General features: G+C 46.0%; 1 protein-coding gene and 1 pseudogene across 1 annotated transcript; both read left to right on the top strand.

Moving 5' to 3' along the window:
- Positions 1-44,198: 44,198 nt before the first annotated feature.
- On the top strand, positions 44,199-46,998 carry LOC103655951 (triacylglycerol lipase SDP1-like; annotated as a pseudogene).
- A 1,843-nt stretch (positions 46,999-48,841) lies between these two features.
- Positions 48,842-54,315, top strand: LOC100383993 (uncharacterized). Its single transcript, NM_001176605.1, has 3 exons — positions 48,842-49,007; positions 50,810-50,935; positions 52,679-54,315. The coding sequence occupies exons 2-3, from the start codon at positions 50,855-50,857 to the stop codon at positions 54,149-54,151; spliced, it is 1,554 nt and encodes a 517-aa protein (NP_001170076.1). The 5' UTR covers positions 48,842-49,007; positions 50,810-50,854; the 3' UTR covers positions 54,152-54,315.
- Positions 54,316-72,089: the final 17,774 nt, after the last annotated feature.

Here is a 72,089-nt window from a genome sequence, read left to right as displayed (position 1 = left end):
CTATATCTAGTGACAGTGACCGAGGTGACGACAAGAAGGGGAGGCGAAAGGAGAAGAAGAGGTACTACAAGAAGAAGGGCGGTGATGCCCATGTTTGTCGGGAGTGGGACTCCGACGAAAGCTCAAGCGACTCCTCCGACGACGAGGACGCCGCCAACATCGCCGTTACCAAGGGACTCCTCTTCCCCAACGTCGGCCACAAGTGCCTCATGGCAAAGGACGGCAAAAAGAAGAAGGTTAAATCCAACTCCTCCACTAAATATGAGTCTTCCAATGATGATAATGCTAGTTGTGAGGAAGATAATCTGCGTACTCTTTTTGCCAACCTTAACATGGAACAAAAGGAGAAATTAAATGAACTAATTAGTGCCATCCATGAGAAGGATGATCTCTTGGACTCCCAAGAGGACTTCCTAATCAAGGAAAATAAAAAACATGTTAAGGTTAAAAATGCTTACGCTCTACAAGTTGAAAAATGTGAAAAATTGTCTAGTGAGCTAAGCACTTGCCGTGAGATGATTGACAACCTTAGAAATGAAAATGCTAGTTTAAATGCTAAGGTTGATTCTCATGTTTGTAATGTTTCAATTCCCAATCCTAGAGATAATAATGATGATTTGCTTGCTAAGATTGAAGAATTAAACATTTCTCTTGCTAGCCTTAGATTAGAGAATGAAAATTTGATTGCTAAGGCTAAAGATTTTGATGTTTGCAAAGTTACAATTGCCGATCTTAGAGATAAAAATGATATACTTCGTGCTAAGATTGTTGAACTTAATTCTTGCAAACCATCTACATCTACCATTGAGCATGTCACTATTTGTACTAGATGTAGAAATGTTGATATTGATGCTATTCATGATCATATGGCTTTAATTAAACAACAAAATGATCATATAGCAAAACTAGATGCTAAAATTGCCGAGCACAACTTAGAAAATGAGAAATTTAAATTTGCTCGTAGCATGCTTTATAATGGGAGACGCCCTGGCATTAAGGATGGCATTGGCTACCAAAGGGGAGACAATGTCAAACTTAGTGCCCCTCCTAAAAGATTGTCAAATTTTGTTAAGGGCAAGGCTCCCATGCCTCAGGATAACGAGGGTTACATTTTGTACCCTGCCGGTTATCCCGAGAGCAAAATTAGGAGAATTCACTCTAGGAAGTCTCACTCTGGCCCTAATCATGCTTTTATGTATAAGGGTGAGACATCTAGCTCTAGGCAACCAACCCGTGCTAAGTTGCCTAAGAAGAAAACTCCTAATGCATCAAATGATCATGCTATTTCATTTAGAACTTTTGATGCTTCATATGTGCTTACTAACAAATCCGGCAAGGTAGTTGCCAAGTTTGTTGGGGGCAAACACAAGGGCTCTAAGACTTGTGTTTGGGTACCCAAAGTTCTTGTGTCTAATGCCAAAGGACCCAAAACCGTTTGGGTACCTAAAGTCAAGAACTAAAATTGTTTTGTAGGTTTATGCATCTGGGGGCTCAAGTTGGATACTCGACAGCGGGTGCAAAAACCACATGACAGGGGAGAAGAAGATGTTCTCCTCATATGAGAAAAACCAAGATCCCCAAAGAGCGATCACATTCGGGGATGGAAATCAAGGTTTGGTCAAAGGACTGGGTAAAATTGCTATATCACCTGACCATTCCATTTCCAATGTTTTTCTTGTTGATTCATTAGATTACAATTTGCTTTCCGTTTCTCAATTATGCCAAATGGGCTACAACTGTCTATTTACTGATGTAGGTGTTACTGTCTTTAGAAGAAGTGATGATTCAATAGCATTTAAGGGAGTGTTAGAGGGTCAGCTATACTTGGTAGATTTTGATAGAGCTGAACTCGACACTTGCTTGGTTGCTAAGACTAACTTGGGTTGGCTCTGGCACCGCCGACTAGCCCATGTTGGAATGAAGAATCTTCATAAGCTTCTAAAGGGGGAACACATTTTAGGACTAACCAATGTTCATTTTGAGAAAGACAGGATTTGTAGCGCCTGCCAAGCCGGGAAGCAAGTTGGCACTCATCATCCGCACAAGAACATCATGACTAGTGACAGGCCACTAGAGCTCCTACATATGGATCTATTCGGCTCGATTGCTTACATAAGCATCGGCGGGAGTAAGTATTGTCTTGTAATAGTGGATGATCATTCTCGCTTCACTTGGGTATTCTTTTTACAGGAAAAATCTCAAACCCAAGAGACCTTAAAAGGATTCTTGAGACGGGCTCAAAATGAGTTTGGCTTAAGGATCAAGAAAATAAGAAGCGACAACGGGACGGAGTTCAAGAACTCTCAAATCGAAGGCTTCCTTGAGGAGGAGGGCATCAAGCATGAGTTCTCCTCTCCCTACACGCCACAACAAAATGGTGTAGTGGAGAGGAAGAATCGAACTCTATTGGACATGGCAAGAACCATGCTTGATGAGTACAAAACACCGGACCGGTTTTGGGCCGAAGCGGTCAACACCGCCTGCTACGCCATCAACCGGTTATATCTTCACCGAATTCTCAAGAAGACATCATATGAACTCCTAACCGGTAAAAAGCCCAACATTTCATACTTTAGAGTTTTTGGTAGCAAATGCTTTATTCTTGTTAAAAGAGGTAGAAAATCGAAATTTGCTCCTAAAACTGTAGAAGGCTGTTTACTTGGTTATGACTCAAACACAAGGGCATATAGGGTCTTTAACAAGTCCACTGGACTAATTGAAGTCTCATGTGACGTTGTGTTTGACGAAACTAACGGCTCTCAAGTAGAGCAAGTTGATCTTAATGAGATAGGTGAAGAACAGGCTCCATGCATAGCGCTAAGGAACATGTCCATTGGGAATGTGTGTCCTAAGGAATCCAAAGAGCCTCCACATGCACAAGATCAACCATCCTCCTCCACGCTAGCATCTCCACCAACTCAAAATGAGGATGAAGCTCAAGTTGATGAAGTAGAAGATCAAGCAAATGAGCCACCTCAAGATGACGGCAATGATCAAGGGGGAGATGCAAATGATCAAGACAAGGAGGATGAAGAGCAAAGGCCGCCACACCCAAGAGTCCACCAAGCAATCCAACGAGATCACCCCGTTGACATCATCCTCGGCGACATTCATAAGGGGGTAACTACTAGATCTCGTATTGCACATTTTTGTGAACATTACTCGTTTGTTTCCTCTATTGAGCCACACAGGGTAGAGGAAGCACTACAAGATTCGGATTGGGTGGTGGCAATGCAAGAGGAGCTCAACAACTTCACTAGAAATGAGGTATGGCATTTAGTTCCACGTCCTAACCAAAATGTTGTAGGAACCAAATGGGTCTTCCGCAACAAGCAAGATGAGCATGGCGTGGTGACAAGGAACAAAGCTCGACTTGTGGCCAAGGGATACTCCCAAGTCGAAGGTTTGGATTTCGGTGAAACCTATGCACCCGTAGCTAGGCTTGAGTCAATTCGCATATTATTAGCCTATGCTACTTACCATGGCTTTAAGCTTTATCAAATGGACGTGAAAAGTGCCTTCCTCAATGGGCCAATCAAGGAAGAGGTCTATGTTGAGCAACCTCCCGGCTTTGAAGACAGTGAGTATCCTAACCATGTCTATAGGCTCTCTAAGGCGCTTTATGGGCTCAAGCAAGCCCCAAGAGCATGGTATGAATGCCTTAGAGATTTCCTTATTGCAAATGGCTTCAAAGTCGGAAAAGCCGATCCTACACTCTTTACTAAAACTCTTGAAAATGACTTGTTTGTATGCCAAATTTATGTTGATGATATTATATTTGGGTCTACTAACGAGTCTACATGTGAAGAGTTTAGTAGGATTATGACACAGAAATTTGAGATGTCTATGATGGGGGAGTTGAAGTATTTCTTAGGATTCCAAGTAAAGCAACTTCAAGAGGGCACCTTCATTAGCCAAACAAAATACACTCAAGACATTCTAAACAAGTTTGGGATGAAGGATGCCAAGCCCATCAAAACACCCATGGGAACCAATGGGCATCTCGACCTCGACACGGGAGGTAAGTCCGTGGATCAAAAGGTATACTGGTCGATGATTGGTTCATTGCTTTATTTATGTGCATCTCGACCGGACATTATGCTTTCCGTTTGCATGTGTGCAAGATTCCAAGCCGACCCTAAGGAATCACACCTTACGGCCGTAAAACGAATCTTGAGATATTTGGCTTATACTCCTAAGTTTGGGCTTTGGTACCCTCGGGGATCCACATTTGATTTAATTGGTTATTCGGATGCCGATTGGGCGGGGTGTAAGATTAACAGGAAGAGCACATCGGGGACTTGCCAGTTCTTGGGAAGATCCTTGGTGTCATGGGCTTCAAAGAAACAAAATTCGGTCGCTCTTTCTACCGCCGAAGCCGAGTACATTGCCGCAGGCCATTGTTGCGCACAAATACTTTGGATGAGGCAAACCCTGCGGGACTACGGTTACAAATTAACCAAAGTCCCTTTGCTATGTGACAATGAGAGTGCAATTAAAATGGCCGACAATCCCGTCGAGCATAGCCGCACTAAGCACATAGCCTTTCGGTATCATTTTCTTAGAGATCACCAACAAAAGGGAGATATCGAGATTGCATACATTAATACTAAAGATCAATTAGCCGATATCTTTACCAAGCCTCTTGACGAACAAACTTTTACCAAACTTAGGCATGAGCTCAATATTCTTGATTCTAGAAATTTCTTTTGCTAGTTTGCACACATAGCACACAAGTATACCTTTGATCATATCTCTTTTGTATATGCTATGACTAATGTGTTTTCAAGAGTATTTCAAACCAAGTCATAGGTATATTGAAAGGGAATTGGAGTCTTCGGCGAAGACAAGGCTTCCACTCCACTCTACTACTCATCCTTCGCCATCGCTCCAAGAAAAGGACCTTGTCTTTGGGGGAGAGAGTAAAAGCCCAAAGCAAAAGGACCGGACTTCGTCTTTGGTATAATCTTAACTCATTTACTTATGACCAAAGGGGAAGATAGTACTTAATGGGCTCTAATGATTCCGTTTTTGGCGATTCATGCCAAAGGGGGAGAAAGTATGAGCCCAAAGCAAAAGGACCGCACCACCACCAATTTCAAAAACTTAGTGTTTTCCAAGAGTATTTATCAAATTGGTATCCTATTGTGTTCAAAAGAGGGAGAAATTAGTATTTCAAAAATGATATATCAAAACCCTCTTGAACACTAAGAGGAGGATCTCCTTTAGGGGGAGTTTTGTTTAGTCAAAGGAAAAGCATTTGAAACAGGGGGAGAAAATTTCAAATCTTGAAAATGCTTTGCAAAACCTATTCATTTACCTTTGACCATTTGCAAAAGAACTTTGAAAAGGATTTACAAAAAAGTTTGCAAAAACAAAACATGTGGTGCAAGCGTGGTCCAAAATGTTATATAAGAAAGAAACAATCCATGCATATCTAGTAAGTATTTATATTGGCTCAATTCCAAGCGACCATTGCACTTACATTGTACAAACTAGTTCAATTATGCATCTCTATACTTGCTTTGGTTTGTGTTGGCATCAATCACCAAAAAGGGGGAGATTGAAAGGGAATTAGGCTTACACCTAGTTCCTAAATAATTTTGGTGGTTGAATTGCCCAACACAAATTATTGGACTGACTAGTTTGCCCAAGTGTATAGATTATACAGGTGTAAAAGGTTCACACTCAGCCAATAAAAAGACCAAGTTTTGGATTCAACAAAGGAGCAAAGGGGCAACCGAAGGCACCCCTGGTCTGGCGCACCGGACTGTCCGGTGCACCACCGGACATGTCCGGTGCACCAGGGGGACTCAGACTCAAACTCGCCACCTTCGGGAATTTCCAGAGGCACTCGCACTATAATTCACCGGACTGTCCGGTGTACACCGGACAGTGTCCGGTGCGCCAAGGAGGAACGGCCTCAGGAACTCGCCAGCTTCGGGAAACTCCAACGGCCAGTCCGCTATAATTCACCGGACTGTCCGGTGCGACTCCGGAGCAACGGCTATCTCCGTGCCAACGGCTCTCTGCCGCACATTTAATGCGCGCTCTGCGCGCGCAGAAGTCAGGCGCGCCCATACTGGCACACCGGACAGCAAACAGTACCTGTCCGGTGTGCACCGGACACCCAGGCGGGCCCACAAGTCAGAAGCTCCAACGGTCAGAATCCAACGGCAGTGATGACGTGGCAGGGGGCACCGGACTGTCCGGTGCGCCATCGAGCAGACAGCCTCCCAACGGCCACTTTTGGTGGTTGGGGCTATAAATACCCCAACCACCCCACCATTCATTGCATCCAAGTTTTCCACTTCCCAACTACTACAAGAGCTCTAGCATTCAATTCTAGACACATCAAAGAGATCAAATCCTCTCCAAATTCCACACAACGCCTTAGTGACTAGAGAGAGAGATTTGCTTGTGTTCTTTCGAGCTCTTGCGCTTGGATTGCTTCCTTCTTTCTTGATTCTTTCTTGTGATCAAACACTCACTTGTAATTGAGGCAAGAGGCACCAATTGTGTGGTGGCCCTTGCGGGAAGTTTGATTCCCAAGTGATTTGAGAAGAGAAGCTCACTCGGTCCGAGGGACCGATTGAGAGAGGGAAGGGTTGAAAGAGACCCGGCCTTTGTGGCCTCCTCAACGGGGAGTAGGTTTGCAAGAACCGAACCTCGGTAAAACAAATCCGCGTGTCACACTCATTTGCTTGCGATTTGTTTTGCTCCCTCTCTCGCGGATTTGATTATATTTCTAACGCTAACCCGGCTTGTAGTTGTGATTGTTTTTGAGAATTTCAGTTTCGCCCTATTCACCCCCCCCTCTAGGTGACTTTCAAGGGCCTCGGGCGAGCCGGAAATATGTTCACCGTCAGAGGGGGGCCTCGGGCGAGACGGAAATCCTCTGGGGTCGGTTGCCCTTGTCCGAGGCTAGGTTCGGGCGAGGCGTGATCGAGTCGCTCGAACGGACTAATCCCTGACTTAATCGCACCCATCAGGCCTTAGCAGCTTTATGCTGATGGGGGTTACCAGCTGAGAATTAGGAGTCTTGAGGGTACCCCTAATTATGGTCCCCGACAGTAGCCCCCGAGCCTCGAAGGGAGTGTTAGCACTCGCTTGGAGGCTTTTGTCGCACTTTTTGCAAGGGGACCAGCCTTTCTCGGTTGCGTTTTTGTTCCGGTGGGTGCGCGCGAGCGCACCCGCCGGGTGTAGCCCTCGAGGCCTCGGAGGAGTGGTTTCACTCCTTCGAGGTCTTAATGCCTCGCGTAATGCTTCGGCTGGTCTGGTTGTTCCCTCATGCGAGCTGGTCGTAGCCTGGGTGTACGGTCGGGTCCCAAGTTCTCGGGCTGGTATGTTGACGCTGTCAACGGTTCGGCCGGAGCCGGGTTTGCGAGAGCAGCCCCCGAGCCTCTGCACAGGGCGAGAGGGCGATCAGGGACAGACTCGGCTTTTTTACATACGCCCCTGTGTCGCCTTTTCGCAATGAGGAGGGGGGAAAGCGCCATGTTGCCCTCGATGGGCGCCGAACATGGTGTCTCCGATGAGCTGCAAGCGGGTAATCCGAGTGGACGTCCGTGCCCCGTTCGTTAGGGGTCGGCTAGGGGCCCAGAGGCACGCCCAAAAGTACCTGCGGGTGATCTGCCGGACCCGGTCCCCTGGCGACGGGGTCCGAGGGCTCGATGCCTCCCTCCGATGGGATTCCGTTACAAGATTGCTCCCGCTGTTCTCGGAAATGTCCTAGGGTACCTCAGGAGCGCAGCCCGAGCCTTGGTTATGTATCGAACGTACCCCTGGTCATCCCTCGCTCGGTGTCTGAGGCAGCTGTGAACCCTTCGGGGGCCAGCCTTCGAACCCCTGATCAGTAATGGGCGCGGAGCCCGAGTAGCCTGAGGCGGCCGTGGAACCCTTCGGGGGGCCGGCCTTCGAACCTCTGACCAGTAGTGGGTGTAGGGCCCACGCGATCTGAGGCGGCTGTCGAACCCTTCGGGGGGCCAGCCTTCGAACCTCTGATCAGTAGGGAGGCTCGGAGCCTGGTTCCTTCACGGGAAAGGATCCTTTTCGGGGTATCCCCCTTTCCCGGTCCCTGTTGCAAGAGAGAGAGAGAAAGAGGAAAAAAGGGAAAAGGATACAAAATCGAACGACGCGGCGTACCTTTTTTGGCGCGGTTATTACGGCGAAGGCGAAGCGTCGCCCGCTTCTCCTGTCAGAGGCGCCGCCTGTCCCGCCGCGGAGTTAATGCGACAGGGCGAGTGGTTGGCGGGGCGGCCGTTGCGCGTGCGCGAGCCGTTCGAGGAACGGATCACGGGCGCGTTGTCTTCACGCCGTGAGAGGGGGTTCTCTTGCTGCCCCCGGATGGGACGTGAGCTTGGCTAACGACGTGACTGCTGCTCCCGCCCGCCTGCCACCGTCATTACTGCCGGCCCATTTTTGACTGCATTGACCGCCGTGCCAGGCTGGCGCTGCTGGGTCGTGCGCCGGGTCGCCTCGAGTCGCGGTATTGGTTCCGCAATCGAGGAGGCGTGGTGGTGGCGCAAGTGGCAGTGTAGTTTCTTGCATGAAGCATCCGGCGCGCCGGTTGCGTGACGCGTGGGCCTGGGCCTCCATGCTGGGCGTGTCGGGAATCGGAGAAGCGTGCCCACTTAGCGCGGTTGCATGCCGCCTGCATGGCCGCCCGCCCCCTTCGCCCGTTGGTCTGGGCAAAAGTGGAGGGTCACTTGTAACCGCTGGGCGGTCGTGTGCACCGCGCGCGGCGGTTTGGCTTTTTCTGCTCTGAGTCGGCTTGCATGACATGTGGGACCCAGCCCCCGCGCCGCAGGGGAGGGCCTTGGAGCGTGTTGGAGAAGACTCAGCTCGTGACGGCTGAGGGCGCGAGTAGGGATAGTCGCCTTAAAAGGAGGGTGACCCCCTTGGAAGGCGACCATGTCTTCGCGCTCCCTTATGCATCGTGTCTTTCCACCTTCCAAGCCCCCGGATGGGGGATACCCGCCGTCTTTTCGCCTCATCGTTGGAGGAATGCAACTCCGTGGGAGTTGGTACCTTTCAGCCATCGTTCGGCTTCAAGGATTTTCACCACACAGCCCGGTTGCACCCCTCCGCTGGTGGTCACCCAAGACGGTGACCTCCAGCTCCTGGATGGGGAGAGGCAAGCCGGGCTGTGATCTCGATCCCGCCCTCAGCGTCGAGGGTGTTCATCATCCTCGCTGGGGCGGGGAGCGAGGCGAGCCGGGGCTCTACCTCCTGCGCGGGTCGGCGGGCCACCTCTTCTTCCAGCTTCTGGTGGTGGCAATCGCCCTCCGGCTCTGCGGCGGAGACGTCCCCCAACCATGCCGGGGAAGGCGAACTGTTGCTGCCCAGCTAGGATGCAACATTCCGCCCTCCTCCTTGCATTCGCGGCGAGGACGGCAGCGGGGATCTACCGGTGCGCTTGGGAGCGACCCGCTCTTTGGCTTTAATAGCTGGTTCGTCTCCCTTGAGCGGGAACGCGAATGAGAGCCCTCCGGCGGCCGCGTCCACCCGGGACCATGGCTGCTGCTGCAGAGGTCGCTGGCGGGTCTCCTGATGTTCGTCGCCCCGCAGGCTCGAGGTTGCCCATACCCGCGGGGACGGAACCAAAGTTCCGTTTGTAATAGCACTTTGAATGCCAGTGCTTTTTGTTCATTGTGGCTGTCGAGGCCTGAACATGTATGTAATTTTGGCATGGAGCCGTGTTTTTTCCTCATTTTTGAGCACTAAGACTTGCCTGTTGGTTGTCTGAACCGCTTCACCAAGCGTGAGTCGCCCCGTGTCAAGGTGACGAGTGAGGTATCCGTATCCCGGAGGCGCAGGAGTCCCTCGGCTCGGTCGTCCTTGTTGTCTGAGGCTTCTCTAGCTTAGTTAAAGGGACCCCTTGGCCGCTCTTCGACGAGCCGAGGCCAGGGGTAGCGATATCAGCATGAACAGGGGCAGAGTTGGCTCAAAAATGAAACCTGGTTGGCCGGAGCCTAGCCGGGTTGTCCGCTGGCGGGACCGACGCTGGAGTTGACTAGCCGAAGCCTCGGGTCGGGCGGGCGCCCTCTGAGGACGGCTGGCCGAGGTCCCGGGGCGACCGGTCGAGCCCCCTGCTCGGGCCGGATTCCCGGAGAAGACCCTGGCAGCGATTGCCCGCGCGTGGCGATGACGTCGTCCTTTAGAGCGGAGATCCTTGGACCGCGTCGTCGTCCGAGGCTAGGTCGGACCTCGCCGCAGGTGTCGTTGATGCCGAGGGTGCTGCTGCCCCTTCCAGTGTCAAGACCCGAGCCTGCAAGATCAGATTGTCTTGTAGCGTGTGCCTTCTGCGGCCGCCGAGGCCAGAACATACACCCTCGCTGCGTTGTAAAGCTGCGTCTCTTTTCCTCTTGTTTCAAGTATCTGGACTTTTTTGTCGGCAACAGGGATGTTTGTGCGAGCGAGAGTTGCTTCTCACGGAAGGTGATGAGTGAGGTATCCGTATCCCGGAGGCGTGGGAGTCCCTCGGCTCGATCGGCCTTGCCGCTTACGCGCACTTTCACCCGTCCATGAGGCTCTGTCACCGACTCAGTCGAGAAGGCTCGAAGGATCGCTTCGGCAGAAGAGCTTCCAAACGTGAAGACTTGTTCGGCCCGCGGAATCACTTATCCGAACGCGAGTTACTTATCGCAGAAGGTGATGAGTGAGGTATCCGTATCCCGGAGGCGTAGGAGTCCCTCGGCTCGGTCAGCCTTGGCTGCTTACGTGTACTCCATCGTTTTCAAAATCCACTTTTCGAAGTAGTCAAAAAGCACGAAAGATATTCTGGCAGAAGAGATCTTTTTTCGAGGAAAATTTCGACGCAGAGGGGGTTGCCCCCTTTTAGCCCCCGAGGGAGGGTCGGGCTTTGCCGAAGCGAGGCCGATCCTTCCTTGATGACTAAACTTTGCGTGGGTGCGAGGTATATGAACGACTTGAAAATATTTTAAGGGTAGAAGCGACGTAGCTGTTGGATGTTCCAAGCGTTGTCGTAGACCTCGCCTTGGCTGTTGGCCAGCTTGTACGTTCCGGGCTTCAGAACCTTGGTGATGACGAACGGTCCCTCCCAGGGGGGCGTGAGCTTGTGCCTCCCTCGGGGGTCTTGTCGCAGCCGAAGCACCAGGTCGCCTACCTGGAGGTCTCGGGACCGGACCCCTCGGGCGTGGTAGCGTCGCAGGGACTACTGGTACCGCGCCGAGTGTAGTAAGGCCTTGTCTCGAGCCTCTTCCAGCTGGTCCAGCGAGTCTTCTCGGCTGGCTTGGTTGCTTTGATCGTTGTAGGCTCTCGTCCTCGGGGAGCCGTATTCCAAGTCTGTGGGCAAGATGGCCTCGGCCCCGTAGACTAGGAAGAACGGCGTGAAACCCGTGGCTCGGCTCGGCGTGGTCCTCAGGCTCCAGACCACCGAGGGGAGTTCCTTCATCCATCGCTTGCCGAACTTGTTGAGGTCGTTGTAAATCCGAGGCTTGAGCCCTTATAGAATCATGTCGTTGGCACGCTCTACCTGCCCATTTGTCATGGGATGAGCCACGGCGGCCCAGTCCACCCGGATGTGGTGATCCTCGCAGAAGTTCAAGAACTTTCTGCCGGTGAACTGGGTGCCGTTGTCGGTGATGATGGAGTTCGGGACCCCGAAGCGATGGATGATGTTGGTGAAGAACGCCACCGCCTGCTCGGACCTGATGCTGTTTAGAGGTCGGACCTCGATCCACTTGGAGAATTTGTCGATGGCGACCAGCAGGTGCGTGTAGCCCCCGGGCGCCTTCTGCAAGGGGCCGACGAGGTCCAGACCCCACACAGCAAAGGGCCAGGTGATGGGTATCGTCTGCAGAGCCTGAGCGGGCAGGTGGGTCTGCTTCGCATAGAATTGACACCCTTCGCAGGTGCGAACAATTCTAGTGGCGTCGGCCACCGCCGTCGGCCAATAGAATCCTTGTCGGAAAGCATTCCCGACAAGGGCTCGAGGTGCTGCGTGATGGCCGCAAGCCCCCGAGTGTATCTCCCGCAGGAGTTCCTGACCTTCGGCGACGGAGATGCATCGCTGGAGGATGCCCGAGGGGCTGCGGTGGTAGAGCTCCTTCTCATCGCCCAGCAAGACGAACAACTTGGCGCGCCGTGCCACCCGTCGGGCCTCGGCTCGGTCGAGGGGTAGCTCTCCTTGTTGGAGATATTGCAGGTACGGGGTCTGCCAGTTTCGATCAGGCGTGGCCCCGCTTCGCTCCTCCTCGATGCGCAGTGCCTCACCCTCGGAGGCCGAGGGTACCTCGGGCTGAACCGAGGGCGCCTTGGGCCGAGCTGAGGGTGCCTCGGGCTGTTCCGAGGGTACCTCGGGCTGTTCCGAGGGTACCTCGGGCTGGACCGAGGGTACCTCGGACTGGGCCGAGGGCGCCTCAGGCTCGGGCATGTCGTCGATCTTGACAGAGGGTTGATGCAGATCCCGGGACAAGACGTCCGGGGGAACCGTTGTTCGTCCCGAGGCTATTTTAGCCAGCTCGTCCGCAGTCTCGTTGTAGCGCCGAGCGATGTGGTTAAGCTCGAGCCCGTAGAACTTGTCTTCCAGGCGCCGAACCTCATCGCAGTAGGCCTCCATCTTCGGGTCGCGGCAGTGGGAGTTCTTCATGACTTGGTCGATGACGAGCTGCGAGTCACCGCGGGCGTCGAGGCGCCTGACCCCTAGCTCGATGGCGATCCGCAACCCGTTGACCAGAGCTTCATACTCAGCCACATTGTTGGACATCGAGAAATGGAGGCGTAGCACATAGCGTAGGTGTTTCCCGAGGGGCGAGATGAAGAGTAGGCCTGCGCCAGCTCCCGTCTTCATCAGCGACCCATCGAAAAACATGGTCCAGAGCTCCGGTTGGATCGGAGCCGTCGGTAGCTGGGTATCGACCCATTCGGCTACGAAGTCCGCCAAGACCTGAGACTTGATGGCCTTCCGAGGGGCGAACGAGATTGTTTCGCCCATGATTTCCACCACCCACTTTGCAATCCTGCCCGAGGCCTCTCGGCACTGGATGATCTCCCCCAGGGGGAAGGATGACACCACAGTTACCGGATGAGACTCGAAGTAGTGTCGCAACTTCCGCCGCGTCAGGATCACTTCATACAGCAGCTTCTGAACTTGTGGGTAGCGGATCTTGGTTTTGGACAGTACCTCGCTGACGAAGTAAACCGGCCTCTGAACGGGCAATGCATGCCCCTCTTCTTGCCTCTCGACCACAATCGCGGCGCTGACCACCTGAGTGGTCGCGGCGACGTAGACCTAAAGGGCTTCTCCGGCAGCTAGAGGCACCAAGATAGGCGCCTTTGTGAGGAGCGCCTTCAAGTTCCCGAGAGCTTCCTCGGCCTCAGGAGTCCAAGTGAAGCACTCGGCCTTCCTTAAGAGGCGGTACAGAGGCAGACCTCTTTCGCCGAGGCGTGAGATGAAGCGGCTCAGAGCCGCGAGGCATCCCATGACCCTCTGTACACCTTTCAAGTCCTTGATGGGCCCCATGCTGGTGATGGCTGCGATCTTCTCCGGGTTGGCTTCGATGCCCCGCTCGGAGACGATGAACCCCAAGAGCATGCCTTGGGGCACCCGAAGACACACTTCTCGGGATTGAGCTTGACGCCTTTCACCTTGAGACATCGGAATGTCACTTCAAGGTCGGAAAGGAGGTCAGAAGCTTTCCTCGTCTTGACTACGATGTCGTCGATGTAGGCCTCGACCGTGCGGCCAATGTGTTCGCCGAACACATGGTTCATGCACCGCTGGTACGTCGCGCCCGCATTCCTCAAGCCGAACGGCATGGTGACATAGCAGTACATGCCGAAGGGCGTGATGAAAGAGGTCGCGAGCTGGTCGGACTCTTTCATCCTGATTTGATGATACCCTGAGTAGGCATCGAGGAATGACAGGGTTTCGCACCCAGCAGTGGAATCCACGATCTGATCGATGCGAGGCAGAGGGTAGGGAACCTTCGGACATGCTTTGTTGAGACCAGTGTAGTCTACACACATCCGCCATTTCCCCCCTTTATTTCTCACAAGCACAGGGTTGGCAAGCCATTCGGGATGGAATACCTCTTTGATGAACCCTGCCGCCATTAGCTTGTGGATCTCCTCGCCTATCGCTCTGCGCTTCTCCTCGTCGAATCGGCGCAGAGGCTGCCTGACGGTTCGGGCTTCGGCTCGAATGTCCAGCGAGTGCTCGGCGACATCCCTCGGTATGCCGGGCATGTCCGAGGGACTCCACGCGAAGACGTCGACGTTTGCGCGGAGAAAGTCGACGAGCACTGCTTCCTATTTGGGGTCGAGCCCGGAGCCGATCCGTATCTGCTTGGATGTGTCGCCACTGGGGTCGAGGGGGACGGCCTTAACCGTCTCCACTAGCTCGAAGTTGCCGGCGTGACGCTTCACGTCTGGCACCTCCTTAGAGAGGCTTTCCAGGTCGGCGATGAGGGCCTCGGATTCGGCGAGGGCCTCGGCGTACTCCACGCACTCCACGTCGCATTCGAACGCGTGCTTGTACGTGGGGCCGACGGTGATGACCCCGTTGGGGCCCGGCATCTTGAGCTTCAGGTAGGTGTAGTTGGGGACGGCCATGAACTTCGCGTAGCATGGCCTTCCCAGTACCGCGTGGTAGGTTCCTCGGAACCCGACCACCTCGAACGTCAGAGTCTCCCTTCGGAAGTTGGAGGGCGTTCCGAAGCAGACGGGAAGGTCGAGTCGTCCGAGGGGCTGGACGCGCTTCCCGGGAATAATCCCATGGAAGGGCGCAGCGCCTGCTCGGACGGAGGACAGATCAACACGCAGGAGCCCGAGGGTCTCGGCGTAGATGATGTTGAGGCTGCTGCCTCCGTCCATAAGGACCTTGGTGAGCCTGACGTTGCCGATGACGGGGTCGACGACGAGCGGGTATTTCCCCGGGCTCGGCACGTGGTCGGGGTGGTCGGCTTGGTCGAAGGTGATGGGCTTGTCGGACCAGTCTAGGTAGACCGGCGCCGCCACCTTCACCGAGCAGACCTCCCGGCGCTCTTGCTTGCAATGCCGAGCCGAGGGATTCACTGCATGCCCACCGTAGATCATGAAGCAGTCGTGGACCTCGGGGAACTCTCCTGCTTGGTGATCTTCCTTCTTGTCATCGTCGCGGGCCCTGCCACCCTCCGCGGGTGGCCCAGCCCTATGGAAGTGGCGCCGAAGCATGACACACTCCTCAAGGGTGTGCTTGACGGGCCCCTGATGATAGGGGCACGACTCCTTGAGCATCTTGTCGAAGAGGTTGGCACCTCTGGGGGGCTTCCGAGGGTTCTTGTACTCGGCGGCGGCGACAAGGTCCGCGTCGGCGGCGTCGCGTTTCGCTTGCGACTTCTTCCTGCCTTTCTTCTTGGCGCCGCACTGAGTAGACGCCTCGGGAGCATCTTCCGATGGGCGGCCCTAGGGCTGCTTGTCCTTTCGGAAGATAGCCTCGACCGCCTCCTGGCCAGAGGCGAACTTGGTGGCGATGTCCATCAGCTCGCTCGCCCTGGTGGGGGTCTTGCGACCCAACTTGCTCACCAGGTCGCGGCAGGTGGTGCCGGCAAGGAACGCGCCAATGACATCCGAGTCGGTGATGTTGGGCAGCTCGGTGCGCTGCTTCGAGAATCGCCGGATGTAGTCCCGGAGGGACCCTCCCGGCTGCTGCCGGCAGCTTCGGAGGTCCCAGGAATTCCCGAGGCGCACGTACGTGCCCTGGAAATTGCCGACGAAAGCTTGGACTAGGTCGTCCCAGTTGGAGATCTGCCCCGGAGGCAGGTGCTCCAAACAGGCGCGAGCGGTGTCGGAGAGGAACAGGAGGAGGTTGCGGATGATGAGGTTGTCGTCGTCCGTTCCACCTAGTTGGCAGGCCAGACGGTAGTCCGCGAGCCACAGTTCCGGTCTCGTCTCCCCCGAGTACTTTGCGATAGTAGTCGGGGGTCGGAACCGGGTCCGGAACGGTGCCCGTCGGATGGCCTGGCTGAAGGCCTGCGGACCGGGTGGCTCGGGCGAGGGACTCCGATCCTCCCCGCTGTCGTAGCGTCCCCCACGCCTGGGGTGGTAGCCTCGGCGCACCCTCTCGTCGAGGTGGGCCCGACGGTCGCGATGATGGTGCTCGTTGCCGAGGCGGCCCGGGGCCGCAGGCGCGGTGTTGCGCGTGCGCCCGGTGTAGACCGAGGCTTCCCGCATGAATCGGGAAGTCGCGGCATGAGGTTCCGAGGGGTATCCCTGCCTTCGGGAGGCAGAGCTCTCGGCCCGTCGGACCGCGGCGCCTTCCAGGAGATTCTTGAGCTCCCCCTGGATTCGCCGACCCTCGGTGGTGGATGGCTCCGGCATCGCGCGGAGGAGCATCGCTGCTGCAGCCAGGTTCTGGACGACTCCACTAGATGCGGGTGGCGGCCTGACCCTGGCGTCGTCGGTGACGCGGTGCTGGAAACCCTGGGGCAGATGACGTATTTCTCCAGCCGGGGGTCGGTCCGCCCATGCCTGCCCGACGTCCCGGCGGATCGGCTCAAGCGCTCCCGCTCCCTCGTCGAGCCTGGCCTGCACCCCGTGGATTTGCTCGAGCTGTGGGTCGTGACCCCCCGCCGGAACGGGGACCACAGCTAGCTCCCGTGGGATGTCAACGCGGGGCACCGGCCTAGGGAGATCACCGTCCTCCGGCATGCCGAGAAGAGTGCCTTCGGAGGGACCCCCTAGATCGACGTGGAAACATTCGCGGCTTGGACCGCAGTCCTCGTCGTCGAGGCTGCGGCTACCGTCGGAACAACCGGAGAGGCAGTAGTCAGATGCGGCCATAAAGTCCCGCATGGCACTGGGGTTGCCAAGTCCAGAGAAACCCCAACAGATGCTAGGCTCGCCGTCTTCCTCGGACCCAGCGGGCCCGTAGGTCGAGACGTCCGTCAGCCGGTCCCAAGGAGACCGCATGCGAAACCCCAGAGGGTTTGGACTCGCCTCTACGAGAGCGTCCGCCAAAGCGAGGTCGCTAGGCGGGTTGAGGCTGAATCCAAATGACGTAGGATGGGAATCGGTCGGTACCTTTTGGTCGACGAGCGGCGATGAAGTCACGTCGGGGACTGACTGCACCGTCGACTCAGGTACGAGGGTGACGTCCAGCAAGCTCTTCGCAAGCGCGCTGGCGTCGTCCACTTGCCCGGGTTTGGCGTGTCGTGGGGAGACGGCGCTCGTCTTCGTCTCAGGCGCGAAGTCGATACCCGGTGCGCCCCTCGTTGGGGTGCCGGCGCCGTCGACTCGCTCGACAGCCAACGAGACGCTGCCTCCTGCTTGGCCTTGGTTGCCCCGCCTCCTCCTCCATCGACGGGGGAGAGGACGGGGTGAGCTCGAATGTCGTTCTTCCACCACGCGGGGAAGACGTCGTCGATTCCGCCGCCGGCGGGCAGGCTGTCGGTCGCCATTGTCGTTGTCGCACGGCGGTGGAAGGAGTATCATGTCGTAGCTGCCGTCGAAGGACATGAACTCAAGACTCCCGAAACAGAGCACCGTCCCGGGCTGGAGAGGTTGCTGGAGACTGCCCATCTGGAGCTTGACGGGAAGTTGTTCGTCAACACGCAGCAGGCCCCTACCTGGCGCGCCAACTGTCGGCGTTCCGAGACCGGGGGGGTCCCTTGGGCCGACGAGTGAGTGTCGCCGCGTGCCCCAGCCCAGATGGGTCGAGCGTGAGGGCGAGCGCGAAGGGGGAGAAGCGAGGCGGCCGGAGACCGGCGTGAGAGAGGTGGGAATCCCGTGGCCTTTGTGTTCGTCCCGCGCCCAGGTCGGGTGCGCTTGCAGTAGGGGGTTACAAGCGTCCACGCGGGAGAGGGAAGCGAGCGGCCCCAAGAGAGCGCCTGTCTCGTCCTCGTCCCCACGCGGCCAACCCTCTCTAAGAGGGCCCCGGTCCTTCCTTTTATAGGCGTAAGGAGAGGATCCAGGTGTACAATGGGGTGTAGCAGAGTGCTACGTGTCTAGCGGGGGAGAGCTAGCGCCCTAGGTACATGCCGTCGTGGCAGCCGGAGAGATTTTGGCACCCAGCTGGTGTGATGTCGTGGCCGTCGGAGGAGCGATGGAGCCTGGCGGAGGGACAGCTGTCGGAGCGGTTGGGTCCTTGCTGACGTCCTCTTGCTTCCGTAAGGGGGCTGAGAGCCGCCGTCGTCACAGAGCATGCGGGGCGCCATCATTGCCTATCTGGCGGAGCTAGCCAGATGGGACGCCGGTCTTGTTCCCTGCGGCCCGAGTCAGCTCGGGGTAGGGCGATGATGGCGCCTTGCATTGATGTGGCTGGTCTGCGCCCTAGGTTGGTCGATGTGGAAGCTCCTCCGAAGCCGAGGTCGAGTCTGTCTTCCGTGGCCGAGGCCGAGTCCGAGCCCTGGGTCGGGCGAGGCGGTGGTCGTCGGCTGAGGCCAGGGCGGAGTCCGAGCCCTAGGGTCGGGCGAAGCGGAGTTCGTCGTCTTCTGGGGCTGAGCCCGAGTCCGAGCCCTAGGTCGGGCGGAGCGGAGTTCGCCGTCTTCCGGGACTTAGCCCGAGTCCGAGCCCTGGGTCGGGCGAAGCGGAGTTCGCCGTCTTTCGGGACTTAGCCCGAGTCCGAGCCCTGGGTCGGGCGGAGCGGAGTTCGCCGTCTTCCGGGGCTGAGCCCGAGTCCGAGCCCTGGGTCGGGCGGAGCGGAGTTCGCCGTCTTCCGGGACTTAGCCCGAGTCCGAGCCCTGGGTCGGGCGGAGCGGAGTTCGCCGTCTTCCGGGACTTAGCCCGAGTCCGAGCCCTGGGTCGGGCGGAGCGGAGTTTCCTGTGGTGCCTTCTGCAGGACCTGACTGCCTGTCAGTCTCACTCTGTCAAGTGGCACTGCAGTCGGTGCGGCGCAGGCGGCGCTGTCCTTCTGTCAGGCCGGTCAGTGGAGCGGCGAAGTGACGGCGGTCACTTCGGCTCTGCCGAGGGGGCGCATGTCAGGATAAAGGTGTCAGGCCACCTTTGCATTAAATGCTCCTGCGATTTGGTCGGTCGGTGCGGCGATTTAGTCAGGGTTGCTTCTTAGCGAAGGCAGGGCCTCGGGCGAGCCGGAAATATGTTCACCGTCGGAGGGGGGGCCTCGGGCGAGACGGAAATCCTCCGGGGTCGGCTGCCCTTGTCCGAGGCTAGGTTCGGGCGAGGCGTGATCGAGTCGCTCGAACGGACTGATCCCTGGCTTAATCGCACCCATCAGGCCTTAGCAGCTTTATGCTGATGGGGGTTACCAGCTGAGAATTAGGAGTCTTGAGGGTACCCCTAATTATGGTCCCCAACAAGATCTAATAATACTTATTTTTTGTTATAAATGTTAGTACTCTTTTGTATAGACTTATTCAAAATGTAAATGGACTAAACAATAGTAAGCTAACACTTTGGATCCTGCTTTTGGCTTTTAGTTTTCTGTTTTTTCAAATACATGAAAATGAAGAGATAGTTTATAGGTTTTTCAAAGGAGAAAAAGAGAGGTAATATATTTTATAGTTGTTTTAATTATACAACTTAAGTTTCAGCTTTCACATATCACATAACATTCATAGTTTACACCAGTGTTTTTACATCAGTGTTTTTATAGGTAGCAGCTGAGCCAAACATACCTATACTCTAGGAGCATAATTTTAGTATAAGGGTAGTTTGGTTTCTACTACTAAAGTTTTGTCTATTCGTATCAAATGTTTAAATATCAATTATGAATATTAAATATAGGCTTAATTAGATTTAATAAACTAAACTGTGTCACATCAAATGTTTGAATATCAATTATGAGTATTACATATAGATTTAATTAGGTTTAATAAATTCATGCCGTCTTTTATTCTTCGTATACGTGATTAATTTTATAATTAGACTATATTTAGTACTCGTAATTATCATTCAAGTATTTAACTCAACATGTTTGGTTGCGCGTCTAAGGTGCCAAAATTTGTCACATATTTTCTGACACACTTGACTAAGTTTATGTCACACCCGGTTTTAAGGAACAAAGCCGGGTGCATCTCATATATATGCCAGAAAAGACAACACATATAATAACAGAGTGCATAAAGATAAATGCCATAAATATCATAAATGTACTTATTACATAGCGGAAGTCTTACAAAAATAAATGATAAAATAAAGCGAACTAATTATTATTCCCTGGCGCCATAAAGCTGACTGGGAATAATAATTAGTTCGCTTTATTTTATCATTTATTTTTGTAAGACTTCCACTATGTAATAAGTACATTTATGATATTTATGATATTTATCTCTATACACTCTGTTATTATATGTGTTGTCTTCTCTGGCGCATATATGAGATGCATCCGGCTTTGTTCCTTAAATCTGAGTGTGACAATTTAGACACTCATACGCACAACTGTGGCATGTCTAAGAGAGTCTTGCCGTATTTTTACTAGTCATTAACGAGTGGAACCTACGCTGCAAGAGAAAAATCATGCTACATACATGGCTACAAACTAAAACACATGTCTAACTTAGTTAAACCTATCTAACTTTAGACCGATAAACTATAGTAGGTGAGATATTGAATTAAACAATCTATTGCTGTTCAAATTTCGCCGAATTCTATTCCTCAGGCAATTGTATTTCTTGTTTGTCGTGCTTGTGCCTCGCGATCACAAGCAAAAGCAAGCATGTCTCGGCGCCGGCCGTCAGCTGCATCTCAGCATCTGCATGCATGCTCTGCTCCGCTCGCTCCCCCATGCGGACTGCGGTACCCGTGCTGGTGCATGGTGTTGCCGCTGCTAGTACTACTGCTTACGCCACCGCTGCTACGCTGTCGGTCTCACAACGCACTCAAGAAGGCAGAGCGGGGGCCCGCCCCGCCCGGGTCAAATTTCAGAGGTCAGAGAGCCCAGAGGCGAGGCGAAGCATTCGATGCTCATGCATGGAAATTGCAACCACGACTCGCCCCTCCGGCCCTCCCTCTGCATACGTACTGGCTGACAAACGTGTCCGTGGCTGCCTGCTGCTGTGCTGCATCTCTTCTGCTCTGCCCATACCCATACGCCCCTCTTCCCTCTTTCCTCTTTCCTCGTTCCCCTTTTCGGCTATTTCCTCATCCGATCGAGGACGAGGACGACGACGACTAAAACTGCAGACCAGGGCCCAGGCACCGATTCTGCCATACCCATGGGCCGCCAAAACCGGAGTGGCCACCACCGTGTCCTTCATGGAGACAAAAGGCCCAGTAGAAAGCCTGATACAAAAGCCCAACTACTCAGGCCTACTGGTCTAGTAGCCTGGTAACTTGGTAACGATCGTCAATTCAATTCATCATCCTACCTGATCTTGCTGCAGCTCGTTTGTACCGCTATTAACTACTAGGCACCTGGTGGTCTTCCATATTTTTGCATGCTAATTGAGCTTGCTGATGGTAAGAGCATGTCTGGACGTCTGGTGTTTTTTTTTCTTTTTGACCCCAAAACCGGAGGGATGTGATACCCCGCTCTACTTTATTGCAAAAAAAAGGACTACGAAAGAGGTTCTACTATAACAGTTACGACAAATAAAAAGACAACAAAGATGGAAAGGACTACACAAAACTTCTAACCATAATTAATTCAAAGGTGAAACTTGCTTCTGTCGCTGTTGACTCCGATTTAAGGTCAAACACTAGGGATTGTACCGTCCGACAGTGCTCTGTGCGGCAGCACAGACGATCCACAACACGGGGCCAGACGGTCCGCGATCCTGCTGCGGGAGCGGGTCTCCTCTGCTCGTCGGTCGAACGGTCCGCGCTCTGGGCCTGACGGTCCGCGCAGTCACAGAGGGTCAAAGAACCTTATATCTCGCCTCCCGGAGGGACTCCATCAGGGAGAAGAGTTCCAGGGGTGCCCCAGAATCGGTAGGCCACCCGGTACGTCCCTAGACGACGTAGAGTCGAAGAGGGATAAAGATTGGAGATTGTGGAAAGCTAAACTAGGTCTAAATTACGCCTACTCCTAATGTGATGAAGAATAAAGTAAATAAAGTAGATTTGATTCATTGATTTCATTTGTGATGTCCGCAATCGGCTGTATCCCTTCATATATATAGGAGGAAGTCTAGACCCATTCCTAAGTAGCATGATAATGCAAAGTTTTATTTATTTTTAATTATTTCATTTCTTTGAGTAAGACTAATATATGATTCATGAAAAATTAATTCACCCCTATGAATAATTGAGAATTCTAGTTAATTTTAGATTCAAATTATAGTTTCAAGACCTGAGTGTGGCTTTGAATAATTGGATAAAAAATATTGTTTGTTTATTTTAAGAGAATATATTTTAAAGCTAATAAATTCTTATTAAAAGCATTTGAAATTAAAAATTCTTTTCAAGACCAGCCTAATTTCCAGGCCAATGTTCTAGGGTGTTAGTAGAAAATTTCTGTTGTAGAAACTTATTTTGAAAAAAAAAGTTTAGACAATAAATTAACTTGCTTCTCTAGATAGTTTTGTTTTCGGATGTCCAAAAATGTTTAGACTTGTTTTGTTGGTTTGTTGGGTCATGCTCTAGTTAAGAAAATATATGAAACTTATATATTGTTACTGTTTTCTTAGTGTGTTAGTTAAATCATGTTAAATAGCGAAAAGATCATTGTTTTGCTTGTTATTTTTGGGTTTGTATCTCTATTGCTCGATATGGCTTGAAATTTTTACAGTAGACTCTTTGTGTAATGCTTGGTGACTAGTAAAAGATTCATGATTTGTGGTGCAAGTATCACTGAGTTAGCGATTTAATTTGTTTGATGCATATTAAGTAGTTTTAAATAATTTATAAATAACATATGGGTGTAAAAATGAAAAATGGTGTTCCACTTGTCGGTATTTGTGACCCGACTACACACCATGGGGTTACCCACATGATGTTTTTGATGGAAAATGGTGTTCCACTTGTCGGTATTTGTGACCCGACTACACACCATGGGGTTACCCACATGATGTTTTTGGGTAGGACGGTATCGTTGATCGTGACTCGATGGTTCGTGCAGAGGCACGTCAGTATTACTCGTAGAGTTTGTACAAGTTTGGGCCACTTTGAATTGCGTACTACCCTACTTCTTGTTGTGGCTAGGTATTAATTTTTGGAGTACGAGGGTTGCAAATGAGCTTTATGATGGCTCGGCTACTGCTGATGAGGATGGGGTGAAATGGTGTGAGATGAAATGATTTTGTAGGGGTTCCTCCTCGACCTTATATACACGACCAGAGAGTTATCCATTTACAAGTTGTGATCGCTATCTACTTCTCTTATCCCCTTCCGTCACAGATTATAGTCATGTATATCCGGAGTCTTGATCGCCTAACCGCTCAAGTTATCGCGGAATGTATAGCCCTCCGGTGCTTGTAACTGCACCACCTGATTCAGTGGCGCCTAACTCGGACGTCGGTCTTCGTTATTTTGGGTCGGTCTCGCCCAACCTGGCTACATCCTGTCGGCCCATCCTGTAGGTCGACCCAATAGGAAACCCACTAGACGGCCCATGATGTGTTTTAGTGTCCATGAAAACCCGGGGATATCTATCCTTCACAATCCCCCGAGGCTCAAGCCAACTTTTGAGAGTAGTTGGCGCGATGCTCCGAGAGAGAACGATGCCCTTTGTTTCTTCTAAGCTTTTCGAAGGTCGTTTTGTTTCATTGTTGTATCCATTGGGTGCACCGGTGCACCCAATGAAGGCTCGTGATATGTTTCTTCTAATTTTTAGAGCAAGCGATAGACTTTTGGAGAAGAGGTACATACCCTTATTATCAGTTGTTCAGACAAATGATAACTCTTCTTTATATGGAACAACATGGCTCCTAACCTAAATCATCATATCGCATATCATAAAGGAATACTAGAGATTCTTATGAATAGCCAATACAATAAATATGAATTTATTTTAATAATTATGTTTGTTATGAAGTTTACATATTTAGAACTTTGTTAGTGCTTGTCCATCAGATTTTCATAAAGCAACTGAAGCTCTTGTGCTTGTTTATTGATATGAAAACTGACACAGATACTTTAGCCTTCGATTGTAATTTTCAGCAACTGACACAGATGCATACTTCTGTTTGGCTGGTAAGCTCACTAGTCACTACTATGCTCCTGCAGATGCAGAATGTTGTTCGATTATAAATAGTTGTTGTATAGTCTTTCACCTGCTTGTATGGCATTTGCTGATTCATCGACTAGGTTCCTTGTTCTGCCTTGTTAGTGAGAAGAGCAGAGGGGTTGTATAGTCTTTCACCTGCTTGTATGATAAAAAAAATTAGCAAGATTTGAAACTATCATCATGCATTTAAGACAAATCTTGTATCAGCTGCTATATTTTTTGCCCATGCCTATTCCTCTATTATCTGGGGAGTTTTGTTTTCCCTTGTGGATGATGGTATTTTCTTTTTTTACAATTGTGGTCATGTTCTCATTGACTTGCAAGCTACCAAGAAGATTGCTGATGCAAAGCTAGGTAAAGATTTTCAGGCAGTTCTAAAAGAATTCCAGAAAGCTCAACGATTAGTAGTAGATGGAGAAGCTGCATATGCACCTTTTATTTCTCAAGCGGGCCTACCACAGAGGTGATTTGTTGGCAGATATTTTTTTATTCCATATGTTTTTTTTTGTTGCATTTCTACAAGGAATTTTCTTCTTCCAAACAAAATGAATTCAATACATTTTTGGCGCTAATCATTTATAACCTTTTCTATAGTCCTTGATAGGACTTGGGGCATTGCGTAGGTTGTAGCAGTGGCTGGCTGGCTGGTGGACAGGATACTTGAGTATTCACTCAATGCCATGCTAACGAATACTTGAGTATCATCTGAGTACGGTATTATGCATCCTCAGGAGTCAGGACTCAGGACAGATTGCTGTGATGCCATAACATGGTTAGTAAGTTTTAGGCCATGTTTGGTTTCTTTAGTCTAAAGTTTAGTTAGGGGACTAAAGTTTAGTCCCTAACATGTTTGGTTTTAGGGACTAAAAATAGTAAGAATATACTAAATGACTCATAAGAAGACTAAAATGGTCTTTAACATTCTTTTGCTATTAGTACAATTGAACTAAATGAGGGGTAAATGTGGAATTAATACGGTTTAATCCCTTTTAGCACATATGTGAAGAACTAAATACTAAATCATTTTAGTCCATATTTTAGTCCTAGTGTTTGGCAAAAAATGGACTAAATGGGACTAAAAACTAGAGACTTATTTTTAGTCCCTCTAACCAAACACCTCCTTAGTTTTTCTTGCTTCTTACTTGAGAAATCTAAAGACCGAAACTGGAGCAGCAAACCATGTACATAGAAGAAAAGCTAAATGCTCACATGTTGAAGTAGTCATAGTGATTGCACACATTGCATCTGAGTCAGATTGTTGTATGGCAAATTGCTTGCCCACGCAGGTTTGAACCACAAAGGGTTTAGTTATACATTTTCATTTCCTGTACCTGTTTCTTGTAGTCCCTAGCTCATGGCTGGGTAGCAAATTTAGGTTGAAGGCGGTATATTCCCCATGCCAAGATAATTTCAAAATGACTTGTTCATTTGACTTAAGAACAAGTAAGGTTTATTAGAGTTAAGAATGATTTAACTGAGCTTATAGTTTATGGCATTAATTGTTCTGTTTTCCCCTTTTTTGGTAACAGAACAAGTACATGGCTACGCTAGTTAAAGATAGGTTTGGGTCTACAGAATAGTTGAAGGCATCTACTCGATTGGGCAAATTAATTCTCTTTCTTTGGTCATGGATCAGATTTATTATCATCTTCATTACAGATAGTCAGGCATGTTCGTTCGGAACATTGTTCTTCATGTGATCGTTGTGTGGAGCAGTTTGATCACCACTGCTCTTGGGTATCTAATTGCATGGGAAAGGTACATGTTTCCATTGTGCCTTCGTTCTTTCATAATTGAGGTTTAATGTACCTGCCTTCTCTACTGTAACAGTAATAGTAATAGTTGAGCGCTCGTGGAACATATATTATGACTAGATATATGTCCGTGCGTTGCAACTGGTATTATGACTAGGTATATGTCTGTGCGTTGCAACGGGTGACACTTGCACGTATAGATTATTGTTTAGTGATGTTATCAACTGACGGGTGACACTTCTATATGTATAGATTATTGTTTAGTGATGTTATCAACCGAACTCGGCGCGTCAGATCAACGGGCGAGGGAGGTGGAGTCGAGAGGCGGGCTCGGGGCGAGGCGTCGGGTGTGTGCGACCGCAAATCGCGTCGGGAGGCAGGCTCGGTGCGGCAGGTGGCTGGAGGCCGCGGCATGTGGAGCGTGGCATAGTTGGAGCGAGAGGCAGGGAAGAGGTGGAGGAGGTCGGGTGTGGGCGATTCTGCCAAGTGTCGGGTCCATATGTCGGAGATAGGAGAGGCAGAATCAGAGAGGGTCAGTCTACCCCTTACTTTCTTCATAGTAGTATAGTTAGGTGAGTACCAGTGCGTTGCAACGAGAACATATAATACCACGATAATTTATGTACAAATGTGTGTTATACTGTTATGAGTAAATGTTTCATAATCTATTTGTGATCCTATAGTCGTATATAAATTTTGTTATTCTAATATAGCTATTTCACCACTAAATTGCAACAACTAGTACCATGCAGATTTCTATACATGATAGGCATATATCTGTGCATTGCTACGGAATCAATATGATAAAATACATTGATATAAAAACATTAATGTGTCCCCATCAGGTGGCATGTATGTTACAATACAAAATACTTCATTAGTTGCTACATTTGTGCTCCTGGGAAAATAAAACGTTTGTTTGCTATTATAGACCATGTTCTTACCTAATTATCATCACTTAAATGAAATTCCGCCATAGTAGAACCTTATTTCATGTGTTAGAATAAAGCTTCCTTCACCTAAAAGTATATATATTACTTTAACTGTCAATTTTTAAACTGTATGCTAATTATAAGTTTAGTTGTTTAAATTTATAATTTCAAATTCTATTGAGAGAATACATTTTAAATTTGTAGTATATCTCAATGTAAACAAACTTTGACCCTTAAATGTTCCATTCTGCATTCAGTCGATCTATTTCCTTTGAGATTTTGTAATTAAAAAATTCCGATGCTTGATTCCTTAGTGTACATTTGGTGATTAGGGATCCCAAAGGGATCCATGGGGAGGAATCCCCTTGCAATTCAATTTTAAGTAGCAAGAGGATTTCTTCCCCTCGGGATCCGGATCACCAAATCAACCCTTAATGGCTAGCATTCCCTTGGTAGACTTCCTCCAAGTGTTATTTGTGAAGGTTAGCACCCTATTGGTGGAACACCAACAATTCCAATTTTCTTAGCTCCTATATTGTTCATAGTCTTTAAAAAAATAGAGCATGATTGTTTGCGTACCGAGAAAAAAATGGATTTTAGTAATATAATTGCATGTCAAATTGAATACATAAGAAAGTTAACATAAGAGAATCAAGCATAAGATGGAAGGTCGTATTCATGGCGTATGAAGGGAGCTGCAAAATATTTGTTTACAATATCATTGCCCCCCATGACCGTAAAGAAGATGCTTTAGAGATGGGAACGTATCGTGTGCTCATGGAGCTCTTGTGCTCATATGAGTATTTTAAATCTGGTGCCTTCATTTATCATCCAAGTGTAAATAGATATTTCCTAGTTTCTTCTGTGTGTCACCCTTGTTGTGTCGCACCACCTGTCTATTCTGTGTGTCACTGCTGCCCTCACTCCCTAGATGAGAAATGAATGCACCAGATTTAAAGTGCTCATATGAGCACAAGAGCTCCATGAGCACAGGATACGATCCCTTTAGAGATAACACGTGTCATCTCCTCTCCAAAAAGAGCTGCTACCTTCTTATCCTTATGGTTATGGAATAATTCAAGTTGCTTCGCGCTTGACCTAGCAATCTACATGCATTTTCATTCCTTGGTTTATGGATGGAATGATGACCTTATTCATAAAACAATTAATTATATTTCCAACGAGTAGGTCACTTGGTTGAAGGTTTTCAGCAAGGTAAATAAAGAGGTAGTAGTTCCGTAACACCCAACTTAGAAGTTGTTCACAAATAATAAAAACAACAACAATTCTTTTACATATACTCCACAGCTGCTTTTTGAAGACAGATAATAGGAATTAAGCTGGTGGACAAAATTTGTTACTGAAACTAAAGCAATGCCCAACAAAGAAACTATAAATTAGTTAGGGTGGCTGATATGTGATGTATAACAGTTTTACTATCTACCATTGTTAGTTTGGTTGACAATCTCCACAAAAACACCAATGTCCATTCCAACTTTTAGATACATGTCAGTACTTTTGATAACAAATCTACCTATATATTTTCCTCGTTTGACTTGAAGATTCTGGCAATGCCTTGGTTGTTTTGCTATTGGCTGTTATTTTCTTTTGCTCAGATATTAAATTGCATGTGGTGATATGATACCTAAATTTCACTGAGATTAATGCCACATCCTTCGAAAGGGTTGTCAAAAAAACTAATCATTCATTCTAGATCAAAAGATAAGAATTTGTACAGAACAGGATATCCTAGGACAAGCAATGAAAATATAATTGAGGCAAAACTACTACAACACCTATGGCAAATGGCAACCTCACTTGCCTCCAGCAAGGAGGCTAAACTGCCATTATCAAATATTTGGATGTTGAAGATGGTGGTGAGGTTGTGTTCCCTGCGTCGATAACAAACAGTATCTCGTCACCATTTTATAATGAGTTGTCTGAATGTGCAAAGGGTGGCCTTTCTGTTAAACCAAAGATGGGAGATGTGCTTCTGTTCTGGAGCACGAAGCCTGCAAAGGGTGACATTACTTGATCTTTGATGTCATGCCATGTTTTCCTACAGGCAGGTGTTGTACCACAGTACACTGATACTTTTATGCTTGCATTACAAGAATAAGTACTCTAATACTCTTGTGCTATGTTCTTATCTACCATAATAAAACCAAAAGGCCTTGCAAGAACATCTACCTATGCAGAGCTCATGATAAATTCGTTTCAATACATGTCCATCGTGCCTTCCATTTTTTTGTACAATGTTTTGCTCAAGCTCTTCCCACTATTTGAATAGCTACACTGTGTACCTGTGATCTTATGTTGATCTAAGAAAACTAATGACAACCAAGAAAATATGCAACTCTGTTTTACCATCATCACAAAATTATGCATAGTAAATTTTCACAGTTAAATTTTATTTGAATGAAATAAATAGTGGTTGTTACACAAAGAAAACATATTGTTTCTCTATCTGGCATTCCATAAGATTTGTGGCTAATTTTATTTGCCGTATTTTGTTGTTGGCCACAGAGCTTAGCCTTGGAGCCCAATGATACCTAAGAAGACGAGCAAAATGTAGAGCACAAGTTTGGGGTAGATATATGCGTTTCTAACGTGAAAATCTAGTCTTGTATTATGATAAATAAATCAACATCAAATTGTGATAAATAAATCGAGCTGTATTATTATATAAAGTTTAACGGCAGTGGATTAAACTAGGATGCAAGAAAGATTGCCATTTAAATACAATGCCTGGGAGTTGCTAAAAAAAGTACATACACTACTCCATGTGTTACATGGCAAAGGTTGGTTATCATATTGTGCACACGAAAAAAATAAGATGGGAAGGCTTCATACGAGAGATGCAAGGAAAGCGTTGTTCTGCATCTATGGTTTCAACACAGAACAAAAAAATGGAGTGTGCAAAATTAAAGGTCAACTGTGACAGTTATATACAAACCTTTGATATCAACTTAATATGCTTGACATGCTACTAGGGGTGACAATGAGCTCTAAATTTTACACTACAAAATTTAAGGATTAGATCGAATTAGGAACATACTCTATTTCTATTCATTTTTGAACTAAAATTAGTTTAGAACCCTAACAAATTGTAAAAAATATTTGGATCGCAATCCATTACCAGCCCTACATGCTGCCCAAAAACCTGTCTCACAGTCACTAAAGAAAACATCCGCTGTTTTAGGGTGTCTTTGTGTGTGCAGCCTTGTCATGTGTAGTTGGATAGTTGCTCAAATATTAAAAGTACTGTACGATTACTTATTGAGTATTGATTAATAGCAAGACATGCCAAACGGTGTACTGTATGACTAATTTCTTATGGTTAGTTGTTTATTTCCGTATATGGATGTTTGTCGTCTCAGTACGGTACCATCTAGAACTTCTAGTTACTATCTTGATACTCTAGTTTCTGCTTTATTGTCTTTGGGTGTCCAGTCTAGCACCTAGGTTAAAACTAAATAGAAATTGATGATAGATGAGTTTAGACAAACAATAATCGGGCTAAATAATACCAGTTTTTAATCTCATGTTAGTAGCATGTATCTAACAAATAGGCAAGGTATAAAGCACAAACAAGTATAGCTCACCATGTGCCTCTGAAGCTAATTCTTTGCGCTTCATGAAGTTGAGGCAAAATTCACAGTAAAACAATTTTGGGCAGTCATTATAATCTAGTGGAAAATGAGAGAAATACCATGTATGATGTATATATCTCATATCTCCACAGTTCAACCTTTGTGATATTTTTCACCTTTGTGAATTCTTCATGTTCCCGCAAGCTGGCTGCATCAAGCTCCTCATGTCCTTGCTACAAAAATAATTGAGGTCAAATAAGCAAGAAGTATCTCTTGGATTGAATGCACAGAGAGATAAATGCACAAAGTTTCTGCCCACAACACACATAATGTTAACCATAATAGATGTTCCACAAAAGTAGAGGAATTCACACTAGGTGTGGAAGATCCTCGAGGGCTGAAGTCGTCGTCGTTGTCTTTGTTTGCTTTCTGTGAAATTGTTCCTCCAAATGTGGAATGAAGATTCAATGATGAATTCAGGTGTGATGTTGGGGAATTGTGATTTCTACAACAAGCCACATATCTATCAGGGTGACACGCATCACAATGAAAAAGAATTATCTAAGAAATGGTCACCGAAGGGATTCTAAAGTAAATAATTACTTCATGTCACACCCTTCTCCCTTTGTTGACTTGTTCGTTACTCAAGTTGTTGACTGTTGGGGGCCTTCGTCCTCCGAAGGTCCTCAAAAAACATAATTTAACAATACCTTCCAAGTATGGTTTATGAACAGGTATCTTCGGATTCATGATAAAAGCACACACGATGAGGAGCATGACCGTGACGAAGGTTGTCGTCGCTACGAAGCTGTGCGAAAGGGAGCTTCGGCTAAATCGCAGAAAGGGGAACCGACTTAAAAGGGAAAAGGTTGTTCAGTCCTCATAGATTTTTCTATAAGCTAATAGTAAATATAAAGGGCATAATTATAATTTCTCATAGGCTGTGTCCTGTGCCTATAAATAGATGAACAGTACCCCCGTACTATTCACGCTGACTTGTATTCGCTCGTGCGTCACACTTGTACTCTTTTGCCTTCTATCAAGCCGAAGGTACTTTTTGTAATTCAATATTGTCCTTATCTTTCCATGGTTATATAATGAAGAATAAATAACAATGATATAATTATGTGTGTTATCTTTCATGTCATATGTTTCTTCTTCTATTTTAATATCCACTGCAATCATGAAGGTACGACCTTCATGACCTTCGTCTGAGGATCATTATATCCCAAGGGAAATAATGCTTCGAAGGACGAAGGGCTTTAACCTTTAACATTTTGTGTTGCCTTGTTCTTAATTCATAACATTTGAGAACAAGTCCCCAAACCTGAAGTTGTATTTCAATCGAACCAGGCTGCCTTCGCTAGGGTTAGTGATGGTTTCTTTCGACATTTCCCAGCTGTCTATAAGTGGCCATATCCTGTAGGCTATATGTTCTTGAAGTAAGTCTCTTGTCCCAATAAAAGAGCAAACTGTGCTGAAGGCCCTTCGGCATGCTTCGGCTGCCTCATCAATTTCTACCTTCGGCTTTCGGAGGCCGAAGCGGGACCAGATGGGGCGCATTATGATTTCTTTAATGTCTTCTCTCGCCTTCAAATCATTTTTCACGTAAAACCACTCTTCCATCCAGGCCCCGGGCCATCTCTTCTGAAACGTTGTCACTGGGTAGCTTGCGCCAGAGCGAGCCACGAAGCTATAGCAACCAAAATTGTTATGATATTGTTCTTTACCCCAGGCCTTCGTCTCATACGAAAGTTCATGCATACTGCATAAACATCTCGCACTTGGCTCTAGACCTTGACTTCTCACAGCCCAGATGAAGATCCCCATTCTAATAACTGCTTCGGGAGTGATCTGGTGAAGGAAAATCTGGTATGTCTTTAAAACTTCAACCACAAATCTGCTCAACGGGAACCGAAGTCCAGCTTTGAAGAAGCTTCGGAAGATCACAACTTCGTTTTCTTCGGGAGCAGGAACAACTCTGTCTACATCAGCCCTCACAATAGACATATCTCGAAAATACCTTCCTCTCATATTATCAAGATGACTCTGTTTGATAGTTGATTTCCCGAAGACTGCATGGCTTGGTCGCCAGAGCCGATCTTCAGAGTCTTCGCCTCCACTCTCCACATCATAGCTGTCGCTATCATCAGTATCTTCAGACAAGCCTTCCAGTATCTCTTTAGTAATCTTCTCTGTATTCGTTTTTGCTATTGACTCAACAAATCCAACAGTCTTCTCCTCAAGAAGCTTCTCCTTTTCGGTTAGCTTCGTCTCAGTAACTGCCTTCTTGTCTTGAGACATCTTCTCTTTGGAAATGGCGAAAATGTGTCCTTCAAACCGAAGCTCAAAACCTTGAGAGCTATCAAGCACTAGTAAGCAAAAGTTATAAAATTGAGAAAATTAGGCGAACGACACAAACAGTGTATCAAGTGCAGTCGGTGTGAGTTCCTATTTATACGCCCAGTGCGCTCCAAGTTGGAGGGCCCCGTCTGTCATTGACTGTTGCTATTCTAGCAAAGGGAAGGTGTTTTTTTGGACCTTCGGCTTAGGGCCTTCGTCCATGTCGCAATCTGAATTCGTTATTCTAACAAATTAATATTGCGAGGGGCTACTGTTGGGGGCCTTCGTCCTCCGAAGGTCCTCAAAAAACATAATTTAACAATACCTTCCAAGTATGGTTTATCAACAGGTATCTTCAGATTCATGATAAAAGCACACACGATGAGGAGCATGACCGTGACGAAGGTTGTCGTCGCTACGAAGCTGTGCGAAAGGGAGCTTCGGCTAAATCGCAGAAAGGGGAACCGACTTAAAAGGGAAAAGGTTTTTCAGTCCTCATAGTTTTTTCTATAAGCTAATAGTAAATGTAAAGGGCATAATTGTAATTTCTCATAGGTTGTGTCCTGTGCCTATAAATAGATGAACAGTACCCTCGTATTGTTCACGCTGACTTGTATTCGCTCGTGCGTCACACTTGTACTCTTTTGCCTTCTATCAAGCCGAAGGTACTTTTTGTAACTCAATGTTGTCCTTATCTTTCCATGGTTATATAATGAAGAATAAATAACAATGATATAATTATATGTGTTATCTTTCATGTCATATGTTTCTTCTTCTATTTTAATATTCACTGCAATCATGAAGGTACGACCTTCATGACCTTCGTTTGAGGATCATTATATCCCAAGGGAAATAATGCTTCGAAGGATGAAGGGCTTTAACCTTTAACATTTTGTGTTGCCTTGTTCTTAATTCATAGCATTTGAGAACAAGTCCCCAACATTGATAAACCAAAGTACCTACACATATGATCTGTACAAAGATGAGATTTCTGCAAAGAATACCATGCTGCATCACTAAGATATGAATGACTCACTTATCCCTCATAACAGCAGCCTTGTCTCTGATTTAAGTTTAGGCACATTAGAAATACTCAAACCGCTCAGCAAGTCCTTTTGCCGCTTCTTCAGAACACCAGATGTTATGGCATCCCACTTCTTTGCTACGTAATCACTAGAATTCTCAAGCCAATCTAGTATAGGTTTACTGTAATCAGTGGCAGAATAATGTCTTGTATCATTGTAGAACGTATCATGAGAAAAAAATGGAGATTTAAAAATTATCCACAATAGAAGTAGCCCCTACTACCTAAAGCTCAGTAGTTTTCCACCGATCTTCCAAGGCCGCCACCAAATCCTTAGTGAGAAACCCCCGCCTAGACCCAGAATCCTTGGACCCTAGGCTGAACAGGCCACAGGCAGGCCATAGATCAGTGAGTAGAGAAGGAGGAGCTGTTGAGACGACACACTCACCATAACCGGCCAGGCCGGGAAGCTCTTCATCTTGGTAAGCACGAGGTCACCCACCTTCCACTTAGCCACAGCCGCGACCATGGCGGCACCTGCTGTGCGCTTGAAAGTCACCTAGAGGGGGGTGAATAGGCGTAATCTAAAATTTACAACTTTAAACACACACTACAAGACGGGGTTAGCGTTAGAACTAAAATCAAGTCCAGGAGAGAGGGGGAAACAAATCAAATGAGAATCAAGCGGATGAACACGATGATTTGTTTTACCGAGGTTCGGTTCCAAAGAACCTAGTCCCCGTTGAGGTCACAAAGACCGGGTCTATTTTAACCCTTTCCCTCTCTCAAATGGTCACCTAGACCGAGTGAGCCTTCTCCTTAATCAATCGGGTCACTAAGACCCCGCAAGGACCACCACACACTTAGGTGTCTCTTGCTTTGATAACAAGTCACTTGAGAACAAGAATGAGAAAGAAGAAAGGCAATCCAAGAAACAAGAGCTCAAAAGAACACGAACACACTCTCTCACAAGTCACTAAATGTTTGAGTTGAATTCTAGGCTTGGAGAGGGTTTGATCTTTGGAAATGTGTCTTGGAGTGAATGCACTAGCTCTTGTATTGAATGTGATCTCTGAAAAACTTGGATGCCAAATGTTGTGGTGGTTGGGGGGTATTTATAGCCCCCAACCACTTGGGTAGCCGTTGGGGAGGCTGTTGGCGATGGTCACACGGGACAGTCCGGTGCGCCACCGGACATGCACTGTTCCTTGTTCGGTGCGCCGCCACTTCACCCAACCGTTAGGGTTCGGAGCTCGGTCGACTGTTGGAGCTTTGTCTTCTTGCGGCACCGGACAGTCCGGTGCCCCTCTGACTCCGCTGCTATGACTTCTGTCACGGTACTGTGCTGGACTGTTCATCCGTCAGAGTCGACCGTTGGCGCAGATAGTCATTGCTCCGCTGGCAAACCGGACAGTCCGATGAATTATAGCGGAGCGTGCCTTCGTTTTCCCGATAGTGGCTGGTTGAAACTTGTACGGTCCTGGTGCACCGGACACTGTCCGGTGGCACACCGGACAGTCCGGTGCGTCATTCTTTAGCACACTCAAGTTCTTTGCTCCGTTTCGAATTGAGTCCCTAACTTGAATCTTTTATTGGTTTGTGTTGAACCTTATACACATGTAATACATGAATTCTAGAACAAACTAATTAGTCCATGCGTTTGTATTGATTATCAACCACAAAAATTAGTTATAGGAAATGGTTATCCCAATTTCCCTTTCAATCTCCCCCTTTTTGGTGATTGATGCCAACACAAACCAAAGCAAATATAAAGTGCAGAAATGTAACTAGTTTGCATTTAGAATGTGCATAAGTTACTTGGAATTAAACCATGAAAATGTCACTAGATATGAATGGATTGCTTTTTCTTTTATTTAACATTTTGGACCTCATTTGCACCACATGTTTGTTTTTGCAAATTCTTTTGGAAAATCTTTTCAAATTCTTTTTGCAAATAGTCAAAGTTATATGAATAAGATTGCAAGAAGCATTTTTAAGATTTGAAATTTCTCCCCTATTTCAAATGCTTTTCCTTTGACTAAATAAAACCCCCCTGAATGAAATTCTCCTTTTAGCTTTCAAGAGGGTTTTGAGATAGATATCAAATTGAAATTTTACTTGTACAAATCAAGTGAAACATAGATACCAATTGAAATACTAATTCTTGAAAGATACCAATTTGAAAAATACCAATTAAAACTTCATTTCAAAAATTTGGAAATGGTGGTGGTGCGGTCTTTTTGCTTTGGGCTTAATATTTTCTCCCCTTTGGCATTAATCGCCAAAAACGGATAACTTTGGAGCCCTTTAATGCTTTCTCCCCCTTTGGGGCCTAATACGCTCTCCCAAATGGTAATGTAAATATGAGTGAAAGAGTCATACCATTGAGAGTTTGTGGAGTAACGACGAAGGTTAAGTGATACTGTCAGAGTGTTTGAGTGGAAGCCTTGTCTTTGCCATATCCTCCAATTCCCTTTCAATCTAAGACTAAGTATAGAAACATACTTGATAATATATTAGTCTTATCCTTGGCACAAATAAGAAATATGCATTTGCACCAAATGAAATAGATATGATCAAAGGTATATAAATGAGCTATGTGTGCAATGTTTCAATCAAAATTCCTAGAATCAAGTATATTTAGCTCATTCCTAAGTTTGCTAAAGGTTTTCTCATCTAGTGGCTTGGTAAAGATATCGGCTAATTGATTCTTGGTGTTTACATAAGCTATTTCGATATCCCCTTTTGTTGGTGATCCCTCATAAAGTGATACCGAATATCTATGTGCTTAGTGCGGTTGTGTTCAACGGGATTATCCGCCATGCGGATGGCACTCTCATTATCACATAGGAGAGGGACTTTGCTCAGTTTGTAGCCATAGTCCCTAAGGGTTTGCCGCATCCAAAGTAATTGCGCACAACAATGGCCCGCGGCAATGTACTCGGCTTCGGTGGTGGAAAAAGCTACTGAGTTTTGTTTCTTTGAAGCACATGACACCAGGGATCTCTCCAGAAACTGACAAGTCCCTGATGTGCTCTTTCTATCAATTTTACACCCTGCCCAATCGGTATCGGAATAACCTATTAAATCAAAAGTGGATCCCTTGGGGTACCAAAGCCCAAACTTAGGAGTGTAAACTAAGTATCTCATGATTCTCTTCGCGGCCCTAAGGTGAACTTCCTTAGGATTTGCCTAGAACCTTGCACACGTGCATACAGAAAGCATAATATCCGGTCGAGATGCACATAAGTAGAGTAAAGATCCTATCATCGACCGGTATACCTTTTGATCTACAGATTTACCTCCCGTGTCGAGGTCGAGAAGCCCATTGGTTCCCATGGGTGTCTTGATGGGTTTGCCATCCTTCATCCCAAACTTCTTGAGTATGTCTTGAATGTACTTAGTTTGACTAATGAAGGTGCCCTCTTGGAGTTGCTTGATTTGAAATCCTAGGAAATACTTCAACTCCCCCATCATAGACATCTCGAATTTCTATATCATGATCCTACTAAACTTTTCACAAGTTGACTTGTTAGTAGACCCAAATATAATATCATCAACATAAATTTGGCATACAAACAAGTCTTTTGCAACAGTTTTAGTAAAGAGAGTAGGATCGACTTTTCCGACTTTGAAGCCATTAGTGATAAGAAAGTCTCACAGGCATTCATACCATGCTCTTGGGGCTTGCTTGAGCCCATAAAGCGCCTTTGAGAGTTTATATACATAGTTAGGGTACTCACTATCTTCAAAGCCGGGAGGTTGCTCAACATAGACCTCTTCCTTGATAGGTCCATTGAGGAAGGCACTTTTCATGTCCATTTGATAGAGCTTGAAGCCATGGTAAGTAGCATAGGCAAGTAATATGCGAATTGACTCAAGCCTAGCTACGGGTGCATAAGTTTCATCAAAGTCCAAACCTTCGACTTGTGAATAACCTTTGGCCACAAGTCTGGCTTTGTTTCTTGTCACCACACCATGCTCATCTTGCTTGTTGCGGAATACCCATTTGGTTTCTACAACATTTTGATTAGGACGTGGAACTAAATGCCATACCTCATTCCTTCGTGAAGTTGTTGAGTTCCTCTTGCATTGCCAGCACCCAATCTGGATCTCTTAGTGCATCCTCCACCCTGTATGGCTCAATAAAGGACACAAAAGAGTAATGCTCACAGAAATGAGCAACTCGAGATCTAGTGGTTACCCCCTTATGAATGTCACCAAGGATGGAGTTGACGGGGTGATCTCTTTGAATTGCTTGGTGGACTCTTGGGTGTGGCGGTCTTTGACCCTGAATTTCATGATCATCATCTTTCTTGTCTTGATTGTCTTCATCTCCCCCATGATCCATGTCCTCCTCTTGAGGTGGCTCATCCTCTTGATCTTTATTTTCATTATCTGGAGCATGTTCCTCATCTTGGATAGGTGGAGATGCTTGATTAGAAGATGATGGTTGATCTTGTGCTTGTGTGGGCTCTTCGGATTCCTTAGAACACACATCCCCAATGGACATGTTCCTTAGCGCGACGCATGGAGCCTCTTCATCATCTAATTCATCAAGATCAACTTGCTCCACTTGGGAGCCATTAGTCTCATCAAACACAATGTCACAAGAAACCTCAACCAATCTAGTGGATTTGTTAAAGGCTCTATATGCCCTTGTGTTTGAGTCATAACCAAGTAAAAAGCCTTCTACAGCCTTAGGAGCAAACTTAGATTTTCTACCTATTTTAATAAGAATAAAACATTTACTCCCAAAGACTCTAAAATATGAAACATTGGGCTTTTTACCAGTGAGGAGTTCATATGATGTCTTCTTGGGGATTCGGTGAAGATATAACCGGTTGATGGAGTAGCAGGTGGTATTAATCGCCTCAGCCCAAAACCGGTCCGGAGTCTTGTACTCATCAAGCATGGTCCTTGCCATATCCAGTAGAGTTCTATTCTTCCTCTCCACTACACCATTTTGTTGAGGTGTGTAGGGAAAAGAGAACTCATGCTTGATCCCCTCTTCCTCAAGGAAACCTTCAATTTGTGAATTCTTGAACTTCGTCCCATTATCGCTTCTTATCTTTTTGATCCTTAATCCGAACTCATTTTGAGCCCGTCTTAAGAATCCTTTTAAAGTATCTTGGGTTTGTGATTTTTCCTACAAAAAGAACACCCAAGTGAAGCGAGAATAATCATCCACAATAACTAGACAATACTTACTCCCACTGATGCTTATGTAAACTATCGGGTCGAATAGATCCATGTGGAGTAGCTCGAGCGGTCTGTCAGTAGTCATGATGTTTTTGTGTGGATGGTGAGTGCCAACTTGCTTTCCTGCTTGGCATGCGCTACAAACCCTGTCTTTCTCAAAATGAACATTGGTTAGTCCTAAAATGTGTTCTCCCTTTAGAAGCTTATGAAGATTCTTCATCCCAACATGGGCAAGTCGGCGATGCCAGAGCCAACCTATATTAGTCTTAGCAATTAAGCAAGTGTCAAGTTCAGCTTTGTTATCATTAAAATCAACTAAATATAGCTGACCCTCCAACACTCCCTTAAATGTTACTGAATCATCACTCCTAAAGACAGTAACACCTACATTTGTAAATAGACAGTTGTAGCCCATTTTGCATAATTGAGAAACAGAAAGCAAATTGTAATCCAAAGAATCTACAAGAAAAACATTAGAAATAGAATGGTCAGGTGATATAGCAATTTTACCCAAACCTTTGACCAAACCTTGATTTCCATCCCCGAATGTGATAGCTCGTTGGGGATCTTCATTTGTCTCATAGGAGGAGAACATCCTTTTCTCCCCTGTCATGTGGTTTGTGCACCCGCTATCGATTATCCAACTTGAACCACCGGATGCATAAACCTACAAAAACAATTTTAGGCCTTGTTCTTAGGTACCCAAACAGTCTTGGGTCCTTTGACGTTAGAAACAAGCACCTTGGGTACCCAAACACAAGTCTTTGAACTCTTGTGTTTGCCCCAACATATTTGGCAACTACTTTGCCTGATTTGTTAGTTAAAACATATGATGCATCAAAAGTCTTAAAAGAGACATTATGTTCATTTGATGCAGCGGGAATTTTCTTTCTACACAATTTAATATGAGTGGTATGCCTAGAGCTAGAAGCCTCATTTTTATACATAAATACATGATGAAAAACAATGTGAGGTTTCCTAGCATGAATCTTCCTAATTTTGTGTTCGAGATAGTTTGCAGGATATAAAATGTAACCCTCACTATCCTGAACCATGGGAGCCTTGCCCTGTACAAAGTTAGACAATTTTTAGGGGCATTAAGCTTGACAATGCTTCCCTGTTGGAAACCAATACCATCCTTAATGCTGGGCGTCTCCCATTACATAGCATGTTACGAGCAAATTTAAACTTTTCATTTTCAAGTTCATGTTCATTAATTTTAGTAGTTAAATTAGCTATATGATCATTTTGTTGTTTAATCATGGTAATGTGATCATCAATAGCTTCAACATTAACATCTCTACATCTAATGCAAATGGAAACATGCTCAACAATAGATGTAGATGGTTTGCAGACATTAAATTCTTCCATCTTAGCATTTAATCTAACATTATCATCTCTAAGACATAAAATAGAATCATTACAAACATTCAATATTTCAATCTTAAAAACTAAACTAGTATTTTAATTTCTAAGACTAGAAATTAAATCATGACAAATACTAAGCTCCTTAGTTAATTTTTCACATTTTTCTACTTCCTGAGCATAAGCATTTTTCAGTTTAACAAATTTTTTTTGGTCCATGCTAAGGTTGGCAAAGAGAGACATTAAATTGTCTTCACTATCACTAGAGCTACCCTCATCACTAGATGTTGTGTATTTGGGGGTGGCTCTAGAGTGTACCTTCTTCTTGTCGTCCTTGGCCATGAGACACTTGTGGCCGACGTTGGGGAAGAGGAGGCCCTTGTTGACGACGATGTTCAGTGGCGTAGCTAGGATTTATTCATGAGGTATGCCATAAGAAATTTTTCATAAATAATTTAGTATGCAAGTTAATATGAAATAGTCCAAACATCAAGTACAAAATATATTAAATAAACATGCATACCTGTTTCAAAGTAAATTTCAATATTACTTGTTGCCTGTTTCTTTTTTGTTTTGGTGTTGTTCCTTGCTCCAAGCCTGCAAGTCCACGTAAATTGCTGCTGTGCGCGTTGGATTGGTGGTCTAGTGGGCCGACCCATAGGGTATGTCGTGGCCCACCCGGACCACCTTGTAGCTACGCCACTGGCGATGTTGGCGGCGTCCTCGTCGGAGGAGGAGTCGGTGGAGCTCTCATCGGAGTCCCATTCCCGGCATATGTGGGCATCGCCGCCCTTCTTCTTATAGTATCTCTTTTTCTCCTTATTCTTCTCTCTCTTGTCGTCGTCCCTGTCACTTCCACTAGAAATTAGACATTTAGCAATAAAGTGACCGGACTTACCACACCGGCAGCAAACCTTCTTGGAGCGGGACTTGTAGTCTTTCCCTCTCCTTTGTTTGAGGATTTGGCGGAAGCTCTTGATGATGAGCGTCATTTCCTCATTGTCGAGCTTGGAGGCGTCTATTGGAAGCCTACTTGATGTAGACTCTTCCTTCTTTTCTTCCGTCGCTTTGAATACGACGGGTTGCACCTCGGGTGTAGAGGTGGCACCTTGCTCCAAGTTGACAATGTGTTTGGAGTCTTTGGTCATAAGTTCAAAACTCACAAACTTGCCAATCACTTCCTTGGGAGACATCTGTTTATATCTAGGGTCTCCACGGATTAGTTGCACTTGAGTGGCATTACGAAAAACAAGTGATCTAAGAATAACCTTGACCATCTCATGGTCATCCCAATTGGTGCTTTAGAGGTTGCGCACTTGGTTGACCATCATCTTGAGCCGGTTGTACATGGCTTGCGGGTCTTCCCCTTTGTTGAGGACGAATCGACTGAGTTCTGCCTCGATCGTTTCGCGCTTGGTGATCTTGGTCACCTCGTCCCCTTTGTGCGCGGTCTTGAGGACGTCCCAAATTTCCTCGGCGGTCTTTAATCCTTGCACCTTGTTATACTCCTCTCGACATAAAGAGGCAAGGAGTATAGACGTGGCTTGGGAGTTAAAGTGCCTAATTTGGGCGGCCTCGTCCGAGTCATATTCTTTGTCCCCGACTAGACTCCCTTGAAAGGGTCCTCCCCGAGCTCGCGGGCTTGTCGCCGGTCACGATCTCCCTCTTGGCGTGATCTCCAGGCATCACTTCGAGTTGGTTAGACTCTTAATGAAGCACTGGTTCTGATACCAATTGAAAGTCGCATAGAGGGGGGTGAATAGGCGTAATCTAAAATTTACAACTTTAAACACACACTACAAGACGGGGTTAGTGTTAGAACTAAAAGCAGGTCCGGGAGAGAGGGGGAAAACAAATCAAATGAGAATCAAGCGGATGAACACAGTGATTTGTTTTACCGAGGTTCGGTTCCAAAGAACCTAGTCCCCGTTGAGGAGGTCACAAATACCAGGTCTATTTCAACCCTTTCCCTTTCTCAAACGGTCACCTAGACCGAGTGAGCCTTCTCCTTAATCAATCGGGTCACTAAGACCCCGCAAGGACCACCACACACTTAGGTGTCTCTTGCTTTGATTACAAGTCACTTGAGAACAAGAATGAGAAAGAAGAAAGGCAATCCAAGAAACAAGAGCTCAAAAGAACACGAACACACTCTCTCACAAGTCACTAAATGTTTGAGTTGAATTCTAGGCTTGGAGAGGGTTTGATCTTTGGAAATATGTCTTGGAGTGAATGCACTAGCTCTTGTATTGAATGTGATCTCTGAAAAACTTGGATGCCAAATGTTGTGGTGGTTGGGGGCTATAAATGTTGTGGTGGTTGGGGGCTCTTGGAGTGAATGCCACTTGGGTAGCCGTTGGGGAGGCTGCTGGCGATGGTCGCACCGGACAGTCCGGTGTGCCACCGGACATGCACTGTTCCTTGTCCGGTGCGCCGCCACGTCACCCAACCATTAGGGTTCGGAGCTCGGTCGACCGTTGGAGCTTTGTCTTCTTGCGGCACCAGACAGTCCGGTGCCCCTCTGACTCTGTTGCTCTGACTTCTGCGTCGGTACTGTGTTGCACGGTTCATCCGTCAGAGTCGACCGTTGGCGCAGATAGTCGTTGCTCTGCTGGCACACCGGACAGTCCGGTGAATTATAGCGGAGCGCGCCTTCATTTTCCCGAGAGTGGCTGGTTGAAACTTGTACGGTCCTGGTGCACTGGACAGTCTGGTGCGCCATTCTTCAGCACACTCAAGTTGTTTGTTCCGTTTCAAATTGAGTCCCTAACTTGAATATTTTATTGGTTTGTGTTGAACCTTATACACCTGTAATACATGAATTCTAGAACAAACTAATTAGTCTATGCATTTGTGTTGATTATCAACCACCAAAATTAGTTATAGGAAATGGTTATCCCAATTTCCCTTTCATCGCTTCCTCTTCGTCGGCGACATCGCCCACCACCGCCCGACCTGGAAGCACGTCGTGCAGGGCGCCTCCAGCTGCGCCTTGAACATCCCATGGTGGTGGTGGTCGAGGAGGAGGCAGAGAGGTGCGTGAGGCAGTCGCAGAGGCAGTACTGATGGGGATCGACGAGACGGGTTGGGTGGCATCGGCCCCGACGCTCGCTCGTCTCCAGATCTCTTCTTCCTCTCCGCCTCACCCTTCCCCATCAGTACTGCCTCCATGAGATTGGGGTCACAGAGCGAGATTGGGGGTGGAACGAGGGTGGGGCGCGAGGTCACAAAGCGAGATTGTTGGGGGCAGCGGGGCGGGGCGTGGGGGTCATAGAGGCAGGGGCGTGCCGAGGGTGGGGGCAGAGCCGAAGGAAGGTGCACGTGGGGTAGGATGTCGGGGCGGGGGCATGAGGACGGCGTAGGAGGGCAATGATGGCAGGGCGTCGATGGAGGATTTCCTAGGATTGCGCGAGGGGATCACCGCACCGATGGAAGGTACACATCAGCAAGGGCGCGAGGGGAGCACAAGCGTGGGGCAGAACCGTGGTGCACGTGTGGACGCCTACAATAGAGTTTTATAGAGTAGTAGGAATAACTTATATATAAATGTGGGTTATACTATTATAAGCTATCTTAATAGTATCACTAAACAATGACCTATGCGTGCACAAGTGTCCCCATTGCAACGTACGATCATATTCCTAGTAAACCAATAAATGAGAAGATGTGTCAACGCTATACTAGTAATTCGTAACGCACCGGTATGCTACTAGTCCATACTACTCTATAAGATATGAACGTTGGCATCCACATCTCCCCTGGTGAAGCATGCCCCCGCCTCCCCTCATGCACGCACCACCGTGATCTTCTCCCCCATCCCCGATCTGAAATCTCCTCGCCCACTCTTTCCATGGCAGGCGCCCACCCGATGGCGTGTCCGCGCGATCCACTCCCCCACCCCCGATCTTCCTCACCTCCATGGAAGTACCCGATCTGCCGCTCCCAAACTCATACAATGTCCCCGACCCGACGTGCCCCCTCCCCCCATCCGTCTCTAGCGCGCTCGCCACCCTCGGCTGCCTGTGCCCCCGCCCCCACGACACGCTCTTCCTGTCGAGCACGCCCACGCCCGATCAGTCAGACGTGGATCTCGCCACTGTCGTGCCCCCGATGCATGGCTCTTTTCGCCCACCGTGTCACGCCCACGAATCTCGCCAACACGCAAGTGGATCTCTCCCTTCCCCCGTCGTGCCCCGAGCCCTGGTGCGGGAGTCCGGGGAAGAGAGCGTTGACTCCTTCAGGATCGGGCCGTCGACGCTGCTGGGCCGCGGGGTGGCGCTCCACGTGCTCCTCTTCAACTCGCTGTGGCGCCTATAGGCGCGTGCGTGCGCAGCGCTGTCAGTGGCGGTGTCCTAGCTGCACCTCAGGAACACCCACGACGTCCTCCTCATGGTTGTCCTCTTCGCACTCTTCTTGCGGAAGCTCTCTGACGTGCGATCGCGTGCGGCGCTCACTCGTCGGTGCAGGCAGTACGAGAAGGCCATGCTGCGTGCCGGTACGTACGAGGTCTGGGCGCGCGCCGCCAAGGTGCTCGACAGGATGTTTGAGCAGGTCCACGAGGCGGATTTCTACAACGAGGAGCTCATTAGGGACAGACTTTAGGAGATCCGGAGACAGAGGGAGGACAGGTTGCTCCGGGACGTGGTATTCTGCATGTGTGGCGATCTTGTTAGGAACTTGGGGAACATGTGCAACCCTGAACTTCACAAGGGTAGGGTAGAGGTAATTGACAAAGTTACTGTAGCTTCTACTAATACACTCGCTCTGATTCATAGTAATATATTTGTTTGTTGATGGTCTTGAGGATACAAAATGACCTCTTACTTAGTTTCTTACAACAAGAAATTCAGCATGGCCAAAGATTGCTGAAACTCTGAATTCAGCATCACCATCATACCAGTAACACGACTGATCTGTCGCAGTGCAGGTTCCTAAGCTTATAAAGGAATACATTGAAGAGGTTTCTACTCAACTAAGAACGGTGTGCAAATCTGACACTGACGAGTTGCTATTGGAAGAGAAGCTTGCCTTTGTCCAGGAGACCATACATGCCTTTGGGATGACATCAATGCCCTTGAGTGGGGGTGCTTCACTGGGGTCTTTCCATGTAGGTGTAGTGAAAACATTGGTCGAGCATAAGCTTCTGACTCAGATTATAGCAGGATCAAGCGTTGGTTCTATTATATGTTCGATTGTTGCTACTCGAACATGGCCTGAGATTGAGAGCTTCTTCATAGACTCATTACAGACCTTGCAGTTCTTTGATAGGATGGGTGGAAGTTTTGCAGTGATGAGACGTGTCACCACTTATGGTGCACTACATGTCATTAGCCAGATGCAAAGGCTTCTAAGGGATCTCACGAGTAACTTAACATTTCAAGAGGCGTATGACATGACTGGTCGTGTCCATGATCCTTGGGATCACCGTTTGCTCTCCTAGGAAAATGAGCCACCTCGCTGCCTCAATTACCTGATGTATACCTTGATGAATTAGCCACAAAGGTCGTCGTCGCCACTAACGAAGGAAGAAGAGGTTGCTCCTTAGCTCCTCACTGACCCTCTGCTCTTTGGTAAAAATTTTCTGTACATCATGTTTGACTTACTCGGCCCATAATTTGTTGCGGGTGTGACCTCTGCTCTTCAGTAAAATTTTTATGTACAACATGTTTAACTTACTCAGGCCCATAATTTGTTTGATAGAGTGACACAATTGCAACCGTGCTCCGAAGTTCTCAGCTTCTTGGTGCTTGAAATTTAAGGTACTACTTTTATATTGTTTTTATAATATTATTGAGTTTAAAGTTGATACTATAAAAGTATCTACTTGAGACTAGGTTTCATTGGGAGTTAGGTGATGATGGTTGTTCTTGGTCTATCCAGTGGCCATTTTAGATGCCACATCGTTGTTGTATATCTATTTCTCTAGCTAAGACCATTGGTAAACTTCAGGTGAACAAAACCTCTTCTTTGTATCCTTTATTAGTTCCCATCTATAGGAAATCTGCAACTCTATACTTTGTGATTGCATCATTTTTTGCCAGGAACTGACTTATGTGATATAAATGCCAACGTTTCCTAACTTTGGCTGTGAATGATAGGCTAGAAGGTTGATGGCCAAACTTGACATTTATAGGAAATTTGCAACTGCATTGATCGTATCTGTTCTGGTGTCTATTGGGTGGATTGGCTATCAGGTATGCTTATTTATGTCAAACCCATGTTCTAACTCCAGAATTATCAGGGGAGTATTGTTGCATCTCACAAAATTAGATAGGTTCCTCTTCAGTGTTTGTAGCTGGAGATCAGGAGAATAACTTTAAACTGCACCTTTCTGCTTTCAAGAATCTATCTGTTTTGCATTGTTTGGATTCATTTGTTTGCACATCACTTGGTTATGCATTTGTTTCATAATTCATTGATGCCATCGCAATTTCTTTCCTACAGATTTACTCCAAATCAACAGATGTATTTAATGAACGATGACATCATGCCTGGATTATTCCTACCTTATGGCATGTCTTTTCTTTCTTACTTCTTTGTATTATTTGCTACCTGTGGGCTCAGGGTTAAACTCTCTTCCTGTTTTTACTCCCTGTCTCATCAAAATCTTGTTGACAATTACTCTCAGTTCCAGCCTCAGGAAATTGCTAACCAGACCTGTGTCATGGGGAATGAGCTGGCGGCGAGGCTGCTCAATGGTGGCGCAGCTGAGTTGTAGGCTGCTGTTTGGTACCAGTACCATCCTAGCCGATTAAAAGAAGAGAGAGCACATTCAATATCCATTGGGGTTCTGTTCGGGTTGCAAATGGAGACGACCAGAAAAGCTTTAATGTCTGAATGAATGAAAAAAACACTTAAGGCAGGAAGAAGGATAGGTACATTCATCGATAATCAAAATCCATATTTATCTGGTATAGTAGATGTCGTGTATGGTACCGCAACAGTTGTACACCTTAGCTATTTGTTTCAGAGCAATCATTCCTGACACTGAGTATATGACTTGTGAGATAGAGTGTCGTGTGAAATTCAGTTAATTTTGCATGGTTTCATGGTAAATAGAAGTAGCATTACTAGGATAAAAAAATTATGCAGAGGATATCATCAATAACAAAATCAATGATATGATCGTATCATTTATAGAATAACAACAGTCAGGCTCGGTGCCTCTCGAGGCTTTGCCTATATGTGTAGCATTAGGAGCCACATGTTTCAGGCAAGAGTAGCAAAAAAATCAATCAGTCAATTAAGTTGTTTCTAGAATCTAGAACTGAAGCATGTTGTATAGAAGGACGACACTAATTAGCTACTTACTGATTTCCCCAGGATCTACGTCAAGTTGTCATTCAGGATTCTCGAGAACATCGAGAAAGGGCAAACATATGATTGATATCGTCGACCATTCGTGCTTTGTTATGTGATGATGGATTGCATGTTCTTTTGCTCATGTGGCATTGGATTTAATCGAACTCACTCGGGTTTGTTACTGTATTTTGAGCAGTCTGCGACAGCCTAGGGGAGAGATACCAATATTGAGGACCTGAACTGAAGATGCTATGCACCTGTTCAGTTTGGGTCTATTACATATCTATCGATATATTTATCTATTATTCAAAATTTTATATTGATTCTTTAAAAATAATTTATGTGATATTATAATATTCGACTATTCATTTGACATCAGTTAATTCCATTTAAGTCGACATATTTATAATAATATTATATATTTATGTCATCAATATAATATTATAGTTACCGCAATATTTTGTTATACATATTTTACATATTATAATATTGTGTATCATATTATAATGATATATATCGTTTCATATCTCTATTTAATATTAATTTTTAACTTTCTTGTACCAGTACTTTTTAAAGTTTGCTTTCGGTGTCTCTGTACGTGGATTCGTCCGCCGTTTGTTTGAGCGAAATTCGAGGCGAAAAAGGAGATAAAAAGTCCCCAAACCGAGGCGGGAGAAAAGGCGCGAGGAGCGAAACAAACCAAAAAAGGCCGCTCACAGGTCACGACATGCTGGCCAGTGGGCCCACCACGCACTCTGACTGCCCGGCGGAAAACCTTTCTCGTCCTCTTCTGTCGTCTCACCTCTCTCTCTCTCTCTCTCTCTCTCACACACACACACACACACAGTCTCCCCTCACCAGCAAAAGGACAAGCAGACCCTCCTCCGGTCCTCCCACTCTTCCCTGTCCCTCTGCCAGCTCAACCCTCTACCATGGACTAGGAGGCCCTAGCCTTCGCCGCGTGCATGTCTGCTCGGGTGCAGGGACATAGGCATGGAACCGCCCGCCCCCGCAGCGCCACGAGGGGCCGAGCGCGCCGAGGCTGTCGCTGCGGAGCCGGCTTCCGGGGCCGGGGCCAGAGTCGAGGTGCAACAGACGGGGCCCGAGGGCTCCGTGAAGGCGAGCCGCGGGGGGCGGGAGGTGCCGCTGCGGCTGCGCCTCGGGAGGGCCCGTCGGCGGGCGGGACCTGTCACACCGACGCCGTCGTGGAAGATGGAGGACGACGGAGTCCGGGAGGGGCCGTCCGCGCTTGCGCCTGCGGCCGCTTCCGCCGCGGCGAGGAGGAGCTCGGCCTCGGCGCGCCAGCTCGGCGCCAGTCTCTGGGAGATCCACGACGTGGCGCGGGAGGTACGCCGGAGCAGGCGACGGGGTGGGAGGGCCATCGCCGCCGGTCGGGAGCACGGCGGCGGCGGAGAACTGGACCAGGTGAGGGTTTCCATTCACTCTACCTTAGGAATTAGAATCGGATGGAATGCAGTACGAGATAGGAGCTCATATAACTATTTCTTATTCGTTTGCTTGGTTCGTGCACACTATTCTGTCGAATTGTCCGTTACATGGCTCGCAAGTTTTGGCCCCAGTTCATTGATTTGCTTGCTGGTACCGCTTTTGACCACCCCACCCAATGCAGTTTTCTCAAGGTCCAAAGTACTGTGGACCTTCAGTTGGTGTAATGCTAGTACGATTTCCCCCCCCTGTTTCACAGAAATAATTGCATGCTGGGGCTCAAACCTAACAAAACGGGAAGGATTGATATTGTGCTACTGATGTACTCAGTGGAGGTGATGTGGCCACATTTGTTCGTTGGGTGAAATATGATGCAAAAGGGTGATTTTGCAAGTGATTATTTTATGTTAACTTTAACTACAAGTGATTATTTTACAATTAAATTACAGCTTTGCCATTTTCTATTTCCAATGGTATTTTCTATATTGAGTTTTTCTTATGTTATGCAAGAATTTCCCAGTGTATCAGTTTTTCTCATGTCTTACTATTACTAGAGGCCGAAGTGGACAAAGAAAAATACACACTTGCAATGCTCAAATGTAGTTATAATACATCCTTTTTGTACTAAAAATTACATATATGTACAGCTATTAGGTACTGCCTGCACGTTGCAATGGGGTTGTGGGGATGACAATCTTGCTCCAGTCTATTTTTTCACAAGCATAGAACTATAACCTCTGTCCCAATTCATCTGAAACCACATCCATTCAAAATGATAGGTGTCATAGCATCACACATGTTCTTTGTACTGATGATGATCATGTTAACTAAAACATTTTAAATGACACATTCATGCCTAAAAAGTATTTAAGTTGCAAAACCTTGATTTTTTTAAAAAAATATCAGAAATGTCAAAGCTTGACATATCAAAAATGAACCACAAAGCCGAACAGCTCTCTTTCAGCAAAAAAAAACAGAGTTCACCATGTTCTAGTGGTCAATCCATTAGTATCTACTGACGGGTGGCCCTTTTTTGCCATGTTCTTCAAACCCATTGTTACTTCGAACAGCTGTTGAGGTCCCCTTACCAAGTTGCTCTTCAGTTCCCTTGCAGCTAGTCATGCTTCTTATAGCCACCACAAATGAGTTAGGAGTCACAATCCAAATATTTGGAGTAGGAGGAAAACTGCAGTATTGCTTCCTCGAATTGATCCCTTAAATCTATTTCTGTTCAACCACAGCTCAATGAGGTTCTATAGTTTTCTCCTCTGGTGCTATATTCCTGGAATAATTGCTCTGATGCCATTTCAAATGCCGGGAATCTGAAATTTTCCACTGCCAGTTTGGGAGACTAAGGTTACATCCAAAGTAATAGAACCATGAACCATCCAAGGATATCTAATGCAAATTATGCACCATTGAATTCCTGTCTACAGATAGGGTGATGAAATGCAGTGCACATACAGTGAAGGAAAAAAAGGCATAATTTTAATAGTTGAACAGAAGGGAAATGTCATAGATGATCGTGACACCGTACCTGCAACCAAGCTTCAAAACATGAAGGCTGTAAAGCCTGTAACATGAAAAATGATTACTGCCACTACACTTTAATGAGTCAAAGATTTAAAAATTCTTTTTATAGTTACTCGCTATGACACTTCAGTTTTCTCAGGGCAAACAAACACTCAAATATTTTAAATATGTGTGCTAAATTTCGTTCTTTTCTGTATTGAAAGTTATTTTCATTTTTTTTCATTGCTGATGTTTTCTTTCTATTTCAGCCACAGAGTTCAGGTGGCATTCGTAGGCATGTTGCAGACTCGTCGATGAAACATCATAAGTTCGATCAAGAAAGAAGCCATAGAATACAACCTTTTTCTCCTGCAAGTTATACAAGCTCAGTTGGGGTACGCATATATATTCTTTTGTTGCGCTTTATAATAAAGTTGGTTATGGCCCCATTTTTTTCTCCAACACGTAAGAGAGTTGTGTAACATCATATTAAGGAGGGGCAAAAGCCCCAAAACAAACACACTCACACATCCCATGGAAAAGAGAACTGAAAAATAAATGCACCGTTAGGAGAACATAAGCAACCTTGACCTGGACGTGGGTGATACGTAAGACCCACCATCTGGACTGAGAGCAGGGAGGAAGGAGATGCCCCTGGCCTTGGCCAGATGCCAACAAAACAACTCCCCAGCAAGCAACAGAACATTAGCTAGATCAGGAGAAGCACCATCAAAGACATCTTAAAAAACTGGCAAGAGCTCTGCCTTTGACCCATTTTTTAAAGAAAAACTCGACCCTTGGGGAAATGGCCTCCCCCGAGGCATATCACTGAAGGGAACACACGACGAGTCGCCGATAGAGCCCACCTAGTGTCATTGTTGTTGAGTTAGTCGCAACAGCGTGCAACAGCTCTGACTTCACATGAACCTCTTCTGAAGCTCCCAAACTTTGCCACCCCGAGAGAGACCATGGCATGCCATCGTTGCCAAGTTTTGATGAACCCCATATTGAGGCATCCCTGACTCCAGCACCATAGTTCAACCAAGAGTATTGGCGATGCACCACAAATGATGAGCCGGCCACAATATAAATCACCAGCCATCTCCTACTGCAAGTAGCCACACGAGCTGAGCTCCTGGGCATGCCATGACATAGAACTCGTCCCACCACCACCAGTCCACCACATCATCCATTTGCGGTCACAGCTGTTGCTGTTGCCCATGCAGGCATGTCATTGAACATCTGCGCATGCAGCGCTTGCATCTTCATTTCCATGGGGAACGCGACTACAACAGCCATTGTTATCAAGCCATGTGCCTGGCCACAGCACCACAACTGTCGGCACAGTGCCCTGAGCTACCATAGTCACCACCCCTCCTGCTCCCATGCAGCCATGGCAGGCCATCATACTATGTTGCGATCCCATGCTGCCCATGCGGCCACGACGGAGGGGTCAGCGGCCAGATTTGCCTCAGAAAGGCACGGGTCACCAGGGGCCACCACAGCCAAGGAGAAAAGGAGGTACAGGAGAAGAACCATAGGTGCCATAGAAGCCTGGCTGCCGTCCTTATCGCGGTTGCGCAGTCTAGGTGGCATACTCCGTCGCCGGCGAGGTGTAGAGAATGGCCTGCTGGCCAGCCTGGTGATGCTGGTGTGCTGCCTGAGCAGGTGACGTGGGGACTGGGCTGATGATGACCGAATTAAGAGTTTTGTGCACAGTGCCATTACTCTTGTCAATTAAATACACATTGATTGTGATGTTTCCAAATAGTTGAAGCCCCTAGGATGATGAAAGAGTTTAGTCCTTATCTAGCCTGTCCATCCACCGGGGCTTCCACATTTGACCACCTGGCACCAACCATCATAGGATTAAAAGGTTTTGATGGTGTTGCTGCACTGATGACGTGGTCCTTCAGAATTTTATGAAAATTCATTTTACTAGGAACATGCCATTAATGTTATCTCAATGTAGCAGTTTCGTTGTAGTTCAAAATAGTTCTATTTATTTAGTGATTTTGGGGGGGGGGGGGGGTATGACAAGCAATTGAATGTGTGTCAAAGATATGTATTCCAGCTTCAAATATTAGAACACTAAAGCACATTTCTCAAACATGTAATGCTGTGTCTCTATTTTACAGGATTCCAATGTGAATCTAACTAGAAGTCCGACTCGTTCTTTGGGCATCATGGGTAGATCTATGGGGGAAGGCTATAGCCTTAAAACATCAACAGAACTATTGAAGGTTCTAAATCGAATTTGGAGTCTTGAAGAACAGCACACTGCTAACTTGTCAGTGGTTAATGGATTGAAACTGGAGTTACAGCAGGCTCAGACACATATTCAAGAACTCCTGCAAGAGAGACGGCAGTACAGACACGAAGTTTCATCACTGATGCGACAACTCTCTGAAAACAAACTTGTTAGAAAAAACAAGGATCACATGAAGGTTGACACAGCTGTGCGTTCCCTGCAAGGTGAACTAGAGGATGAGAAGCGTCTGAGGAGGCATTCTGAGGACCTACTCAGGAAGTTGGGCATGGAGTTGTCTGAAATAAAGTCAGCGTTTCTCAAGTCAGTCAAGGACCTTGAGAAGGAGAAGAAAGGAAATCGCCTCTTAGAAGATCTTTGTGACCAGTTTGCAATGGGCATCAGGAATTACGAAGAGGAACTCAGAGTGGTAAAGCAAAGAAATGTCAAGAATTATGAGCTCAAATTTGATAATTCGGTGCTCCATATGTCAGAACTATGGCTTGATGAACGAATGCAAATGCAAAATACAGATGTCAATGGGGAATTGGCTCATAAAACCACAATAACAGAAAGGCTCAGCGGTGAAATACAGGCCTTTCTTCTTTCTAAAAAAGCAGGTAGCTCTATGAATAATGAAAAACATATGAATGATAATACTAGATTACGACGTCAATCACTTGAGTCTGTCCATTTGAATGGAGCCACCAGTGCTCCCCAGTTTGCTGAAGATGATGACGACTCTATTGCTAGTGATTTGAATTGCTTTGAACTGAATATGCACGGGCATATGGGATCCCGCAGAAGTGGCACAGGAGCCATGAATGTGCATAAAAGAAGATCAGAGCATCCTCATGTTATATCTGCTGAAGGTTTATGCATGTCCAGTGTGCCAGTTTATTTACAGAAAGGCATTGCAAGGCCCAGTAGCAGCAAATTGCAGCCTGCCAGTAAAATACCAGAAATCAGCTCACAAAGCAATGCCAGAATCACTCCAGCAGAAGAGCAGAATGGAAGCACAGGCACCCAAATTATTCAAGGGTCCAACAATGGGTCAACGATGAACAACCCAGATGCACATCATGTTGATTACCTGGGGCAGGAATCCTTTGATCATTTCTCCCGAACAAGTCTCTTTTGTGAAGGCACTACTTCGGGGGATCTGGGTAATGTCGGGAGCCCCACGCGGCAACTGAAATACCAATCCACATCTTTGGACCCCGAGATAACGGAATGCTCACCTGAACAGCCAGTAGGTGTGATGGAGAACACCCTGAAGGCAAAATTACTTCAAGCAAGGCTAGAGGGGCGACATGCCCGATTAAAGGCATCAGGTGGCTCCTCAACTAGTAGGAGAAAGTGAGAGTGCTGCAGATTCCGGGGTTTGACTGTTTGAAGCCCACACGAAGAAATCAAAGGTGTAATATAGCTGACTTATCTATGGAACTTCCTTTGGCCGTATCAATTGGTTCAGTATCTGTGTACATGGACTTTGTGCCATCTGAATACATGAATCCTATTTTCATATGTGAATCATCTTCCATGTCAATTATGCTGTTAGTTAGATGCCAGCACTCTTTAGGCTAATAGTTCAGACTCAGAAGGATTTTGGTTATGGCACCTCGTATCTTGCTACCTCCGTGATACTTCACTTAGGATGTTTTCAGTGGGTCGTGTAAAATAGGAGATTTGTGAAGGACTAGTGAGGCGACCAGAGGGTTGTGAATGAGAGCCACAAAAAATTCTCTATTTGATAGCATCATGCATTGATCACAAATTCAGTACAAACCCCACGAGACTTCAAAAACAGTGTAGATCCAAAATCTTGAGAAGAGTGGAGTTTTGTTGGGTTTTTTCTCAAACGAAATTAAAACCACGAAATCAAAACAAGATCAACTCAAATCATGACTACAAACTGATCAAACTCGTGTAAGCAGTGATCGAAAGAGAGTATCTCTCCTTACAACTATCCCCAACACAAACCGAAATTGAAGAACTTGATAGATCTCCCAAAACCAAAGGAAGAGAAGAGGGGTCGTGAGCGAAGGCAAAATCAAACCAAAATTGCAGCAAGTGAAACTGAGCACGTTTGATGAACGCTGGACTGCGGTGGACCCTTCCTCTCAAAATCTGAAGTACATAGACACAGACGATGGGAAACAAAATCACCTGCGGATCTTGGGATAGAGCTAGAGATTAGAAAATGTTCTCTACACATATGGTTAAAGAGATTACCACACGCAATAGGCCTCCCACCTATTTATAGGGGTTTATTTGAATAGTCTAAACTATCTCTAGATACATATAGCTCATCCACTTAAGGCCTTGTTTGATTGCGCAGAGATCAGAGGAGACTGTGGCGATTAAATCCCCTTCTATTCAATTTTTATTAGAAGGGACTTAATATACTCCAATCATCTTCAATCTCTCCCAAACTGAACAAGCTCTAAGGCCTTGTTCGGTTACAAGGGATGAAATCCCACCATGGATTTAATCTGGGCCAGATTTGGGTGAATCCATACCTCACACCCAATCCCATGGTGGGATTTAATCCATCGTTTAATTTATGTATCTCTAAAAGCTAGTTATTCTTTTGATCCATGAATTATAATATAAATTCGTGCAATATCTTCATGGATTTGTTCTACATCTAATGAGCTATAGATAGAATCCATGCCTTCCATTGTTTAAAAAATTCTCAAACCACTAGGTTATAATCCATGACGATTTAACCGAATAAAAAATTGAGTAGACTTGGATTATTTTGGAGCATGTATTGTGACATGGATTTAATTCCAATCTATGTTAATGCAGAGTTGAAATGGTGTAAACGAACTAGGCCTAACCGGGGGCAAAATGGATCAACTCATGGTGACACCTAAGAGGGGGTAGGACTACTAAAAATTTTCTCTAAAATAGGCCATAAATAAATCCCTATAATAAAACTTATGCAAATAAATAATCTAGAATGTGCAAATTAGATTTTGTCTAAGTGTTGCTATCTCTACCGCAAAGCCTAAGTTTCAATCCTAAATAATATAACTAAAAGGCAAGATTGAAACTTAAATATTTAATATAAATGTGGAAGGTAAAGAGAAAGGTAGAGATACAAACTCTCGTAGATGACGTCGGTATTTTTACCGAGGTATCCCAAACCACGCAGGTGTTGGAGACTTGTTCTCAAATGTTATGAATTAAGAACAAGGCAACATAAAATGTTAAATAATAATGTCCTTCGTCCGTTGAAGCATTATTTCCCTAAGGATTTAATGAACTTCGGACGAAGGCCACAGACAGAATACTACGAAGGTCATACCTTCGTGGTCAGGCATACAACAATGCGAAATAAAAAATATTAAACATTAGAGGAAAATCTATTAAAAACAAATTACATTATTCATATATTTCATAATATGAACTTAAATGTCTAAACATAATATTTAGGTACATTTATACCTTCGCCTTTGATAGAAAATAATTCCAGCGTAATGCGTTAGCGATTACTGGATTGCGTGAACAGTGCAGGGATACTGTTCACCTATTTATAGGCACAGGGCACAGCCTATGTAAAATTACATTTATGTCCTTTACAATCGATTACAATAATGACACAAAACATCATGGGTTTTTAAGTCAATCCATCTTTAAGTCAGTTCGTCCCTTCGTCTTGAGATCTGTCACTATGCCGAAGCTCTATAAATAATAGCTTCGACACTGTTCCTGAGAGGATCTGCCGAAGGTGTTCTCTTTCTTTGGAATCTTCGGCTACGAAGCATACCCCCAACAGTAGCCCCTTCGCGGTGCTAGATCGTTTTTCGTAACGAGTTTGATCCGTGAAAAAGTCTTCTAGGCTTCGAGATGCCGAAGATTCAAAAACACCTTCCCTGAGCTCGTTGGCGAGAAACGATTAAAATAATCCGCGCGCGCGGTGGCCCCATCTTGCAGCAGTTACGCGCGCCCTAGCAATTCACCTTCTTGGACCTCGGGTGACTGTTTGCTCGGTGCGGGAGACCTTGGCGATTCACCTTCCCCCTGCGGCACTATATAAACAGACGGGTAGGTGTGAAGTTACCACAGCATTCATTGCTATTGCACTGTTTTGCTGTCAAAATTTTAGCCATAGCCGAAGCTTGATCATCGTGCTCAAACGAAGTGTCGCTTTTGATTCTGCTTCGTCACAAGAGGAAAAGCTTCGTGAAAATCAAAAAAGTCAACAACAAAAATTTCAAGAAAATCATAATCAAATGGCCAGAGTTCGCTCCACTGCTAGGGTTGATCGTGAGGGAGATGAGATCGAAGCTACTGAGACTGTTCCGATTTCCGAAGCAATGAAGCGGTCTGGGCTGGTAACATCAGAGGACGTCCCTGCCACTGAAGCAGAGCAAGCTGATGTTGAGGAGACCGAGTCTGAAGATGATTATAGCAGCGTGGTGCCGAGCAAACCCAGCCATCTGGATTTCGGAAAATCCACCATCTCCGAAGGTGACTTACCTAAGATGCTGAAATTGGGCTATTTAAGTGAAGAAAAGAAAGAGCTGGTTCGTTTTGGTGGAGAAGAAACTACTCCGAAGCCAGGAAAAGATGAAGTATTAATCTTTAAAAGTTTCTTTAAAGCTGGTTTAAGATTTCCTTTGAATAAGATGATTGCTGATGTGCTGAAAAAGTTTGGGATCTACCTTCATCAGCTAACTCCTAACGCTATCGTTAGGCTTAGCGTTTACATTTGGGCTCTTCGAAGCCAAGGGGTGGAACCATTTGCCGAAGGTTTCTGCCGAGTGCATGAGCTTCATTACCAGACCAAGGCTAGAGGAGATGGGTTACATGAAAACTTCGGCTGCTACAATTTTGCCTACCGCAAGACTACAAAATTTCCAATGATCAGTTACCGAAGCAAGTGGCCAGCTGGCTGGAAATCTGAATGGTTTTACGTCAAAATTGACGATGATAAGGAGAAACTAGTCCAGAGTCCGTTAGAGCTGATCTTCGGAGAGACCAGACCCCGTGCAATATGACACCAGAGGGTCCAACCCAAATTGCGTTGGCTGAATTTAGAGTTATTGCGGAGCATATCGGCACTAGGGACTTAGTGCAAGAATTTTTTAGCTTTCAAAGTGTTTCCAACTATGAAAGAGTAGGCCATGCCGAAGCTTGAAGGAAAAAAGAAGGAAGGAGAACTTATCCGGTTGTCTTACCATTACAAATTCAAGAGACATTTCAAAGTGCCCTGCCAAGAATGGCTGGACACAATCGAAGTAATGTGCAATGAAATACTTGGAAATTATTCTAAAAAAGAAGACCAATTGATGACTGAGGCCTTCGGCACCCGTCCGAAGCGAAAGCTAAACCGAGTGATGGATGCTATAGGTTTTGAATATCTTGACTACGAGCGGCTAGACAAGGGTGTCGAAGGCCAAAAGAGGAAGAGAGTATCTAGTGCTCTGAACAAAGACGATGAAGATCAACCGAAGAAGAAAAAACAAGAGTCTGAGGCAAAAACAGTTGTTCCGAAGAAAAGAAAGGCTTCGACTCTGAAGCAAAAACCAATTGATGAAGAAGAAGGGACTTCTGCGACACCCTCTGCTACCAAAGTAGAGGAAATCTTAAAGGTAATGACTGAATCTTTGCCTGTCAAACTAAGTCCACTGGGGCTGCATCTGACGAAGCTTTTTCAGAAGGAAAAGGAGCCCACAAAAACGAAGACATCTAGACCAAAAAGGCAAAGAATCATTACTGTGACAGAAGTCATCGAAGCAACACCACCAGGAGCTTCAGCTCCGAAGGTGCCGGCTATTGAAAGCATGACAGCTACTGAAGCTGTACCTTCGGAGGCTGCCGCAGAAGAGGCCAGAGCCGAAACTGCCAGATCCGAAGATATTAATTTAGAAAGCATGGTTGCTGATATAGATAAAATACTACTAAACATGGCCACGGAAGAAGCTGCCGCAGAAGAGGCTGCCGCAGCCACCGAAGAGACTACGGCCGCAAAACCCGAGAAGGAAGAAATGACCAAAGATACTTCGGAAGATGAAGCTTTTAACTTTCAAAACTTAGTTGGCCAGGAACTGACAAAAGCTGAAAAAGAAGAACTAAAAGAATATGCTATATCTTGCGGGTATCGGCCGGGAGCGCTTCTCTTCGGTGGCATTGATGACGAAAGGTTGGGTTGCGTGCGAGATCAGACCGGCGCGAAGGTTATCGGTAATCTATCAAGGAGTATCGGTTTCCCGAAGCTCGAAACAGATATCAGCCGCTATCGACAACAACACATTGTCGGTAGTTTATTTTATTCCAATTTCAAGGTAAACAACTTTTCTCTAACTTTTATTGTTTTTAATAACATAGATGTTTTCTGATGAAGGTTATTTGTCCGCAGAGTATGCTATTGAGCAAAGCTTTAAAAATGCAGCAGGACTTAGAAGATAAAACGCACGAAGTTATAATTGAGAATTTAGAGAGCAAGATAAAAGAGCAATCAGTTGCTATCGAAAAGAAAGACTTCGAGCTTCAAACAACCGAAGGCTTATTAGCGGAGGCTGGAGCTAAAATAACAGAATTAAATTCGAAGCTTCTCTCTCAATCAGAAAACTTCGAACAAGAAAAGCTGAAGCTTAATGCAAAACTTGAGGCCAAAGTCCAAAAAAGTTCAGAGCTGAAAAAGTCATTGACAAGCCTTCAGAATAAATGTCTAGAGTTCAGCAATCGATGCGTTCAATGGCTGAAGCAGGTGTTCTATTTTGTTGGAGCCAGCAGCGAGAAATTTACTCCTTCAGCTGAAGACCTGCCTGGTGCCTTCAAGCATATTGAAGGTGAAATTGATGATCTTGACGAAGTTATAGCTGGACATGGGGACTTCTGTGCCCTGGTAGCTTCTCGGGGCACAACTGTTGCCTTTCTGAAGTCTGGCTGTGAACACGGAAAGGTTATCAATAGACCCAACTTCAGCTTATCACCAGTAGACTTGGATAACATTCCCAACTTTGCCCGAAGTATTGCAAATAGATTTATAAAATTAGTATGGACAAAGGGTGGACGAAGCAAAGCTGGTGACGAAGCTCGAAGCCACCTTAAGCCGTAACAAAATCATACCTCATGCTTACCCTTTCCTTCGAACTTGAATTTTGCTTATAATACTTTGATACATACAGGATGACGAAGCCGAGGCTGAAGCTAAGGAGTAAAAAGGCGAAGCTCCATGGATACTGACGAAGCTTGAGTAGTCTGTAGAAAAAGCTCAAAAAACTCTTGTAATAACTTTGTGTAAATAATGATGTAATTAAAGTTTACTTCGTGGACTTTGTCCATTCCTCGTAATATATTCTTACTTTTCCATCAGTGTGTAAAGTGCTTTGGTGTGAACGAAATTAACATTTTTGAGCCGAAGGCGAAAAACACCTTTCCTTCTTTTCGTACACAGCGAAGCATAAAATTGCCGCTTTTCCTTTTTTTTCGAAGCCTTCTCTTTTAGAGCCGAAGCAAGTGTGTATGTTATGATGATGATGATCCTATATATGTCTAAGTGAATGTTTATGAATGCAAATGTATGATGTAATGTATTCGTGCAAATGAATGTTCAAAGACACATACGAAGCCACAATCAAAACCCTTATTCCCTTAGGAATAACAAATCTTTGCCATTTATTTTTCGGCTTCACCGCTTATTTTTCGGTGTATCAGCGCTGACTTTTCGCTGTAAGTTCTGCATTCCCTTAGGAACGTTTTTGAACTTCTTCGCCTTTTACTTTCGGCGGTATCGCGTTGACTTTTCGCGCTTCGCCTTATACTTCGGCGGAATGAGCGGTGACTTTTCGCTGTAAGCTCTGCATTCCCTTAGGAACGACTTTTGAGCAGAAAACTTACGTTGCGCTCCCTTAGGAACGACTTTTTGTAGCTTCGTTGTGCTCTGCATCCCCTTAGGGACGTCTTTCGAGCTTCTCCCTGTTTTTCATTTTCCCTTTGCACTCGATGGTGCATGCTCAGTTTTTATATTTACATTTTTGGGGGATATTGCTCTTGTAGAGCTGATATAAGAAAAAGAGAAATTACATGCTATGGCCCCATTAAAAACCTTTCTCCCCCTTTTGAAAGGAAAAGGGTGCCATAGGAAAAAATAGGAAAAATAAAAAAGATTATATCAAGCTACACATAATATCGTCGAAGCTCATCCGCATTCCAAGATCTAGGAATGTCGTTGCCGTCCATATCCTTCAATCTGTAAGAACCGGGTCTTGACGAAGATACTACCAGAAAAGGTCCTTCCCATTTTAACTGTAGCTTGCCTACTGTATCTGGGTTGGCAACTCTCCGAAGTACCAATTGTCTTGGCTTGATATTTTTAACCGAACTTTTCTGTCACGCCATTTTATTGTTTCGGCTTGATATTTATTGATATTCTCCACAGCCTGAAGCCTGATCCCTTCTATAGCATCTTTTGCCACAGAATAATCAGCTTCGTCCTTTGCCGAAGCCACTGTTCTTATTGATCCCGCTTTAGCTTCTTCTGGGGTTATTATTTCGTCACCAAACATCAATTTGAATGGTGTAAAACCCGTTGACCTTGACATTGTTGTGTTGTGGCTCCACACCACTTTGATTAATTCGTCTGGCCACTCCCCCCTAGGCTGGTTGAAGATTAACTTCATTATTCCTGTCATTATAATGCCATTAGCTCTTTCGACAAGTCCATTTGACTCTGGATGCCTAATCGATGCAAAATGGATATTCGTGCCAATTTGTTCACAAAACTCTTTGAAAGCTTTGGCATCAATCTGTGTTATGTTGTCCACAGTAATAGCCTTCGGCACTCCGAAGCGACAGACAATATTTTGCCAGAAATTTTTTTGGACAGTGACTGAAGTTATTGTGGCTAAAGGTTTCGCCTCAATCCACTTAGAAAAATATTCTACTGCCACCATAACATATTTTAAATTTCCTTGTGCTGGTGGAAGTGGGCCTAGCAAATCAAGGCCCCATCTTTGCAACGGCCAAGTAGGCTGTATTAATTGAGTTAGAGACGAAGGTTGTTTTTGATCTCTTGCACTTTTTTACAACCTTCGCATTTTTGGACTAATTCTGCTGCATCCAAAGCTGCTTTCGACCAATAAAATCCTTGACGAAAAACTTTACCCAGCAAGGGCCTAGATCCGATGTGAGATCCACACAGGCCTGCATGCATTTCTTTCATCAGCTCTATACCTTCAGCTCTGGATAAACATTTGAGTAATGGAGAATAGACTCCATGCTTGTATAAATCCCCTTCTATTATTACATATGGACGGGCTCTTGCCGCTATTCTCTTATTATAAGTTTCGTCATCTGAAAGGAAATTGCCCTGGAGAAAAGACATGATCTTAGTTCTCCAATCTTCGCTATAAACAGGAGATATATTGAGCACTGCTCTTTCAAGAAGGTCGACCGAAGGTGCTTTTATTGTTTCAAAGAATACTTCCGAAGGTAAAGGCAGCCCCTGTGCCGCTGACTTGGCTAGCAGATCAGCGTGCTCATTTTCTCCTCGTGGAATATTCTTGACAGAAAACCCTTCGAAAGAAGCTTCAAGCCTTTGAACTGTATCCAAATATTTCTCAAGCTTCGGATCTCTTGCTTTACAACTCTTATCAATATGACCAGAAATAACTTGGGAATCAGTTTTGAGAACCGCCCTTCTTATCCCCATTGCCTTTAACTTCTGAAGCCCCAAAAGTAAAGCTTCGTATTCAGCAATATTATTTGTGCAACTGAAATCAAATTTCACTGCATAGCATGTTCTAACTTTAGAAGGTGCAACTAAAACAGCAGCTGCACCAACCCCGAAGGTTCCCCAGGAACCGTCGCAGAACACTGTCTAGGCTTCGGCATCTTTACTTGCTTCTTCTTCCTGAGCCCCTGACGTCCAGTCAGCGATGAAGTCTGCTAACGCCTGGGACTGAATTGAGGATCTGTGCACATAATCGATGCTAAATTCGTTGAGTTCCGCAACCCATTTTCCAATCCTTCCGGTAGCTTCTCTATTCCTCCTAATATCTTTCAAAGGCTGTGATGAAGGAACAATTATATGGTATGCTTGAAAGTAGTGACGAAGCTTCCTGGAGGCCATTAAGACAGCATATAGCACCTTGTCTAATTCTGTATAGTTTTTCTTTGATAAACTGAGAACTTCGGAGACAAAGTATACTGGGGCTTGCTTTTTATTTTGTCCTTCAAGCTTCTCCTGAACAAGTGCCGCACTCATTGCAGAGTACGAAGCTGCCACATACAACAACAGAGGAGCCCCTGGCGCTGGTGGAGTTAGCGTCGTTAGGTCTATCAGATACTGCTTCAGCTCTTCAAAGGCTTTCTGCTGAGTTGATCCCCATTGAAAAACTTCGGCTGACTTCAACACTTCAAAGAATGGTAAATTTCTCTCTGCTGATCTGAATATAAATCGATTCAAAGATGCCAATCTTCCTGTTAGTCGTTGAACCCCTTTCTTTGTGCTTGGCGGCTCCATCCAAAGGATAGCCTCAATTTTATTTGGATTAGCTTCGATCCCTTTTGTTGAAACTAGACAACCAAGGAATTTGCCCTTCTTTACTCCGAAAACACATTTTTCTGGATTCAACTTCAGGTCAGCTTGCCTAAAGTTAGCAAATGTTTCCTGCAGATCAGCAATATGATTTTCTTGCTTCGTGCTTTTTACTATGATATCATCAACATATGTTAGCACATTTCTGCCTATCTGAGAATGAAGGACTTTCGCTGTCATTCTGCTAAAGCTTCCTCCAGCATTCTTGAGGCCCTCAGGCATCCGAAGGTAACAATATGTAGCACTAGGGGTGATGAAGCTGGTTTTTGGCTCATCTTCCTTCTTCATCCAGATTTGATGATAGCCTGAATAACAATCTAGTAGACTCATGAGTTCTGACGAAGCTGCTGCATCTACCAGAGAATCTATCCTTGGTAATGGAAATTCATCCTTCGGACAAGCCTTGTTGAGATCAGTAAAATCAATACACATTCTCCATTTACCATTAGCCTTCTTCACCATAACAGTGTTAGCTAGCCATTCTGGGTATTTTACTTCTCTGATGACTCCAGCGCTGAGAAGTCTTTTCACTTCATTCCGAGCACCTTCGGCTTTGTCATCAGACATCTTTCGAAGCCTCTGCTTTCTAGGTCTGAAGGATGGATCAACATTGAGCAAGTGTTCTATAACATCCTTGTTGACACCACAGAGATCATTAGCTGACCATGCGAAGACATCTTTGTTATTGAACATGAACCTTATTAGGGGTTTCTCCTGCTCTTCAGACAATTGAGATCCCAGCAGCACCCTCTGTTCTGCTATATCTTCACATAAGAGCATGGGTTTCGGCTGATCAGCCGAAGCAGCCTTCTCCCTTCTGTACTTGTATTGCTCACAAGCTTCGGCTCCATCTATATTATGGATTGCTTTTGAATCTGTCCAGTTTCCTTCGGCCTTTCTGGCAGCTTCCTGGCTTCCATGAATAGCAATAGGCCCTTGATCCGAAGATATTTTCATGCAAAGATATGCTGGATGAAGAATTGCTTCAAAAGCATTGAGTGTCCCACGACCAATGATTGCATTGTAAGGGTATTCCATGTCAACAATATCAAACACAACTTGTTCAATCCTTGTATTGTTGACAAATCCGAAGCCACAAAGGGGATGTGTAGCATCATGGATCTTATCTTCGGGCTCTTGCATCTGTCTGAAGGCCTTAGCAAATATAATATCCGCTGCACTGCCTGTATCAACCAGAACATTGTGGACCAGAAATCCTTTGATAACACGAGAAATAACCATAACATCATTGTGAGGGTAATCCTTGAGCTGAAGGTCCTCTTGAGAGAAGGTAATTGGGATGTGGGACCATCTTGACTTGATGAAGGGTCCTTGCACCCCGACATGTTGTACCCTTCTTTATGCCTCCTTCTTCTGCTTCTTGTTAGCTGGCTCTGAGCATGAACCGCCTGTTATCGGGAGTACCAGCTTCAGAGCCGAAGCAGCTCCAGCTTGGTTGTTGAACGAAGCCATCAGCTCAAAAAAGTGGAAGTGAGTTCACCGGAGGTGGGCGCCAATGTTGGGGACTTGTTCTCAAATGCTATGAATTAAGAACAAGGCAACATAAAATGTTAAATAATAATGCCCTTCGTCCGCTGAAGCATTATTTCCCCAAGGATTTAATGAACTTCGGACAAAGGCCACTGACAGAATACTACGAAGGTCATACCTTCATGGTCAGGCATACAACAATGCGAAATAAAAAATATTAAACATTAGAGGAAAATCTATTAAAAACAAATTACGTTATTCATATATTTCATAATATGAACTTAAATGTCAAAACATAGTGTTTAGGTACATTTATACCTTCGCCTTTGACAGAAAATAATTCCAGCGTAATGCGTTAGCGATTACCGGATTGCGTGAACAGTGTAGGGGTATTGTTCACCTATTTATAGGCACAGGGCGCAACCTATGTAAAATTACATTTATGTCCTTTACAATCGATTACAATAATGACACAAAACATCATGGGTTTTTAAGTCAATCCATCTTTAAGTCGGTTCGTCCCTTCGTCTTGAGATCTGTCACTATGCCGAAGCTCTATAAGTAATAGCTTCGGCACTGTTCCTGAGAGGATCTGCCGAAGGTGTTCTCTTTCTTTGGGATCTTCGGCTACGAAGCATACCCCCAACAGTAGGGTTTCGACTAATCCTCGTTGGTGCCCCTACGCAAAGGGTAGCCCACGCGAGGGCCAAGCACCACGATCGAGTAACTCCGTAGAGAGCCACGGGCCTTCTCCATGCGCAAGTGGTGCTCCGCTTCCGGCTCCTCTCGGACGCTTCCTGTCATCTCCACTATCGAGCTTTCAGCCGAAACGCCGCGGGCCTCGTTCCCTCTGGTACACGGTGGCGTCCGTGACACAAACTCGGTTGTCACGGTTTCGCAAGACTCTCGTCCCACTCGGTACAATTACAGCGGCTCACACAACAGCTAATGGGTTGTGTGGTTTTTCTAAACTCACTCGACTAACTAGGATTCACCTAGAGCAAACGCTAATGTGGTCTAACTAGCCTAAGCACCGCAAAGCACCTATGCTAATCACCGAGTGATTCAATTAAGTCGCTATTAAATCCATGTCACCGAGTGATTCTAATATAAATTTGTGCAATACCTTCATGGAATTGTTCTACACCTAATGAGCTATGGATAGAATCCATGTCTTCCATTGTTTAAAAAATTCCCAAACCATTGGGTTATAATCCATGATGCTTTAACCGAATAAAAAAATTGAGTAAGTTTGGATTATTTTGGGGCATGGATTGTGACATGGATTTAATGCGAATCCATGCTAATCTAGAGCTGGATTGGTGTAAACGAACTAGGCCTAACCGGAGGCAAAATGGATCAACTCATGTGAAAGAAACGGTGACGCCTAAGAGGGAGGGAGGGGGAATTAGGACTTCTAAAAACTTTCTCTAAACTAGGCCATAAATAAATCCCTAGAACAAAACTTATGCAAATAAATAATCTAGAATGTGCAAACTATGATTTGTCTAAGTGTTGCTATCTCTACGTCAAAGCCTAAGTTTCAATTCTAAATAATATAACTAAAAAGGCAAGATTGAAACTTAAATACTTAATATAAATGCGGAAGGTAAAGAGCAAGGTAGAGATGCAAACTCTCATGGATGATGTCGGTATTTTTACCGAGGTATCCCGAACCACACAAGGTTTCGACTAATCCTCGTTGGTGCCCCTACGCAAAGGGTAGCCCACGCGAGGGCCAAGCACCACGATCGAGTAACTCCGTAGAGAGCCATGGGCCTTCACGCGCAAGTGGTGCTCCGCTTTCGGCTCCTCTTGGACGCTTCCCGCCGTCTCCACTTTCGAGCTTTCGGCCGAAACGCCGCGGGCCTTGTTGCCTCCGGTACACAGTGGCGGCCGTGAAACAAACTCGGTTGTCACGGTCTCGCAAGACTCTCGCCGCACTCGGTACAATTACAATGGCTCGCACAAGAGATGAGGGGTTGTGTGGTTTTTCTAAACTCACTCAACTAACTAAGATTCACCTAGAGCAAGCGCTAATGTGGTCTAACTAACCTAAGCACTTCGCAAAGCACCTATGCTAATCACCGAGTGATTCTATTAAGTCGCTATTAAATCCATGTCACCGAGTGATTCTAATATAAATGTATGCAATATCTTCATGGATTTGTTCTACACCTAATGATCTATGGATAGAATCCATGTCTTCTGTTGGGGGCCTTCGGCTTCCGAAGGTCCTCAAATATATGATTTGACAATGTTTCTGGAGTATGATACATGAACAGGTACCTTCGGACTTAGGTCAAAACTACAGTGTGAAGAAGCACAAAGAATACGAAGGATGGCGCAGAGCCGAAGCTATGCGCAGGGGAGCTTCGGCGTGATAACAAAAAGGGAACCGACTTAGAGGGGAAAAGGCTATTTAGACCTCGATGGATTATTATAGAGTTATTAGCAAATGTAAAGGGCATGGGTGTAATTTTACATGGGCTGCGTCCCGTGCCTATAAATAGATGAACAGTGCTCTCGTACTGTTCACGCTGACTGCACATTTTGCTTTTGCGTCACGCTTGTACTTTTGCCTTCTCTCAAACCGAAGGTACATATGTAATTTGTTATCATTTCTATTTTTCCATAATAATAAAAATAGAGGTGAGCTAATAATAAGATTTAAGTATTTATGTTATTGTACTTCGTATGAATTTTTTCCATTATTAATTGTACTGATGAAGGTATGTCCTTCATAACCTTCGTCCAAGACTCATTATATCCCGAGGGAAGTAATGCTTCGAAGGACAAAGGATTTTAACGTTTAACGATTTCTGTGTTGCCTTGTTCTTAATTCATAGCATTTAAGGACAAGTCCCCAACATTGGCGCCCACCTCCGGTGAACCCTTTCCGACCACTTTCGGCAAGCATCGACCTTCGTCATGCCGCCAAAGAAAGCTTTAGCAACAGGGACTGCCGCTCTGCAGCCGCTGGACCCGAACCAGGAGACCCTTTCTCTTCGGGAGGCCCGAAGCCAGAAGAGGAAGGCCACCAGTCCAACGCCTCAGGAGGACGACTTGGACCAAGAAATCAGGAATATGGAGATGCTTCATCAGCAAGTGCAACGGAAGAAGGAAAAGATGGCTCGGCTAGCTGACCTGCAAAGGCAGATAGACGAAGCCTCTGAAGAAGTTCGTCATCTTGCTCAGGATGAGCAAAACCGAAGGCCCCAGCACAGAGAGCTTCACCAAGAGGGCTTCGTCAACGAGGATGACTGGTATGAGGATTTCCACCATGGAAATTTTGCCTTTGACGATGCTTCTCCTCTGTCAGCTGAACTATAGGCTACACCTTGGCCCCTGTCTTACAAACCACCTCCGCTCCCCATGTATGACGGACACTCAGATCCGAAGCAATTTTTGATGAGCTACGAAGCAACCATATCTTCATATGGTGCAATACTGCAGTCATGGCGAAATCCTTCATCATGGCAGTCAAAAATGTTGCACAAACCTGGTACTCCTCTCTTCAGCCAGGAACAATCACATCATGGCAAAAGCTGAAGGACATGCTTATCACCAGTTTCCAAGGGTTTCAGATGAAACCAGTCACTGCTCAAGCTTTGTTCCAGTGCACCCAGGATCACGAAGAATACCTTCAGGCGTATGCCCGAAGGTTCTTACGACTGAGGGCACAGGCACCAACGGTGCCCAATGAAATTGTCATTGAGGCCATGATTAAGGGGCTTCGACCAGGACCTACAGCCCAATTCTTTGCCAGGAAACCCCCTCAGACCCTGGAGAAACTGCTTCAGAAGATGGATGAATACATCCAAGCTGATAATGACTTTCGACAGAGAAGGGAGGAAGCTTACAGATTCTCCGAAATGACCAGGGGCTTCGTAGGGAGAGTCCATCCTAGGCACGTCAGATCAATTCATTCTACTCAGAATGACGACAGAGGAAGCCAGCAACAGAGGCCGCAATATTCCTCCCAGGCTTCGGGGCAGCAATAGAGCTATCCTCGGCCCCCAGCTCCAAGGGGCAGAGGCGTCAGGGGCTTTGGAGGAAGGTTTGGGGATCAGCCCAGAAAAATTTATTGCCTATTCTGCGGTGAGGACAAGGGCCATACTACCAGGATGTGCCATGTCACCATCCAGAAACAGAAAGAGATAGCAGAAGCTGCAGCCCAACAGAGCCAGCCGAAGCAAGTTATGCATACTGCTTCGTACCACTCACCGTACATTCCAGAGTATGTGGGTAACCATCCTGCAGCTTCTGTTGCTTCGGCAAGCCAACCTCAGGCATCTTGGCAACAGCTTCCACCTCCACCACCGATACAACGAGGCCAGCAGCCAGAAGAGAGCCAGCACACTCATCAGCAACGAGACTTCAGAGAGGAGTCCGAAGCTCGCACAGTCAACAGTACTGTGCCAGAGTCGAAGCACATTTACTAGAAGATATCCTACTTATGAAATAGTTCTTGCATTCGTTATCATTTTTCTTTTTAATAAGGAACAATCATTGAAAGCCTAAGTTTTTCTTGTTGTTTTCAATTTCTTGTAACAGCTTCGTTTTTGCCATAGTAAAAATATATCTCCTCCACAGACTTACAGAATCCAAAACGTTGTCGAAGCATGAAAACTCGTTCTTAAGAGCTTGTGGCTACAGAAAGTATACCCGAAGCTACAAAAAAGTCGTTCTACGGAATGCAGCATAAGTTTGCCGAAGCTACAAAAAGTCGTTCCTAAGGGAGCGCAGTGTAAGTTTTCTGCTCAAAAGTCGTTCCAAAGGGAATGCAGAGCTTACAGCGAAAAATAAACGCCGATTCCGCCGAAGTATAAGGCGAAGCGCGAAAAGTCAACGCGAATATTGCCGAAGTAAAAGGCGAAGAAGCTCCTAAGGGAGGCTTACAGCGAAAAGTCAGCGCTGATACACCGAAAAATAAACGGCAAAAAGATTGTGTGCTCTACTGTGGGAATGTGTGTGTATCTTCGGCACAAATATCATTTTGCATAGCATAACATCATCACATCATTTGCATAGCATAACATCATACATCATATTGCATCAATGGCACAAGAAGGGGATACAATGTTGATCTTCGGAGATTGTTTCGATGAAGCAGTGCCAAGGCACAAAATAAGTTTTGAAGAAGTACAGCTTTGTCAACTCTGATATGAAAAGGAGATCTATTGCTTACGAAGCATAATGTTTTTACGGAGATTGGATGTTTTTACGAAATATGGATATTCTTCACGAAGCACGAAAAGAAGGGAAGGTGTTTTTTTCACCGAAAGGTTCAAAAACGGTATGTACGTAAAGTTCCATTAATCGTAAAGAATTAAGTTACAAGCAGCTTATATATTACATTCAAAATTATAAAAATACTACACACTTTGTTCAGCAAATATTACATTCCAAGTGTTTTTACAATAACAACTATTCTTCTTTTAAAACTACTTCCGCAGCTTCGTTTAACAGTAGAGAAATAGCTTCATCCAAAATAGCTTCGGCCATTTTAGTGATTTCTTCCTCTCTCTTTGCTTCTGGGTCGTCCGTTGGCTCGAAGGGCTCTGGGGAAGGAGATAGCCCAGCTGTGATAGAAAACGTAAATAAGTCCGAAGTCACAAAAATAAAACATAAAGTTAAAAAGTTATTAAGCAATATCTATCCGCCTTTCAAGTTCCGCAGCTTTCTCAGATGCCTTCGTCGCTTCTTTTGCATCATGAGAATCTTTTTCACTCTTTTTATTATCTCGTGCGCCATCTCTCGGCCGCCATTCTCCCAGATGTCAGTAAAGAATTTTCCGCCAACTAAGCTTGCTTCGGCCGAGGGGTCTTTTGTATCTTCAATAGATAAGGCAGCTTCGGTTTGAGTCAAAGCTTTCACGTGATCACAACCTGATTTCTCCAAAATAGCCACGATTCCCCTAGCACCTGAGAAGGCGCAGACATCCCCACGACCACTCAAAACTTCTTCAAAGGCTTCAGCTTCGTTGCTGATCCAGTCAATTGGGCCTTCAGGATCGCCCCTTACAAAATTATCCTCGCTAGAGAATGCGCCGACATTGGCGAAGCTAGATTTTATTTTTGCACACATTCTATGGATTTTTCGTAGCATTTCTCTTTTGAAGACCGAAGTTCTACAACTGTCTTCTCCCAATAATTTTTCCAATAGTTACTGGCGTCTCGGTCAGCTTCGCAATTGCACACTTTAACTTCGTTTCAGCCAGCTGTTTCTGAAGATCTTCAATTTCGCACTTCTGGGCTTCAGCTTGGGCTTTAGAAGTAGCTTCGTCTTCTTTTATTTTATTTAGCAATGAGTTTAATATTTTATCTTTCTTAAGACCTTCGTTCCTTAGTTCGATTACTTCAGAACGAAGGTTGTTCAAGGCCATGGTACATCCCTCGTCTTCAGCGCTTTTTTGCGCCCTAAGGGCGTTGCTAAGAATAAGGCCCTGAAAAAGGAATACGGTATTAAGTATAAGCAAATGGAAAATTTTTGCTTTTCAGTAAAATTCATTTCCTCATCTTTAAGCTATTGTATGCTAAGCTGTTGGCTAATTCATCTTTTGATAGCACCGAGAGCCCGTCCTCTAGTGTCGAGAATCCGAAGCTTTTGCTCATCTTCCGGCAGACAGAAATCTCCTTGCTGTCTGGGAGACAATATAAGAAGTCTTCTTCTCCGCTACCGTTGAAAATCAATGCCCCCTTTGTATATTTCAATTTTTGGGCATAGAACTGAGCTTCTCGCTTTTCTTTTTCAGTCAACTTCTTCCCCGAAGCATGCCATAAAATATAATTGAGAGCTTCGGAAAATGCTTCGGGGGGGAGGGGGGCAGTGGCAGTTTTCTCAGCCAAAATTTGCTCTGCCGCTTCTGTCTCTTTTCTCCGGTTTCCAAGGATTTCTCCTTGACGGGCTCTGAAGGCCCAGCTTTGGTCTCAGCCTGGTGCTTTGTAGCTTCGGCTTCAGAGGCTGTTGTCTCAATTTGCGCTTTTGGAGCTTTGGCAATTTTCCTCGGAGTAGAGCTTGAAGACTTTATTGTCTCCAGTACATCTAGAACATTAACCATCCTTTTTCTTTTGGCGGTCATTGCTGGACCTTTCTGGGTTTTTGGCACTTCAACTTCTGTCGAAGGACTTAAAATTTCTGATGTTTTTGTCCCTTCAGCTCTCGGCTCTTCAATTTTTTCAGCCTTCGGCGTTGCAGTCAGCTCTTCAGTTTTCTGCGCAAGTGCATGTTCTTTGGCTTTAGTAGCCGA

This window comes from Zea mays, chromosome 4 (genome assembly GCF_902167145.1).
Source record: "Zea mays cultivar B73 chromosome 4, Zm-B73-REFERENCE-NAM-5.0, whole genome shotgun sequence".
In the NCBI taxonomy this organism is placed as follows: domain Eukaryota; kingdom Viridiplantae; phylum Streptophyta; class Magnoliopsida; order Poales; family Poaceae; genus Zea; species Zea mays.
This window is presented reverse-complemented; position numbering and strand designations above follow the sequence as displayed.

What these genes read in the sequence shown, in the direction of transcription:
- LOC100383993 (NM_001176605.1), top strand. Translation starts at nt 50,855, where the DNA reads ATGAAACATCATAAGTTCGATCAAGAAAGAAGCCATAGAATACAACCT. An exon ending in GTTATACAAGCTCAGTTGGG is followed by an intron (nt 50,936 to 52,678) that starts GTACGCATATAT and finishes TCTATTTTACAG; the next exon opens with GATTCCAATGTGAATCTAAC.